The 70,467-nt window shown below is 47.3% G+C and overlaps 2 protein-coding genes, 2 long non-coding RNA genes and 2 pseudogenes across 8 annotated transcripts in view; 3 read left to right on the plus strand and 3 right to left on the minus strand.

The window, feature by feature from the left end:
- Positions 1 to 10,064: 10,064 nt before the first annotated feature.
- LOC146756803 (uncharacterized) lies at positions 10,065 to 11,617 on the minus strand. The gene is made up of 3 exons (XM_085524262.1): positions 11,340 to 11,617; positions 10,674 to 10,815; positions 10,065 to 10,488 (listed from the first exon to the last, which is right to left on the minus strand). The coding sequence occupies exons 1-3, from the start codon at positions 11,530 to 11,532 to the stop codon at positions 10,392 to 10,394; spliced, it is 432 nt and encodes a 143-aa protein (XP_085380388.1). The 5' UTR covers positions 11,533 to 11,617; the 3' UTR covers positions 10,065 to 10,391.
- A 5,633-nt stretch (positions 11,618 to 17,250) lies between these two features.
- LOC146756804 (uncharacterized) lies at positions 17,251 to 20,582 on the minus strand. Of its 3 annotated transcripts, XM_085524298.1 has the most exons (5): positions 20,357 to 20,582; positions 20,117 to 20,201; positions 17,972 to 18,054; positions 17,809 to 17,880; positions 17,251 to 17,445 (listed from the first exon to the last, which is right to left on the minus strand). In XM_085524298.1, exons 1-5 carry the CDS (start codon positions 20,521 to 20,523, stop codon positions 17,322 to 17,324), a joined length of 531 nt encoding a protein of 176 aa, XP_085380424.1. In that variant the 5' UTR covers positions 20,524 to 20,582; the 3' UTR covers positions 17,251 to 17,321. The 3 variants fall into 3 exon arrangements, 1 of the variants encoding a protein (XP_085380424.1); XR_014937397.1 differs by lacking the exons at positions 17,251 to 17,445; positions 17,972 to 18,054; positions 20,117 to 20,201; positions 20,357 to 20,582 and adding an exon at positions 17,452 to 17,640 and having other exon boundaries at positions 17,809 to 17,965; XR_014937396.1 differs by lacking the exons at positions 17,251 to 17,445; positions 17,809 to 17,880; positions 17,972 to 18,054; positions 20,357 to 20,582 and adding an exon at positions 19,566 to 20,023 and having other exon boundaries at positions 20,117 to 20,203.
- Positions 20,583 to 21,884: 1,302 nt separating this feature from the next.
- LOC146756805 (uncharacterized) lies at positions 21,885 to 24,471 on the plus strand. The gene is made up of 2 exons (XR_014937350.1): positions 21,885 to 21,987; positions 22,380 to 24,471. It is a non-coding gene; the product is annotated as an uncharacterized LOC146756805 (long non-coding RNA).
- A 13,876-nt stretch (positions 24,472 to 38,347) lies between these two features.
- Positions 38,348 to 42,804, plus strand: LOC146756806 (uncharacterized; annotated as a pseudogene). Its single transcript, XR_014937351.1, has 2 exons — positions 38,348 to 38,976; positions 39,575 to 42,804. The product of XR_014937351.1 is annotated as an uncharacterized LOC146756806 (transcript).
- A 2,702-nt stretch (positions 42,805 to 45,506) lies between these two features.
- LOC146756807 (uncharacterized) lies at positions 45,507 to 46,180 on the minus strand. The gene is made up of 2 exons (XR_014937352.1): positions 45,951 to 46,180; positions 45,507 to 45,875 (listed from the first exon to the last, which is right to left on the minus strand). It is a non-coding gene; the product is annotated as an uncharacterized LOC146756807 (long non-coding RNA).
- A 14,751-nt stretch (positions 46,181 to 60,931) lies between these two features.
- LOC146756808 (uncharacterized) overlaps positions 60,932 to 70,467 on the plus strand; it is an 11,568-nt pseudogene continuing 2,032 nt past the window's right edge. The window contains exons 1-8 of the transcript XR_014937378.1: positions 60,932 to 61,397; positions 61,587 to 61,739; positions 62,263 to 62,533; positions 62,642 to 63,794; positions 67,781 to 67,842; positions 68,121 to 68,129; positions 69,296 to 69,581; positions 70,301 to 70,411. The product of XR_014937378.1 is annotated as an uncharacterized LOC146756808 (transcript). The remainder of the gene's footprint in view (positions 61,398 to 61,586; positions 61,740 to 62,262; positions 62,534 to 62,641; positions 63,795 to 67,780; positions 67,843 to 68,120; positions 68,130 to 69,295; positions 69,582 to 70,300; positions 70,412 to 70,467) is intronic.

The raw sequence follows: 70,467 nt of genomic DNA on the forward strand, positions 1-70,467 counted from the left end.
TATGTCAAATTCTGTAAGTTGGAATTTCTGGTCTTCAAGGATTTTTCACCTTTGAAGAATCCACAAAAACCATCCTCCGTCTTTATTACCTGTACAGCAAAAGCATGCCAGTGCGTATCAATACACAAATCCACACACATGTGCCTGTATACTGTAACTCAGCACTGCATGGAGCTGCAGCACGATCTGCTCAGCCACAACAAGGGTTTGGGTTGGTTCATTTTTTTTTTTTCTTTTCTGATGTAAAAATCAAATATTTTGATATTTTAGATTTGTTTTGTTGTTGTATTTTTTAAGGTACCAAATGCAGTAAAACCTGCAACCAGGCCAGACAGAAGATCAAATTCAAGTGATTCAGAACTCTTTCATTAAAGTGCTGCACATTTCTGAGCTAAGCATTTCCGATAGTCAATAAAGGTTGGAACCTTTTACTCACACAGACACTAGTGAATTTTCGAGGAATTTTTTTTTTTTTTCTTTTTTTTTTTTTCAGGGAATTTCCCCAAATCTAAACTAAAGAGAGGAGAAGTCGGGTTCTCAAGTTAGTTGCTGGATTGACTGCATGACGAAGGGAACAAAAACAGCACTTAAGGACAAAGTTCCCTTCCCTCCTCCAGTACTGATAGAAATGCTGCCTTTTACCTTTAGTACCTTCACATCAGATTCCTCTCTGGCAGATTCCTATGCTTCTAACAACCTCGGTGCTGCCCTGCACAGACGCCGGGCACCAACTGTCACTGGACTCTGCACCATGGAACACGCACACAGCTCAGCACTTCTGTTTCCTCACAATTGGAAGGGTTCTGGAATCGGGAGCATGAAGCGGACTAGAAATACCTCACATCCCTCTGCTCCTTACGAGCCCTTCCATTTTAAAACAAGATAAGCCCAGACACATCTGTTAGCACAGCAGCCCAAATGCTAACCAGAACACACAGTGTGTAACACCGAAAGTACCAGTTTAATGCCATGCCACAAACCCTATTTAATGGTGCAGGTGACCGCCCCTATCAGATACCCATGACCTCCATGACTCCAGCCCTGGTGCACGCAGGCACCACCTGCCCAATACCCAACATCTCCCCCCTCTTTATCATCTCCAGCCCCTGTAAAGGTTCCCCTGCATACTCCCTGTTACCCCAAAGGTGATTTGCACATTTAAGGCTATTCCGCAAATGAATCAATCATTAAACATATGCGAAAAACAATGAAACTGTCATAATAACATACCAAAGAGATGCAGCTGCAGTGACTACAAACCTGAAAGCACACAACAGCAATCTGCCTAAAAATTGTGAAATGCTGTATGGCAACACTTAGTCAACTTGTAGAGAACGGTGCATTCAAGTTCAAGATAACAGCACAGTACACAATGGAGTTACAACTTCTCCAAGTTCAATGTAACACTATTGTACAGAATCTTCATGGCAATCCAGTTCTGTCCAGTGTGCATTATAATGTCACACTCCATAACCAAATAAGAAGACAAAAACATATTGGCTGTGCAGAATCGTTCTGAATGTCCACCACTGGGGGACTATCCAGGAACAAGGTCTCCCCCGCTCACGAACTATCAGTCCGGCATGAAGGCTGGATTCCCAGTTCGGACCTTCAGGCACATTGGGAGCAACGCTGTCTCATGTGCCGTTACCAGCAGCCGCTGCCCAGTGCTGACGTCAAATCACTGGCTGCACTGGAGACATTAACCAAGGAGACGTTGACCAAAACTGGTGCTGAGATGTTCGGATCCTCACGGTGCACAGGATGGCTCGTCGTTTGGTGCCGGCTTAACCCAACGTGCCGGCAGCCAGCAGGGCCCACTTGGGGTCCCGACACAGACGTGTTTCCTGCCCTTGACAAGGAGTGGCATAGGGTCTGGGAGCCATGGCCCTCCGTCGGGTCTGATCAGGGCCTGACCTATTGGTGTCCATTTGGTCAGCTGATGGTCTCCCTTCCAATTCTCTCAGTTAACTTTCTAAGAGCACCAAAGGTGGGTAGCAGCTTCTGCGCCTCTTCGTCCCCTGCAAAAGCTCACAGAACTCCATGCTGGCTTTCTCTAATGCTGACCGACTCACACAGTGAGAAGCTCCGTCAGCCAGACCTCTCCGCATTATCCACATAATAAGCAGATTGAGGTCCTCATCACACACTCTGTGTCATTTCTTGTCAGCATGTCCTGTCCCATCCCTGGCTCTCCAGCAGGACTGTAATGCTGGGGTGAGCAACACTGGGCACTGTCAGTGTGTTTTTCTTGCAAGCATCTTCCAGGGAAATACGTGCAGGCGTTCCCCACTCTTGGCTGTACCTCTGCAGTGCTGGGTCCTGTATGAGCAGAGTTCTCTGCCCCAGAAGCCAAGTCACTGCTGTGCAGAGCTCAGCCTCGGGGTGAATGTGCTCCTGAGTTTGTCCCAGTGCAAGGACAGCCTTCTCATTGCCCTTTAGGAGCACCTCTGGTGCTGATGGGTGCTCTGCTCTCAGCAACCACTGGATACACGGCTCCAGGCGCGTGTGTGCTTTGTCACCTTGAGCTGTTTGCTCTGATCGCATCTCACCCTGGGGAGCCGGGATTTCCCTTTGGTCTCGGTGTCACTTCGAGACCAGTAGCAACACTAGGGGTCAGAGGAGAGCTGCTGAATGTGTGAGCAAAGCTGCTAATTGAGAAGGAGATCGCACGCGTGTGACTTTGAAACCCGAATTAATGAGCTTCACCCTCCTGACTAATGCAGACCTCATGCAGCCCTGGGCCTGCCCTTCTCCAGCCTCCTGCCTTGTTTTGCCTACTCATAGGAAAAGATTTAGCATAGCTCAGAGCCCCAGGCGGCGCTTGGAATGCCAGCAGGAAAGAGCTGCTGGTGTCCACAAAGCTCAGGACTGCAGCAGTGGGGCTGCTGGACCTCAGTGTTCTGAACACTCTGATGTGGAAGTGATTGGCAGATGCTGTGGCCGGAGGGATGAGGTGCCTGCAGGGCGTCCCTTGGAAGAAGGTTTGGTGAGGATGGATCCTCTGAGCCAGCATCGGGGACAGGGTGCTGGGTGCAAATGCCAGTGCTGCCCCCTGTCATCCTTTTGATTTTAAAAGGAGTACAGCTCCGTTTCCAAACTTTGCCAACCACAGGCTGGCTGGCAGCTTGAAGGAACTGCCATGAAATTGGTCTAATGAAACGTTCCTGGCAGAGCTTCAGGATGGAGAAAGTGCAGTTTGTCCTCAACTGAGCTGAGGTCCAATGAGCTGAGTTTCCTGGCTCAGAGCAGAGGCCGTGAGCATCACGTCTCACAGTCTGTGTCACCTGGGCAGAGCCGTTAGGCAGGGGCTGCTAGTGGGGAGATGCCAAAATTTCCATGAAGATGATTGCTCAGATATGCCTGAGTTCAGATGGAGGGGCCCATTGCCCTACCAGGAAGTGGAAGATGCTTGGGGGTGAGGCAGCTCGTGCTTTCCCATGCCTGTAGGACCTTACAGTGCTGTGCCTTTCCACATACCTACCCCACCTTCTTTCTTTCCCATGCAGGGGGCATCATTAATCCAGTGGGTGGCAGCAGAATTCCAGGACAGCCCCACTGCAGTGTGTCTCTGTGGCAGAAGGACACACCAAGCCTGTGCTCTGCCTGGATGCCACTGATGAACTGCTTTTCACTGCCTAAAAAGGTATATGTTGGACAGAACAGGTGTGGGGGCTGCTGGCTTTTTATGCGCTATTCTCATAGATCTCCCCAGGCTGGCGTGGGGAATTGGGGTGCATGGCAGGGATGGCTCCTTCTGGGCTGCTCCCCTGTCCCTGCCTTCTGATGTCCAGGTGCTGGAGCAGGCTGGCTCCATTGCCCTGGAGTGGAGCTGTGGGTGGTGGGAGGCAGCGCTTGGGAAGGAGTTGGTGCCTCCACGCCACGGAGGAAGTCCCCAGCCCAACTCTCTCAGTCACGTTCTTCTTCCTACAGACCGGAGCTGTAAGATGTGGAACTTGGTGACGGGTCAGGAAATTGCTTCCCTCAAGGGTCACCCAAATAATGTCGTTTCCATCAAGTACTGCAGCCACACGGGGTTGGTGTTCACCGTGTCCACGTTGTACATCAAAGTGTGAAACATCCGGGACCCAGCGCGCTGCATCCGCACCCTGACGTATGTAGTGGGAAGAGTGGCTGTGGGGGACTGTGGGCAGCTCTGGCTTTGCAGAAGATGGTGTGAGGAACTCCTGGGGTCCCACAGGCTGGAAACAGAGCCCAGCTGTTTTAGGATCAGTGCCTACAGCTGTAGGAAACAGGGAGGCTTAGGGAGATCTTGGAATGGAATCTGTGGGGACCCTCTGCATCAAAGGCTCTAAGGAAAGGACCTGGAAGTGGTTTTCAGCCCTTCCTGGGGGTGGCCAAGAGCACCAGCAAGAAGGGATGGGGATTTCCTTTTTTGGTTCAACTAATATGCCACAGGAAGACAACCACATTAACCCAGCTGTATTTGTTGTTGTTGTTTATCTACAGCATGAAGCATTTCCCTTGGAAAGTCTCTGCTGCCACTCATCGTACAACAGACTTAAAGCACAGCACTTGGCACCTAGCAGTGCTGTGAAGGGTTGGAAAGGCAGCGCATCATTGTGCTGAGGGCCAAGAGACGGTTCAGACAACAGAAGCATTTGTCCACATTTCTGACATGAAGGCTGTCGCCTCCCGATCCGGCGACAAATCAAGGCTGCTGTGTGAAAGTACCGTGCCTCCGCACATGGGAACAGACGGGACTCACACACAGTGTGTAACACCGAATGTTCCAGTTTAATGCCACGCCACAAACCTACCCAATACCCAACAGGGGGGACCAGTCAATGCTGCTCATCAGCCATCAACCCCGGATGCTGGAGAAGGCAGACTATGTTGTGGTGCCAGAGCATTACACCATGGCTGAGATGGGGACACCCACCGAACTGAGGACCCGCTGTGGATCCTACAGCCGGCTGCTGCAGCACTGAGGACCACAGGGCAGCTGGAGTGGGATGCGATGGGACATGGGGTGCTGTGGCTGTCTCCGCTCCCCGCTGCAGGATGGGAAGAGTGGGATGCTCTGGGATTTGTATGGAATAAAGCGGAGATGTTTTGTAGAGGAGCAGGTTGGGATGTGGGGTGTGGGCAGCTCAGCCTCAGTGCATGGTTGGTTATGGAAGCTGGGTGTCTGCCCTCAGAATGTGGCTGTGGCAGCACTGTGGGTTATGGGGGGGAAGCACAGCTCAGCCCAATTCTGGATGAACTTTCCAGTCACGTCTTCATGCCAAAGCGTTGCAGATAGCACAGGGAGTGCAAAGGGGAGGAGGAGAGCAGCAGTGTGAAATGGAGCAATGGGCAAAGAGTGTGGGGTGGGGGGAGGAGGGATGAGGAGAGGTCCCCTCATCCACCCCAACCCTGAGCACGGCACAGAGCAGAATGCAGGCAGGCTGAGCACAGAACAGCCCAACACTTTATTTCACAAGAAGCAGCACAGGAAAAGCATAACAGCATAGGAAGCAGAGGGAGATGTGAGAGGTAGAGGGGATGGGGCTGTGTTCATCACCGACCCCAAATGCTCGTGTGGCCAGTTGGCCCCTTGCAGGCTGAAGCACAGCACTCAGACGGTTTGGTTACTTCCTGTGTGAAGAAGAAGAGATGGTGTCCCATAGGGCCACGTTCACATCCCAACCCTCAGCTCCCTGCAGAGTCCCTGCCCAGCCCTGGTGCAGCACCACAAGGAGCACAAGGAGCACAGGGACCCCTTCCAACCCCCAGCCCCACACCGCAGCTGTGCTCGAGTTGCTGCTTCCACCTTCCTGGCCTGTAAGGTAAGAAGAGCCATTGTCTCAGCCCAGTTTGTAGGAGGGAGGCAAGGTTCTTTGATATACGTATACCTGGTGCGGGATTAAGAAACAACGGTTCAAACATTGGTCCGACCAGTTTATTACAAGACTTTATCAGGGAGATGGGGAAGGGGAGGACGGATGCTATTATGGTGTAGGGTGATGGGGAAGGGAATGCAGTAAAAATATGAAATAGAAGCAAGGAGTCTCTGTAGGAAGCAAGAGGGAGATATTCACCACCATGGATCCATCGAGGTTTGTAGTTCAGTCATTGGTCTTCAGGCGTTGTTCTGTTAATGGTGACCACGATGACAATTTCCAATGGTAGCACCAACTTATTTATATGTCCAAAGTGGTCAAGTCAGCTCACTTTGGAGTGACAGCTCGAATCCAAAGTAGTTGAGTCAGCACTCCTTGGAATGGAAGCTTCTGGCTCTGGGATCTTAGCAGAAATTCCTTTGTTCCCATCTTCTGAGCCTTGCCAGCAGATAAGAGGGAGCAGGGATACCCATCCGCATCCTGTTTTTCACAGGGCACGATGGCTTCATTACCCAGATTTCCCACACCAAGCTGGAGCTATTTAGTCCCGGGCCAGATCTTCCGCTCATAAACAGTCCTGAGCACTCTTCTGGAGGCAAACAGCTCTGAAGGAAGGTGCTTTCAAATATTCAAATACCCAAAAAGTGATATTGATTGTCACACGGTAGCACCCATTACTTGCCACTTCAATAAATCATTGAGAGTCTTCTCACAAGAAACACCTCAGGAAGCAAGCTTGGAGCCAGAAAACAAGGAAGGACTCTCACAGCCATGACCCCCAGCCCTGTTCTTGCTGTGGGGCATGGAGCAGCTTTGAGCACCAGGAAGGGGAACCCTGGGAGAAATCGGGGACCTCAATGCTGCCCTGGCACTGGGCAGAGGTGGGGGACAGCGCTGCCCTCATCACTCACTGGGCGCCGTGTTGTAGCCTTTCTCCTTCTTCCCTGCAGACAGAGAGATGCATCAGCACAGGTTCACATCACAGCCAGGCTGAGGGCTCCTGAGGGAGCCTCAAATCCCCCCACAGCCCCCACTGTCCTCCTACACCCCTCCACTTTTACCTGCATGGCGTCTGTAGATGATGAATCCAACGCCAGCCATGATGGCAATGGCCACAACGGCGACAACCACCCCCACCACGTTGGGCACCAGGCTGGACTGTGACTGCTCTGGGGGAAGGCAGGGCTGTCAGCAGCGGAAGGGGCAGCCCAGAGCCCCCCAGCCCCACATCCCCTCACTCACCTCATGAGTAGAGGCTGGGCAGGGGCAGGCTGGCGTGCTCCACGCAGCACTGGTACTTGTCCCCGTGCGGGGCACGTACCTCCGACCGGAGCTGTTGTAGTGCACGAAGATTTCGCCATCCACGTACCTCACTTCAAAGAACCAGGGCTGCTCGGGGCCGGAATCCGTCATCCCTATTTCAAAGTACCGCATGGAGTGGAGCTCTGCGGGGTCGGAGCGCGGCGACCCCCCCTTTTTTATTAATTAGCAAGCTACTGCCTATAGAATAACAACACTACTTATATTAATAACATAACCATTATAACTCAATCAAGACCTCGATTGACAATCCTCTAGAAGTGAAAAAAGAGACAAGTCAAACACAGCATAACAACATTACTGTTAAACCTACTAAAAAGAACAAACTCGTTTGCTCTGCAACCTAAGTTTCTGCAACCTGGAAATAAATCCATGAGGGTCCCATTGTGTTCACATGTCACTAGTTAGGAAAAGTCTTCAACTTTCATATACTCTGATATATTGATTTTTAATGGCCACTAACTATTGTGCAACAAATGCTTTTAGGATGCTCATAACCATGCCTTTGAGCTAATAATTGATAATTGAACTTTATGAAGTTGCATGTCAGATAGAACCAGTTTTAGAGGACAAATGTGCTGGAGTATCACTAGGGGCATTATTACTTATTGACCCTTGAGAAACAGCAAACCGTGTTGGTGGTGGTTGCGACAGGCGGTGCCAGCAGGGCCTTCCCTGCTTCAAAGTGCACCTTTCCTCTCTCACCCATCACAGATTCTCTCCTGCATTCAGGGTCTGAAGGATTTCTTCCAGTTGTACACCATATCCGCATGGCCAGTGCGTGATACAGAGCCCAAGTGGAACAGCTGCCTGGAAAACAGAATAAACTATCAAATTTAGTTCTATTAGTATGCACTTTTGTCTCAAGTGATGCATGGTCATATTTTTAAAATCCCAATTAGTTGGGTGTAAGAGACGTATCCATTCTACAATACAGGGTCGTCCCTTTGCCTGGGATTCCTTTCCAAGTTTTGTCTTTGCAAATTAAGAAAAGCTAATTAATAGGCTAATAACATCATGAGTGAGCAGTACTAACATACTAAAAGAGCTATTCCCATAGATTACAGCACTGATTACATCAAATCCTTTCTTTAACACACATTTGATCTATGGATAATGCCTAAAATTCTAATTCTTGAGACTGCATTGGTAACAGAAAATCACACACTATGTCAAACCATTACTAATATTATTTATAACACCGCAAGTTACAAAGCAATTCCACTAGGAAAGAAACACACAAACACAGTTATTATAAAGGCTGGATGCTATTTTCTGCCTTGAGATGAGACCAACAACGTATTCTGGTGGTGTTAGTAACAACCGCACAAGATTAGAAGTGTCTAGTGTCATATGAGTATCCTCAGTGAAAATCCATTGAATGATTTGCTTAGAAGCTTCAGATCGTATCCCATAGTCAGTCACAGTCTTACCAGCCTGCTGTAACAATTTCCAATGATGCACTTCCCACCGAACAGCTCCCTGCTGATCGTCTATCAGCGGGCAAGCGAGCTGAAACACAGCTTGACACGGTCCCTCCAATATCATGTCTCTAATGACTCCAGACCAACGCAAAGGTGGAGGATCGCTACGTGTGGGGGGGAATCGCATAGACAGGGGCTGTAAAGACATCGGTGAAACGCTCGAAGAGACTGATGCCTCCTTCGTACGCAGTTCTAAGTCCTGCAGCTCCTCAGTTAATGTTTTATTATGTTCCTCCAACGCTTTCTCATTCCCACCATTATCCGAGTCGCTTTCACTCTCAGGAGCTTCTTGCTGCTCTGCACACCCCTCAGCCCCCCCCCACCGCACCTTCCTCACCAGCCAAAACCGGATCTGCCAGAGACATTGAAGAGGTCGAGGACGGGGGATTATTCGGGGCTTCTGCGGCAGCCCTGACTTGTGAGGCTGATGAGCAAACAGAGTACGAACCTCCTGGTAACAGGGAGTCAAGCTCTGACCTTGACTGAGCACTAGGTCCGGATAGAGCTTGTACCACAGCAGCAGCAATCTGCCGCTCGGCTTGCATATTCTTCAATGTATTTATTTTGTATTCCTTATTTTTGGAGATAACAAAGTCCCACATATGGTCGACTATTTCTCGCCATTCGGCTACAGTGAACATCAGTGCCACCTCCTGAAGATGTCCATTCATATGAGCCCATTTTACCAGCTCGGATATGCATTTAGGAGATACCTGCTCCCCTCTCTTAGAGAGAATACATTTGAGCAGTTCCTCCACAGCTTCCCACAACATCGTGGCTTGCAGAGAACGGGATGGTACCCCGATGAGAGGTGAGTGCCAACCCCCCCCCCAGTTCTTTATTGCCCCCGCACCGCGCTGTTAGAGAGGGGAGGTTCTTTGTTCCTTCTCTCCCTGGGTTTGTTCCCGCTGTCACCGAGTGAGCTCTAGAGAGAACTCCGTGACACAAACTCATTGCAAAGTCTAAGCTAGAAGAAGCGTCACCTCAGTGTATCCCAGAAAAAGAACAGCGTTGAGATTTTAATTGGTTTTGGTTTTTTGTTTTATTGAGGGTGGGTTGTTTTTTGTTGTTTTTTTAGGGTTTTTTTGGGTTTTTTTGGTCTTTTTTTGGGGGGGGGTAGGGGGGTGCGAGGGGAAGGGAGAGGGAGGGGACAGTTGTTTGGTTGTTTTTCATATACAATAAACTATGCAGTTCCACTGTCAGTCGCCTCAGAGAGTTCCCGAAGGAGCTCAACCACATTCTGCTCAACATCGAGTTGTTCCATTGAGTGGAACAATGGTAGTCTTGCAGATGGAGCAATGCAGGAATTCTGACAGGATCTCCAGGTGTATCCAGTTCATCATCTGAAAGCTCCGCAACCAAATTGGAAGGGACCAGTCCTCTTGTGCCATCTGTCAGCTCTCCCTGAAACCAGCCATTCTCACCCACATCTCCAAAGACATTACGCATTGTCCGGCAGTCAGAGGAAGCTCGTTTTCTGGGTCCTCATTAGGACCCTCAACAGGAATGTAGCTGTGTCGAGCTAAGAATCTTCAAACTGCTGGTGATACCTGTCCTGGAGAATGCAGGATGAAGGACAAAAGCTCTGCTCTCACATTCAGGGCCATCCTCTGACAGAAGGCAGCACTCAGGACTGTTCCCAAGGATCTCTTTCATGGCTTTGAGTTCAAGCTCCAGGTCTTCCAGATGACCTTGAAGACTTCTGGCCTCTTCAATGGCAGAATGGAACGGACTGGAGCTATTACGGAGACTCTTGTTTGACTGGGTCAGAGTCTGTCTCGTTGCCTTCCCCAGCTCCATCTGCTGCTTCTGCTGCTCTCTTTTCCCTCTTGCGCGCTCTGTGAGAATGAGTTTCAGAAAGCACTACTCACTGACAGGAAATAAGGGGAAACTTGAAAGACTTTGCAACCTGAGTCCTGGCAGTGTACTGCCAGCGGCTGATTTGGCCGTCCAGGATCCTGGCACCACAAATGCTTCATTGCCAAATGCAGCAATAAGGTGTTCTGGGGAAAGGCCAACTCACAGGTAGTTTTTGAGCACCCATATCACAGTACCAACGGCCAGCACCAGCGCAGGCAGCAGCATCGCTGAGACAGTCACCGGAATGCGGCGCTTCCGCACAGATGTGTGAGCAGCAGCCTCTGTGCTTTTGCCTGTGTTCATCCCTGGAAGAAATGAGACAATGTCCCACGTTACCTTCAGCTGCGCTACAGATAATCTCTCAGTGTGCTTCATGGACCCAAGAGGTCATTTTGTCAGTGGGTGCCTCCGTCTCTGGTGCCGAAGCACCGGAGGACAAGAAGGATTGCTTCCACCTCTCGTTGGGTACGAAGAGGCTGCACAGGCACTACCCGTGTCCTCCTCTGGGCCAAGAGCTGGGGCTGTACTCTGGGGTCTGGGCTTGGTCTGTGGGGAGAGCTACAGAGCAGAATCCCTCATGCTTTTCCCGGCATGCGTGTCCTGAGCTCTCCTGTGGGACGCCCCCCAGGCTGAAGGTCAGGCTTCAGCCAGCACAGGGCACAGCCAGAGCCAGCCCAGGGGAGAAACACTCCTGCTTCTTTTACATGTGCTCTATGCTCACACGCTCAGGTCTGGCTGCTGACCTGGTGTGCAAGAGCTGGCAGCAAGAGCCTGCAGGCACGCAGTGACTCTGGTTTGTGACACCGTATGATCATGGGACAGAAATTACCTGGCATGCTGGTTGGTGCTGCCTGCATTCCTCTGTCCGGGATGGGCAGTGTGGGATATCCACCTTCCTGGAGTGCATCCGGGACCGGCAGTGTGGGATATCCACCTTCCTGGAGTGCATCCCGCTCACTTTGTTGGTCCGTTCCTTTAGAAAGAAAGCAGGGCAGTAGGAGTGGGATGTCACGTGCCCTCATCAAAAACTGAGCTTCTCCAATCCCGAGCTCAGGTAAAGTCCAGGCCCCCCACCCCCAAGTACACTGTGAGCCCCTCTGTTACCCAAAGGCATTTAGGCCCTCCCAGCTATTGGACAATGCTGACTCCCTCACACCTCTTGAGGAATCAGCTCCTGTGCAAGGCCCTCACATTCTGTGCTGTCACCAGCCCATCACAGCCAGGTAGCTGCAGGCTGAAATCCAAGCTCTAACACACAGTCCAAGCCTTCAGAATTAGCATCTCCACCTCATTTCCAGCATTAGCAACCCCTCCCTAGGTTTGAGCTTAGGCAAAAATAGTAACCCTTTTGGTTTAGACTGGGCTGTATAGGTACCAGGTCACACAGGGATGTAAGGAAGCTTGGTGTGGGTGGCGTTGTGCTGCTATACAAAATGTGATCACTGTGAGAATCCCCAAGTACCAATGGATACCCCTAAGGCCCATCTTTCCCCACAATTCACTCCTCTGCCTCACTCGTCAACTGGGTTGCAACCAGCTACGAGGGGTTTTTTTAGTTCTTCTCAGCAGCAGTAGTGTTCTTCAGGGGAAGCCTTTACCTGGAATACCCATTGGGCTTGTCGCATTGTGAGTTTCAGGTCGTCACTCCCGGGAGCTACCTCCCACTTCTCGTCATCGATGGGTCCTTTAACACGGCTGGCATGAGTCCATCCTCTCTCTGCGGTTCGAATAGCTGTTTCTGCAGTAAATAAAACAACATAGGGACCTTCCCCTTGTGGTGTTAGTGTAGCTTCTTTCCAAGTTTTTATTAGGACCCCATCCCCCGGCTGTATCCTATGGATTGCTATCTCCAATGGGGACTGCTGTGCAATCAGATCCTTCTTGTAGTTCCTTGCACCCACTCATTAATTGTATAAGATTTTAATTGATCATCTTGTAAATGGGGGTGACCAAGAGGTATTTCAAGATTATAGGGCATACCATACAGCATTTCAAAAGGTGAAATTCCCAGATCAGTTCTGGGCTTCACACATATATTTAACAGAGCTAACAGCAAGCATTTTATCCAAGATGTCTTAGTTCCTATCATTAATTTTCTAAGTTGTTTTTTAATTTCCCCATTCATTCGTTCTACTTTACCAGAGCTCTGAGGGTGCCAAGGAGTATGATATTCCCATTTAATCCTTAGAATTTTCATTGTGTCACGTGTAACCTTTGACACAAAATGAGCTCCCCTGTCAGAATCTATTGCTTCTCTAATTCCACATCGAGGAATTATATTTTCTAATAGTACCTTCACTACTGTTTGTGCTGTAGCCCTTGCCGTAGGGAATGCCTCAACATAGTTTGTAAGATGGTCTACAATCACTAATAAATATTTATATCTCCCAGTTTTAGGGAGTTCAGTAAAGTCCAACTGGATCCTTGCGAAGGGTCGATAAGCCAATTCTCGCCCTCCTGGGATTCTTTTTCTCATATTCTTTGCATTCACCCTCCAGCAAGTCATATGTCCATTAACAATCCCCTTTGCTATGTTATATACCCCTGTACACATAGAATTATTGGCAAACTGATCCACTAAGGCCTGAGTACCCCAATGTAACGTGGAACCTCCGTAACACCCTCATAGCTACTGATTTTGGGGTTTCCCTTCGTAACACGGCGCCTGGTGGCCGCTGTGCTCGGGAGAATAAAAGCAGCTCGGACCGCCCCGCCCGCACGGGACCCAAGCCGCCCGGCGACCCATCAGGACGGCCTGGACCCGGAAGCGGACCGGACCGGCGGCGGACCGGCGCCGCGGGGAGAGTGCGGGTAAAGGAGAGAGGGGAAGGTCGGGTCTGTGCTCCCGGCCCCCTGGCAGACGGGGCCGTGGGTTCAGGTGGGGTTATGTAGGGCGGTGGTGACACTGGGACTTCTAAATCCCTTCTCCTCCCGCCCTCCTTTTTCTTTTAGGTGATATAAATGCCTCCTCGGCTCTGAGGCTATCCAGAGGTGGGCAGACTCACTTTCCTCTGAACTAAAAGACTCCTTAGCATTTACACAGAGGATAAGGGCCTGACATACCCAGTCCTTAGAGGAGCCAAAAAGGGGCCAACATACACTCTCCCCTTTTATGGCCTTATTGCCCCATACTTCTACACAATAATGAATCATTTTAACTTTACTTTTTCCCCGCCTAGAAGGGGAATCATTCCAATTCTTAATCATAAGTCCCAATGGACTGTCTGGGGAATACAGGGTATACCTATAACCTCACCACTAGTTCCCCCACCCATGGGACCAGAAGGCTTACTCTTCTTCTGTCCCATCTTCCTGCAGCACCTTCACACACACACACACACAAACACACACACACACACACACACACTCACGCACACACACATGCACATACATACGCACGCACACACACACACACGCACACACACGCACATGCACACACACGCACACGCACGCACAAACACGCACACACACGCACACACGCGCGTGCACACACACACGCACACACACGCACACGCGCACACACACAAACGCACATATGCACACGCGCACACACACATATTCACGCACACACACGCACACACGCGCACACACGCACACACACGCGCACACACGCGCACACACGCAAACACACGCACACACACACACGCACACGCAATCACGCACACACACGCACACACACACACGCACGCACACACTCACACACACACACGCACACACACTCACACACACGCTCACGCACACGCACACGCACATGCACACACACGCACGCACACACACAAACACACGCACGCACACACGCACAGACGCGCACACACACGCACACGCACACACGCACGCACACGCACACACTCACGCACACATGCACGCACGCGCACACACGCACGCACTCACGCACACACACACACGCGCACACACACGCGCACACACACGCACACACACACACGCACACGCACACACACACGCTCACACACACACGCTCACACACACACACACGCACTCACGCACACACACGTTCACACACAGACACACACACGCACACACGCACACACACGTACACACACACACACACGCACACGCACACACGCACACACACACACACACACACACGCTTCCCCCTTTTCGTGGCCCGGTCCCTCGCGGGATGTGGGAACCGCACTACCGACGGGTCCGCACTCGCTTCGCCCGCAATTGGACGTCTCAGTCGTTGTGCCCCGGGGAACCCAACCCAACCGAACGGCTTCACCGGCCTATACTTACCCACCCCGTGGGTCTTCGTTCGGCCTTCGTGCACAAAGATTACTAGGGGTTAACCGGTTTGCTTGTGCCCTTATTTTAGGTTCGTCGGTGAAGGGTTTGAGGAGCAGTTTCCCCGTCGCCAGGTGCCTTCGTTCCCCGTCCCGAGCTCGTCCAATCCGGAGCCGGTGGGGGCGGAGCTGCGTAACCAGGAGCGGGGAGGGCAGGAGCCGCGAAAAAAAAAGCGAGAAAGCGGGAGCCGAGGGGCGGTTACAAAACCCGGCAGCCCGCTCGACCCCGGTCCCGCACAGCCCCCACCCCCAGCAACATCCCCCCAAACATTGACAAACTGTGACACCCCACACAATGAACAAACGTTTACAAACTGTGACACCCCACACAATGAACAAACGTTTACAAACTTCTTACAATGGGACCCCAAAGGGGCCCATCAGCCCCCGCCGGGCCCCCCCGTGCCCCCATGAGGTGCCCCCCACCCAACGCTCCCCCGGTGCCAGCCCCACCCCACAGCAGCACCACCGACCCCACACGGCAGCACCCCAGACGCCGCCGCCCCACAGGGCAGACGAGGAGGGTCCAATGGGGGGGGATAAAGGGGGGGTCGGGGGATAAAGGAGGTGGGGGACAGGGCTGAGGGGGGAATGGAGCACGGACGGCAACGGGAGCACGGCCCTATAGGGGAGCATGGACGGCTATGGAAGCATGGCCCTATAAGGGATCACAGCCCTATATGGGATCAGGGCCCTATATGGGATCAGGGCCCTATAGAGGAGCACGGCCCCATAAGGGAGCATGGCCCTATAGGGGAGCACGGCCCTATAAGGGAGCACAGCCCTATATGGGATCAGGGCCCCCTATGGGATCAGAGCCCTATAAGGGATCACGGCCCTATATGGGAGCCGTGGTGCGACTCCATGGGGCTGCCGGCCCTGCTGAGGGCTCTGCTGCGGGAACGGAACCATAGGACCGGACTGAACGGAACGGACCAAACTGGGACAGGACAGAACGGAACGGACCGAGCCGGGACGGGACAGAACCGAGCGGACCAAACCGGGACGTCAGGTATGTGAATGGGGGGGGGGGGCAGCGGCAGGGGGGGGCAATGTGACCGGGGGGTCACCTGGGGTCAGTGTCACTGGGGTCGCCATGATGGGGGTGTCACCGTATTGGGGGGGGTCACCTGGGGTCACCATTACTGGGGTCACTGTCATGGGGGGGGGGGGATCGCCATAATGGGGGGGCCAACATAATGGGGGTCAACTGGGGTCATTGCCACTGGGGTCACCATATTGGGGGGGGTGTCCCCATCCCTGGTCGCCATTTGCCATGTTCCACCATGTCTGTGTGTGTCCCCAGGTGTGTCGGTGTCACCACGGCTCAGCACAGCATCAGCAGGACCTCCCTTATCAGCAGGACCCCCCCCATCCCCCCTTATCACCATGTCCCCCCCTATCACCACCAAGCCCCTCCTTCTCACTATCACGACCCACTATCGCACCACCACAGCGCCCCCTGTCGGCCCGCCCCCCCTTATCAGCCCGCCCCCGTTTCCCGTCCCCGTTCTGCCCGTTCTGCCGCCGTAACGGGGAGTCCCGCGCGGTGTGGAGCAGCCACGCTCTGAAGGACGCGCGTGGCCGCGTGCTGTGCCCCATCCTGCGGCGCTACGTGTGTCCGCAGTGCGGCGCCACGCGGGACAACGCGCACACCAGGAGGTTCTGCCCGCTCACCCCGGCGTCATATCGCTCTGTGTATGCACCGAGAGCACGGGGACACGGGGACGGCGGTGACTGATAGCAGGTAATGGGGTATGGGGTTATAGGGGCTATTAGGTGATGGGGTTGTGGGTTATGGAGTTAAGGGGTTATTTATGGGGTTACGGGGTTATTTATGGGGTTATAGGGGTATGGGGTTATTGGGGTTTGGGGTTGTGGGGTTATGGGGGTTATAAGGGGTTATGGGCTATAGGGGTTATGGAGTTGGCCCCCACATATTGTACTGTGTGTGTCGGGGCAGTTGTGGTGGTGATGATGTTAATTAAGGCCGTAATTACTAATTACTATTACTAATAACGCACTCTGTGTCATCCCCAGGCTGTGCTGAGCGCAACGTGGGACAGAAGGCAGCAGCTGGGCACCAACTGTGCACCATCATTAGTGCACTATCACTTGTGCACCATCATTTGTACACCATCAGCTTTGCACCACCGCTCGTGCACCATCATCTTTACACCATCACTTTACACCTTCAGTTGTGCATCATCACTTGTGCACCATACCTTTGCACCACTACTTTGTACCATCATTTGTACACCATCACTTGTGCACCATCACTTTGCAGCATCCCTTTGCACCTTCAGTTGTGCACCACCACTTTGCACCATCATTTGTGCACCGTCAGCTTTACCACTTTGCACCAGGAGCAGAGCTCAGCAGCCGTTCCCTGTTGTGTTGTTGTGTTATTGTGTAGTTGTGTTGTTCCAGCCCTGCTCACACTCGTGTGTTTATTGCACCATTATGGGCTTTTTTCCCCCAATAAAGCCCCACTCACAGCTGCAGCTTCATCCTGGCTCGTACCCCTCCATCTTCCTCCTCCTCCTCCTGCTGTTGTTCACCCCCCGGCTCCGCTCACGACGCAGCCGCAGCAGCGACACCAGGGCACGATGGGCGCTCATCACACGGCGGCTGTAGGATAATGGGACCCCATAGGGGATAATGAGACCCCATAGAGACCAATGAGACCTCATAGGGAACAATGGGACCCCACAGAGACCAATGAGACCCCATAGGGGGCAATGAGAGTCCCCATAAGGGACAGTGAGACCCCATAGGGGATAGTGAGACCCCTATAGGGCACGATGGGCGCTCATCACACGGCGGCTGCAGGGACAATGAGACCCCATAGGGGACAGTGAGACCCCATAGAGACCAATGAGACCCCATAGGGGATAATGAGAGCCCATAGAGGATAGTGAGACCCCACAGGGGACAGTGAGACCCCATAAGTGCCAATGGGACCCTAACCCTAACCCCCCCCCCAGCACTCACTTGAGGTTGGACAGCTCGAGGATCAGCCCCCCCAGCACCGCAGACGCATCCTCACGTGGTGCCACCTCATTCCTGGGGGTCAAAGGGGGTGAAAATGGCACCAATCCGGGGCTTTTTAAGCCCAAAATGAGCTCTGGGTTCTAGTGGGGGGAGGGGGTTTGACCTGGGGGTGCAGCTGGGTGAGGCCAGGTGCCCATCGGCGTCCACAGGGCACAGAGGGGCTGCAGGCTGGGAGGGGGTGGGGGGCTGGGGGAAAAATGGGGTGAAATGGGGGCAACTGGGGCAACAGGGGATGAACTGGGGGGAACTGGGATGAACTGGGGTGAATGGGGGTGAATGGGGGGGGATTGGGGGATATGAGAGTGACTTGGGGGGGGACTGGAGTGATGTGGGGTGAATTGGGGTGAATGGGGGAGAATTGGGGGGATTGGGGGGGTCTGAGAGTGACTGGGGGGGGAACTGGGATGAATTAGGGTGAATGGGAGAGAACAGGGGGGGATTGGGGGGATCTGAGGGTGACTTGGGGGGAACTGAGATGATTTGGGGTGAATGGGGGCAAATTGAGGGGGACTGGGGGATATGAGAGTGACTTGGGGGGGGACTGGGATGAATTGGGGTGAATGGGGGGAAATTGGGGAGGATTGGGGGATCTGAGGGTGACTTGGGGGGGGACTGGGATGAATTTGGGTGATTTGGGGGTGAATTGGGGGGGATTGGGGGGATCTAAGAGTGACTTGGGGGGGAATTGGTGTGATTTGGGATGATTTGGGGGTGAATGGGGGGGAACTGGGGTGAACTGGGGCACCAAGGGCTGAACTGGGGGGAACTGGGATGAAATGGGGTGAACTGGGGGGATCTGAGGGTGACTTGGGGGGGGAACTGGGATGATGTGGGGTGAAATGGGGGTGAATGGGGGGGGATTGGGGGATATGAGAGTGACTTGGGGGGGGACTGGGGTGATGTGAGGTGAATTGGGGTGAATGGGGGAGAATTGGGGGTATTGGGGGGGTCTGAGAGTGACGGGGGGGAACTGGGATGAACTGGGGTGAATGGGGACAAATTGGGGGGGATTGGGGGAACTGAGGGTGACTTGGGGGGGGACTGGGGTGAATTGGGGTGAATGGGGGAGAATTGGGGAGGTTGGGGAGGGACTGGGATGAATTGGGGTGATTTGGGGTGAATGGGGGCAAGGGGGATCTGAGAGTGACTGGGGGGGGAACTGGGATGAATTAGGGTGAATGGGAGAGAACAGGGGGGGATTGGGGGGATCTGAGGGTGACTTGGGGGGAACTGAGATGATTTGGGGTGAATGGGGGCAAATTGAGGGGGACTGGGGGATATGAGAGTGACTTGGGGGGGGACTGGGATGAATTGGGGTGAATCGGGGGAAATTGGGGAGGATTGGGGGATCTGAGGGTGACTTGGGGGGGGACTGGGATGAATTTGGGTGATTTGGGGGTGAATTGGGGGGGATTGGGGGGATCTAAGAGTGACTTGGGGGGGAATTGGTGTGATTTGGGATGATTTGGGGGTGAATGGGGGGGAACTGGGGTGAACTGGGGCACCAAGGGCTGAACTGGGGGGAACTGGGATGAAATGGGGTGAACTGGGGGGATCTGAGGGTGACTTGGGGGGGGAACTGAGATGATTTGGGGTGAATGGGGGCAAATTGAGGGGGACTGGGGGATATGAGAATGACCTGAGGGGGAACTGGGATGAATTTGTGTGATTTGGGGGTGAATGGCAGAGAACTGGGGTTAACTGGGGTAAGTTGGAGTGATTTGGGGTGAACTGGGGTAAATTGGGGCAACCTAGAGTGGAATGGGGGGTAAACTGGGGTGAACTGGAGCTCTATGGGGTGAAGTGGGACAATGTGGGGTGCAGTGGGGTGCTATGGGGCTGTTCCCTATGGGTTCTCATAGTACTCTGGCATTACCTGCAGCAGCTCGGTGTCCCCCCCTGGCACCCCACTGTGCTCCGGTGCTGAGATGTGGGGCAGCCCCACAGTGCCAGCCCCATAGCGCTCCTCATGCTCTGCCCCACAAGTGGGCTCCGCTTTGGCTGCCCACTCCCCCTCCAATGGCTCTTTGGTGGCCTCAATGCATTCTGTGCCCCCATCGGTGTCACTATGGGGCTGTGGGGTACTATGGGGCTGTAGGTCCCCCATCTCAGGGCTGTTCTGGTCCTCCTGCTGCTCGCAGCCATCCATCCCATCCTGGAACAAACCCCCCCATAACCTGTGTGCTCCCTGCCCCATAGCCATGGGGAGTTGTGGGGTGACGCTGGGGGGGCAGAGGCCCTGTCCTACCTGTGCCAATGGGGCCGCTGTGGGGCTGAGCTCCTCCATCACGCTGAGCTGTGGGGTGGCTGCTGGGCCTCCGTTATCAGAGCAGCTGGGAACCAAACAGACCCCAAACCCCATCAGCTGGGGGGCACCAGGACCCATTGCTGGCCCCAGGCCCCATTCCTACCCCCAAGCCCCATTTCTGCCCCCATGTCCACCTCCAGCCCCCCCTCTGCCCCCCACCCTCCCATTTCCCCCCATTACCTCTCTGTTCCATCTCCATGCACTGAGTCCATCCCTCCGCCATTGTCCAGAGCGTCGCCTCCAATCATGGCCCCCATACTGATGTCCTCCATATTGGTGTCCCCCCCATTTATGTCTCCCCCATTGCTGTCCCCCATATTGCTGTCTCCCCCCTTGGTGTCCCCCATATTAGTGTCCCCTCCACTTACATACCCCTCATTGCTGCCCCCTCTATTGGTGTCCCCCCCATTTCTGTCCCTCTCCTTGATGTCCCCTCCATTGATGTCCCCCTCATTGGTGTCCCCCATATTGCTGCCCCCTCCATTGGTTTCCTCTTCCTCAGTGCCCCCCATATTAGTATCCCCCCCCTTGGTGTCCCCTCTATTGATGTCCTCCCCCTTGGTATCCACTCCATTAGTGTCTGCCATATTGGTGTCCACCATACTGGTGTCCCCTCCCTTGCTGTCCCTCCCCTTGGTGTCCCTGTCCCCTCCATTTTTGTCCCCTCCATTGGTGTCCACCATATTGGTGTCCGCCATATTGGTGTTTGCCATATTGGTGTCCCCCCCCTTGGTGTCCCCTCTATTGTTGTCCTCCCCATTGGTGCCCCATCCAATCATGTCCCCCCCCTTGCTGTCCGCCATATTGGTGTCCCCTCCATTGTTTCCCCCCTCATTGGTGTCCCCTCTATTAGTGTACCCTCCATTGATGTCCCCCCCCTTGCTGTCCCCCATATTAGTGTCCCCCCCATTAGTGTCCTCCATATTGCTGTCCACCATATTGCTGCCCACCATATTGCTGTCCCCCATATTGGTGTCCCCTCTATTAGTGTCCCCTCCATTTGTGCCCCCTCCATTGATGTCCCCCCCCTTGCTGTCCACCATATTGTTGTCCCCACTATAGTCGTCCCCCCCCTTGTTGTCTCCCCTCAGTCCTGCCCTGACTTTGACATTGGGGCCATCATGGTGGTCAACACCTGCAAGAGGAACAGCAGCTGCTTGGACGCCATTTTGTGGCCATTTTGAGGCCCTTTGGAAACCATTTTGTGACCATTTGGTGGCCATTTTGAGGCCATTTTGCGGCTGCTTGGAGGCCATTTGGTGGCCATTTTGAGACCGCTTGGAGGCCCATTGGAGGACATTTTGAGACCATTTTAAGCCCATTTTTTGGCCATTTTGAGGCCATTTTAAGTCATTACCTGTCACCTGGCTGCTCCTCCTTTTGCCCATGGCGCCGCTCACCTGAGGGGAACACATGCCCATTGAGCATTATTTCCTCACTATTTCCCCTCAAATCCCCCCTGGCCGCCCGGTCTCTCTCACTCCACGTCCCAGAATAACACCGTTATCCCGCTATAACGAGGCCCAATGGCGCCCATCCCGCCCCAAGGCCCTTCCCGGCCCCGCCGCCATTTTGCTTCACCTCAGCTCCCGCCCAACGCCTGCCCGCCTTTTTCACACCGCGCGCTCTGCGCCTGAGCCGCGCGGGGGACGCTGGGAGTTGCAGTCCTCGGAGAGACGTAACGCGGCGCAGCGCGGGGAACACTGGGAGTTGCAGTTCGCGGCGCGCCGTAAAGCGCAGCGGGGTGCGGCGCTTTTGCGACAGCGTCGCCGTAAAGTGCGGAGGTGTTGGCAGCCCCGTAGGAGGAAGCGGTGAGTGGGGACGGACCGGGACCGGGGGGATCCGATGGGGGGGGATCGAACGGCGGGGTCCAATAGGGGGGGTGATAGACCGAGGGGGGTCCAATGGGGGGGATCTAATGGGGTGGGGGTCCGATGGGGGGGGTTCAGTGGGGGAGGAGGGGGGTACAACGGGGGGATCCAGTGGAGGGCGGGGGATTCAATGGGGGGGGGGGATACAATGGGGGGGGATCTAATGTGGGGGGGGGTCCGATGGGGGGTGTACAACCGGGGGGGTCTGTGCTCTGTCACAGGCATACAAGCCTGTTGGAAGGAGCGCATTGAGGCTGCAGCGCCCAGATGATAAACCTGAGTTAGCTGTCACCAGCAACCAAGCTTACGGTTAATTTCTGAAACAAGATTAGTGATAGTATTTCCAGGCAGCTGGCACAGAAGCTTCTTGGATTACAGTGCTGACAACACACATTCATCAGAGCCAGCAATTACAAAAAAATTCCCCACTCCCACCAGACCTTGAAGGACAGAGACCAATTTAGGTTTCTTCACTCTCACGAAGGGGAGTAAGTAAGAAGTTTCACTCAGTAATTCAACCTTACAGAGGCTACTTAGTAATTCTGTGAATTTAAGGAATTATAAAATGATGGATAAAAATCAGAAGTATTTTGTATTTAAATATATGTATACATTATACAGTTATTCTAATGCGACATCAAATGATTACCATTTTGCCCACAGATGTGAGAACTGTTAAGAGAAAATATACTTGCTTTTAACCACTGTAGATCACCCATGGCACATACCTAAGGACAACATAACAGCTGAAAGCAGTAACTGGGAGAAACACTATACAAAGTATACAGATTGGGCTGCACGTGCATCAAGTAATTTATTAACACAACGAGGTTGGGGGGGGAAGAAGAATTAAGTTTGATACCTGTTGTCTTCGTTTCTCCTCTTCAATAACAGCTTTGGCTTCTGCCTCTTTTATCTGTCCAGACATACAAAGTGATAAGTAACTGTTGTAAAAGCAGGTAAAACTATTATCTTACAGAGCCATAATTTATAGAACAGTTCTCAGAAAAGCGAGCAAAACCTTCACCAAGTGAGCTATGAGCTTACTCAGATTCTAAAACATTCTGTGAAAAACCTCTATCAATTCATGTTTGAAAAACGCGGAACATAAGAGACGCTACCATGTTATAAAACTAAACTTCTGACTAACTGGAAAATTCAAATGACAAATATAAAACCTGGGGAAAATATAAATATATATATTCATTAATACCAGGGAAAATTCCTTAATAAAGTCACTCTAAGCTTTCAGTAACTCAATCCTCAATTCAGCACACTGTACACTGATGGGTAAATCCTTATATATGTATGTAATTTACACTCACACACTTCATTCCAAGTAGTTAAATATGCCCTGACTGCTAGAGCAAAAGGAAATCTCCACTTTTGTACCAAATGACATATTGGATAATGCATACTCATATTGTTCTACTGCTCTTGTCGTAATGGAAACTGTCAATGCAATTACATTTGCTTCACCATCAGAAAGTTCTATGAAAAATAAAACCTGGAACTACAACTCATCACTCTACAGAACTGTTACATAGCATTCAAGACAGCAAATTAAATGCCAGAAACTTAACCAGCTCATGCACCACTTCCTCATGTTTCCATAAAAGGCCTAGAAAAACAATGTGGATATTCTGTCTCTTTAGGTGAGATTATGCAGCAGTTTCTTTACTTCAAACAAAATTATTGGAGAGCATCCATGTTTACAATGGGCTGAAAAGCACATGCAGTTGCTGAAAGCTCTCTATAATTGTGGCAGTCACCTAATACTGTGTGACAGGAACACACAAGATAACACTTTGCTAACCTTCAAAGTAAAAGTAAGGCCTAAATGAAGTGCTTCTATAGCTCTCACTAGCAGTAATGATTTTATTATCATTGATTAGCACTTCTTGGCTGAAGAGGAAATCTCCAGTTCCAATGTACATTAAAAATAAAGAAGTAATAGAGCATTACCTTAACATAGTGTTTCATCAAGTGAGTTGACACTATCTACAAGTAGTGCAATTCTCAGCAAGAAGCCAGATTCAATAGTCCAAAAATTAAATGTGCAATTAAACTGTACGCTGAGTTACACTGCATTTCTTGCTATTACTGTCTTGAAAAAATAGTGATCTGCCTGTTTTTTCCAACTTTTCTCAAGGCAACGAAGATAACATAACTAAAATGGATACACCACCTCAGACGCCTTCCGTTTCATTTCCTTGCATAACACATCACACTCCAGTGAAACTTGGCCTTCTTGTATCTTGCTGCACTGTACTTCCTGTTAAGTATAAATTGAATTGTTTGTAATTCATTTCCCTATATAAAAATTTAATTATAACGTTCATTTTGTTGGGAAAATTGTAAAACAATTTTATTCGGTATATTTACAGAATGAAGCTAATAAATAAATATTATTTGAAACTGTAACTGTATTCAAGCATCCTTTTCTATTTTCCTTCTCTCTGATAAGCTAAACTGAAACAAGGATAAATCAAATGGTTCAGTTTAATTTTTCATGTCTTTTTTTTCACTTATTTATTTAAGACAAAGCAATATAACCTTGTGAACTGTTACAAAAGATACCATGCAAAGTAACTAATAAGTAACTCTTCTGAAACTTCGTATCAATTCTCTAAACTGGCTGAAACTACAGGGCAAGGTCTGGTCATGGGAAGATCTCCCCTACTTCCTTCTCCTTCCTCCCCCTTACATTGAAGGCCAAAACAAACAAACAAACAAACAAACAACAACAACAGAAAAAAAAAAAACCAAAAAAAAACCACCAACAAAACCAAAACAGAATACCAGCACAGAGAGAAAGTTATAATCTTATAATCTATACTACTAGCCTATGAAGAATTTTGTCAGGAAAGCACAGTAACATAGCCAGAAGCTATTCTGGTTTTCATGCTTTCTGACAATATGCAGAACAATTTTCATAGCATACAGCAAAATCCAAAAACTAACTTCTTCAGAGCAATTCCAGCATGCTAAGATAAACCACCTGCCTAGATGGTTAAGAATACGGTCCACTACAAGTTGTGGGTTACAAATTCAAGTGGTTTATACGACCTTGCATGTTTACATGCATAGCCTCATGATGCAACAGTTAACTTCAACACCAGAAAAGGAAGAAAAAATCCTCCTGTTTTGCACTCAAATTATGAGCTTCTACATTTGATATTAATTGTGATGGTTCAGATGAGGCATATTTACAGAGCAGCTTGGAATACGTGTCCTGTCAACTCCCAGCTTCACCAGTAGTATACACAGACAGAAGACTGGTAGAGGAGAATTCAACTGCAAATATTAGGTACTCAATTCTGTTTCTCCTTATCTTCAAGATCGCAGGCTGCAGGCACAAAAGACTAAATATACAGGTACACTATCCTATCCAAGCTAAGAAAGAAGTACACTATCTGCTGTAAGTATGCAGCTCCAAGCAAATATGCATAAGGACCTTCTGGAATCAAAGATACCCTAATTACGATCTCAGACAAGGGCAGATGCATAAAGCAAACGTTAAAAGACATCATCTTTCACACTACAGAAACGAGTCATATTTCTGCAGTCAGATTAGCTGCAACTAATTGACAGTCCAATTATCAGTGGCTTATTGGTTCTACCATCATTTACCCTCTACACTGTAGCTCTCTGTACAAAAGAGAGCATGGATTGGGGGCTTGACCTGGAAACAGTGAGATGATATTTAAGGTGGGGATAGTGTTTTCTTCTCTTTCTGAAGGGAAACACCATTTCACTAGGAATCAGAAGTATCACTTCGTGGCTATTTAAATAAGTGGGCTGTCATCATATAAGAATTAATTTTTATTAATTATATAATTAACTCATAACAACCTTTCCACCTTATTAAAATCAAATTTACAAGATTGAGGGGGGGAAAAAAAGTAACCGTCATCATATTTAAGGACCATAAAACTTTCAGAATAGCAGATCTGGAATGTTCCATTTCAGGCCACTGTAAAAGTGAAAAGTGAGCATCCTAAACATTAATTTCATTGCTTCTTGCTACCACATTTCAGTTGGACATCCACATAATCACTGAAGACATCCCGGAAATCTGGGACAATAAAATCTGAACTGGTCTGAAATAGCTATACAGCGTCAGAACTCAGCAGAAGATGATAACACATTTCAGTTTTCCAAAAACAGTATGAAAATTAGGGACAGCAACAACTAGATGTAACAGAGCTATCATGGAAATACCCATCTTCCTTATTCAATTAAGTCTGGCATAAGAAACAAGACCTCAAAGATCATCAAGTCCAACTGTAAACCTATGTCTTAAGGAACAAGAAGCAGAAGTATACACGCAACCAATGATATTATTGATTTTACTGAACACAGTAGAGTAAGATAAACTGAAATTAGTAAGAGCACTTAGTCACAACAAAATAATTTATCCTCAGTAGAAGTCAACATTTCAACTTACAAATAAACAAAGTAGTTATTTATAAGCAGAGACTGCTCAATTTGAAGCACGTACTCTGGGCATTACCATCCTTTCTCTTGAACATGCGCCCTGCAAGATCTGAGATTTCTGAAGACATTTCTTGGAGAAGCTAAGAACTCTGGGGAAACTGCATCTGTGTGGAAAGCTCAGAAGTTAACCGGGTCTTGAAAATAATTTAAGCATGCTTTGTTCAAGCCAGATAGTGAATTTTTCATTAAGTTAACACTTGTCAAGAGGTCACAGCAGCCTCTGGTTTTCCCCTCATCATACTTGATAGCTATAAGCTTTGTCCTTTATCTCTGCTGAAAGCTAAGGATGCTGATGCCTCTGTTTGCTTTAAGGGCCTCAGACAACCATCAATTAGGAATTCAAAACATCTGTGACTGTTCCAATCTATGTAATCATAAACTTCTCAGTTCCTAATGAGGAAAATGTGCTTTGACTTCTTAAATCACTCCAGATCATCTGATTATTTTCCTAATGGAACTACAAAAATTGAAGTGTGCTTGAAGAGAAAGGTATTGCAAATCTGGGAGCTAACATTTTCTACAATGAATTTTATGTTCCTTAGTGAATATTTTGATTGTTCCACCCAGACTTTCAGCTGCTGTTGCTTCTCTGCTCAAGTAACTGATTCTATTCCAGTCTTGACCAGAGACAATCCATGTACACAAGCCTAGGAACATACAAAGAAAATGTGTCACTCTCAGAACTGCAACTTCAAAACTTACCTTTTTCAGTCGCTTACAAGGACACTTGAGTTTAACCTTCTGGCTGCAGTTCAGAGGACAATCACCTGAATGGCAAATCTCTTCACACCGGTGACCACAAGGCAACTACAAGCAAAACAAGAAATACCCCACCAATGAATAACTGAAATTGCATGCAGTCTATGAACTAGTTTTATTTCAGACACAGCAGCTAAACAGAAAACTCATTCAGCTCATCAGGTTTGTCTTCCTACCTGCAAAACTGCAAAGAAAAAGGTCAACTTATTTCACTAGTTACTCAGAGTTTTTTGGTTCACATAGAATTATTTATCTTTTACTGGGAACGCTTGATCAAAAAACAATTTTTTCTTTCAAATGTTACAGGAACAGTCATCTCCACAATGATTCATATATCGACTGCCCTAACTACCTGTATGATGGAGGAATAAAAGTAGATGAAGTAAGAAGAAACAGAAAACTGAAATGAAGTGTGATGTGACCCAGCCTGACCCACAAATTGCTAACAAGAGGGTAGAATTAGAAGCAAAAATACCACAAAACTAGGTTTTATGTGCAAGAACTTTGCAAACTATGCAGGAGTCAAATACAGGCCACCAATATTCTTACACCTGAATTAATTTCACTAAATCCTAAATTTCTGCATTTGGTAAATTATCCTGTTTTTGACATCTGACAAATAGCATTTCCTTTTTTTAAACTATCAGTGAAAATTTTAACACTTATAATGAAACTATTATTATTCCTTACTGTATATTATTATTCATTACTGGGATAATTTAAATATGCTGCTGCCTTTTAGGGATGTAACAGTGTTCCCAGAACGACATTAGAGATTAAAAAAAATAATTCACAAGAATAAAAACAAGTTTTCTTCCACAGCGTGTTGGGAGCTCAACTGACCTTGCTCAGGTCCCAAACAAAATCTTCATAACAATGATTTTTCATTTCCAATTACATAAATCAATACTGTCCAATACTGTTTATAAACAAAGGCAATAACTCATGTAAGATACCCAACTGATTCATTTATAAAGGTAGGTTTAAACAATATCACTCCCTGTACAGAAAGAGTTGGGGGAAAACACACTGGACAAATGACCACAGAGTCTCTTCCAGGATCCCACCTTAAGAGGCAAGAGCTTTTCCATTCATTTACATTTATTTTATCCAGCCATTAGATCTTACCCACAGACTGAAAAATTTCTCTACTGTCCTTCCATAACAGGCTCTTTATTCCCATAATATTCCCTTCATTGAATTCCAAGCAGCTTCAATCAATGTTTCTTGAATATAGTAGCCAGAACTGCAAGTAATATTCCAGCTGGAAGAACATTGTACAATGCCTTAAATGCAGCTTATTCTCCACAGAATATCTTTCCCTATACATCTTCCACTCTCATGTTCACTTCTCTCCAGTTATTCATGCTGCAACAGTAAGGATTTCTACTGTCTCCCAGGAGGGTTGTTATTGGCCTTGACATGCCCAGTCTCACTGGTTTTTCTGTATCTGTACCATGTCCCAAACGCATGTGTTCTGCTGCACATGCGTTTCCTCAGTTGTCACCTACTGACAACACACCACAAATTCTCATAAGAAAATCCCAACGAGTTTTTGGTGCCAAGGTCATTACTGCAAACAGTGCAAGACTAGCCCTCAATTTGAGCCCTTGGAAAATCCCCTTATTGCCAACATTTCTCGTTCCAATCACTCCTGCAGGAATTTTTGTTGTTGCTTATGGCTTTTGAGGTGGTTGCCCTAAATAAAAAAAAGAACCACAAGCAGTTGTTTCCTTCAGCAAACACCAACTCTCGCAAGGATCATCTCTTTTACATGAATTAGCTGTTTACTGTCTGGCACAGCCTCAAGAGCACAAGTGAAGTATGACATATGGGACTACATCTCTTCTCTTTGTCTGGAGGAAAAAAGGAATTGGTTGTTCTATCAAAGAAGGAATTCAGTTTTGTCTTGCACAACTGATCACCTGCAAATCTACTTGAACTCTGCCTCATTGTTAAAAGATGGGTTAGATGCTCATGATTAAGCCTTGCACATGCTGAAGTCAGGCATGCTTCCATTAATCATGTCAAAGCCTGAACAGCTACATACCACCAGAGCACAGCACAGGAATATACTTAATGCAATACCAAAAATCGTATTTGCTTATTGAGTTCATACACAGCTCACATTCAGTGGGATGCAGGACAAGAATGAAGCTGACAGTTTCAGCTGCTTCTCAACCCCTCCAGTGCAAACACAACATAAACTCCTGGGAAGCAGTTCTATGAGTGGCAAAACAACAGCCCCAAGAGCTAAGAGAACAGAAGCAATCCAACCAGTTCTGCCAGATAAGTGCTGTAGTGGGAAGGGAGGTGGTTTTGTCCATTTATTTTTTGCAAATGTTGAGGTGCTAAAATATAATGTGTTTATCCCCTTAGATCTTTTTCACTGTAAATATTCTGTTGTTAATAGCTAGTAAACTAAAGGCTGAAAAGAACAGGCTTTATATTTGTCATAGCAAGCCCATTAAAAGAAAGCAGTATAACCCACAACTCTGAAAACAATCAAACAGAAATCTTCATGAGCATTTTCCACTTTGGGAATGCATTTAAATCCTAACATTATGCCTGGTGATGACAAAAACCGTCAACATTTATGGATGCTTAACTAATCTTCACCAGCAGGTAATAAGCTATCTGTTAATGCACACATGAGAATAACCCCACTCTTGAGCAGCTGTCTCAAAGTTACAAACAAAAGCCAAGCTTATCACTTCCAACCCATGGGGCAGACTCACCAGTTTTAAAGTGTAGCTCTGCTCTCAGAGCTCTGTGAAAACCTCTACTGCTGAAGCTAGACACTGAGAAGGATACATGCTTATGATAGAAGCAAAGCTTTCATTGCACAGTAATAAAATGTAATGGAATACTGGCGGGGAGGTTCAACCTCTACTGCCATCCCACTAACATCTGCCTCTGATGTCATGGGCTGACATAATAAAATAGGAGGCATTACTTTCAGAGCAGCCTTCATAGATGCATCACAATGGGGTCCCATGTTTTACAATAAGATAATAGCAGAATGCACAGTAAAAGCACAAAGTACTGTTATTTTGTTGAAAAAATAATAATTACACGGAGCAAAGAAAAACATGTTAAACAGACCCACAACTACTGGTAATGGACATGTAAGCAATGGAAACAGATATGACTGTTAAAACTTTCGTTTAAGATCTGTCCCAAAACATCTGCTAACGTGATCATAAGAATTTAATCACCCCTGATTAAAAAAAGTTACATTTCCTTCAACAGGATATTTAGCTATTGCTACCAAACAAAGCAAAGAACTTTTTAATTAAAGCTTCACATCCAACAGCTGTAGCAGTATCAAAGACTTTGCTACTCCCTTTAAGCAGATAGGAAATACGAGCTGTACCGCACAACATTTGAAGTCTTTCTTAATAGCTCAATACTACCACATGCAAAACAAAAGCATGAAACCTGGCAGGACTTTTCAATTCCTGCTGTATTTTTCCCAAGGCACCAGACAATACAGCTGATTTTCATAATCCTTGGAAGAAGCACAACACCTGCAATTCAAGTACAATGCTTTCCACCATTTCCATTAATCAAAAAGACAAACATCTCAAAGCTTCAGGAGAATACTGTATTCCATTGAACCTAAACTGCACTATGCCGAACGTGGTGGAGTTACAGAATACACTGATTTTTAATAAACATTAGTTTTCCTGAGCTCTTCTGGTAAACCAAGCTCAGATTCTGACACTGAAAAGGAAATTCTCATAAAAACTAACCTGGTATTTACTTTTGGGCTGCTAAGATAACACAAAAACATTTCAGATTTGGTGTTGAGGAGACAATTCTATTTAGGCATGAAGAAATTAAGAAGAACAGAGAGTACTTCTGAGGTTATCAGAACAGGACTAGGGAAAGCAGGAGGAACAGAAAAACAAGGACAGGAACTACATGAAGCAGGACTGTGCTAACACATTTCAAGAAAACTACTAAGACAGAACTAGAAACACAGGAAGAGAAGAGAATGTATTTTTATGTAACTGATTACACTACAAAGTTTTGCATGTAGATGAAACAAGATAAATCCATATCTACAGGAATGAGAAGAGTTAACCAAAAGCCTTATCCAACTAAAACAGACCCTGCTGTCCTGAGTCTTCTGTTCACATCCCACTGAATTCAATTCTAAAAAGGCCCTGCTCTACAAACGATGCAATTCTGAATTGCAGACTTGAATTCAGTAGTACTACTGGATGGATTTTAAACCTCAGACTGAGTCTTGGGAATACATCCAGAAAAATCTCAACAGTTAACATTAATCAAAATCAAAGAAGAGATATGGAAAAAATCTTTGAAGAGAACCTGAAGTACAGGAACACACAGTTCATGTTAAGAGATTAGAAGTACTCCTGAAAATAAAGAGGAGGAAGCGTTGCAGCAAATAAAACCAAAGGAACAGAGAAGGAAATGGAAGGACAAAAGTTAAGAGGTAAACAGTGAAATAATTCCCCTGCTGGGAAGAGAACTTTCAGACATCCAGGTGAGAAGATTGTGACAGATGGATTCATTTACTCAAGTAAGACAAATAAAGAGGATGTGCAAAACGAAGACATCACAAAGACAAGGGCAGAAAGCAGAAGATGCAAGTAGACACACAGCAAAGAGCCCAGAATTTCTATTGGGGTTTCATGGATTTGTTAACATAACCTTGTCTGAAAAACAGAGACTCTTGGGAAGCAGGCAGGAATACTCTCAAGTTTTGCAAGTTACTCAAAACCAGGAAAGTCTATCTAGTAAAAGACTGGACACTTCTGAAACCAGAAAATAATGCAACACAGGTTTTGAATCTATGTCTATTCAGTTGAGGCAGAATTCAGGCAAGGTGAGACAACAGATCTCAGACTAGAGGACTCCACAGGCAAAGCAGCACAACGGAACAGAAAGCAAACAGTGCAGAAGGACAAGCTGAATCAAATTACTTCTGAGTGCCAACTACGTACAAAGTACAAGACAAAAGTACAAAGACAAAAAAGTACAGAGACAAAGAACAAGGCCAAAACAGAGTAAAAAACCAATAAACAATTTCAGGATTAAGTATTCTCAACCCTTTGAAATTATGCACAAGCCTTTTCTTTACAGCTGGGAAGCAGAATTTCTGAGAAATTCTGAAGTGTTTAACAGTGGAAACACTTTCCAAAATATTCCTGACTATTCACGTTTTTCCTCTTTGTAAATTTCCTAATTCTACAGTAAGGAAACAGAGTGAAGAAAGGGCTGTCACCCTTGCCACAACTAATGACAACTAAAGAACAAAGGCACAATAGTAAGTAATACATAGATTTCTGAAAACACACAAACAGCACAGAATAACAGCACTGGGAGGGACTAGGAACAAGTCATTTTGCCCATCCCTCATGTCTTACAGAAATAAAATCCATAACTAGACTAACCCCAATATATGTCTAAGCTGTTACTGATGAAAATTCTGTAGCTTTTCCAACCTATTCTTCCCAAGCTCTACAAGCTTTACTACTCAAAGGCAGTAACTAACACGAATCTTCCTAACTGATACAACCACTAGTTCATAGCCTGTTTGCCATATAACAAGTTTACTATTCTTCTTTACAGCAATCCTTCATATAGTCACATACAACAAAGCAATTAACTCCTTTGTCTTAAGCTTCAAGCTACTCAATATGTTTCACTAGCACAGTCAGTCATTAAGAATTCATTTTACTTAGGCCCCGTGCAGTTTTTTTTGTTTCTCTTTTCTTGTTTCCTAAAACTGTTGTGCAGACAGTGATCACTGACCCTGTGCAAGAAAAATCACAAATACACTCCTCTGTATTTGTCCCAACCAAAGAGTATCCTGTTGAGAAAGTCTGTTCAAGATCAGTTTTCAACCACATCAAAGGACATACTCTTCCTCATTCAACCTCAGCAGCTTCAAGCTTCAGCTTTCAAGCCATGAATGAAGTATTCACTGATACTGTCCTGGAGTCCTTAACCCTCATAGAATAAAAAAATCATTACGGTTGGAAATACCTCTAAGACCAAGTCCAGCCGTCAACCTATCACCACCACGTTTGCAGCGTTTGAGGCACGGACTCAGATGTGAACGATCCAAATTGTTTATTACAAGTTCTCACATCCCTTATAGACCTTCACAAGTTGTTATTTTCTAAATTTCCCGTCCGCCCTTACAACTTTCCCAAACACCTTACATGTCAACAAAGCATTCTACAGAACCCTTTTGAACTGTCCATGCAGGCACGTATCCAATGAGAGCTGTGAGACCCTTCTTCTCCTTGCAGAGGTGTCCTTGGTTCTCATGCTGTTTATCTTGCTCCACAGCTGCTGCTCTGAACAGCTTTTCTTTTATTCCCACAAGTACCAGTGCAGCCACCGCCCTCAGGCACCCTGGCCATCCCTTACTCACTTCCTTGGCAATTTGCAGCTCAGGGGTTTGGCAGATGACTTTTTTCCTGGCAGTCCTTAAGGTTCAAAGTCCAGCTGTAATCTCATTTCCCAAATATGTCACTTCCTGTTGAGTTATTTGTGCTTTCTGTAAACCAAGAAACTCAGCAAACTCTCAGTCTATTGTACACAGTCCTTTTGTTGCTGTGGCAGCCACGTGCTGCAGCAAAGTTCCACTCTAGAATGGAGGATCCCAGATCTAAGGCTCATGAGTTGACCATCATTCAGCTGTTCTCACAACCCTGGGTAACACTGTCCAGGTTAACTGAGACTCTTCTCCCCATATCAGGGCTTTCCTATTCAAAGGCAAATAACCTTGGGCTTCCTTTGGCCAAACCAGGCAGAAGAGACATCCCTCAAATCCAGAAGGTAAACTCCATCTTTTCGTTCCTTAACTTGGTTAATAAAGTGCACGGATTTGCCACCACTGAGTGTATCCATTCAACTATTCTAGTACTTGCCCTCAAGTCTTGTACCAAACTACAGCACTTGCTATCAAAATTGGAATCCAAACTCCAAAAAGTTACCTATTATTTCTTTTATCCTCCTACAGTCCCATACCCTCAAAGGGCACCGCTTTACCCTGACTAGGCAAGCTCTTGCTTTTAACTTCTATTTAGGGCTTCATTTTTGGCCCTGATGCCCACACCACTAAGTGTATCATATTTGAGATTGCTGTAACTCCTGGGGGTACAACATTGTTTTGCCCGGTTTGTGTTAAAGCCAGAGTTACAGTTTTTAATCAGTCAATATTGTTGCACTCTTAGCTCCAGTTTTATTCAATTTCTTGCCAGAGTAACCTGGCAGGTACAAGAATTTCTGTATTCCTGCTTGTTTTCTTAGCTTATGTTTAATTAATCCAAAAAAGGAAACCTTTTCCCGTTTGGCAGTAGCATCTACTACTGTTACAAAACCATCTATGGGTAGTAAGAAGCACCCATATCCACCAGAAAACGAACCTCAATATCCTGCTTTCCTAAATGCAATTTCCCATTGCAGTTTGCACACTGCTTTCCTTCCAGTGAGGTCACTCCCAAGTACACTGCCCGGTGCAACTCAAGGGTAGGTATGGCCAGCCATACGGACCACAAACCCACACAGAACCGCAAGGTATCGCTGCACAGAAGACTTATTAGGACCCTTAGACAAGGATCTGGGGAAAGTCGTATTCTTACAGCAGCTTCTGGGTAAAGCTCCTAGCCACAGCTCGGTTCCATTGCAAGAGTTCTGTTCAACACAGAATGTCCTCTGGTGCTGTACCGGAGACTGCCTCTTGCTGGGACATACTCGTGGGGGAGAGCAGTAACAGGAACGCCAGGACAGCAAGGGAGGGATGCCTGATGACAAGGGTGTGCGAATGTCCCCACCGAAGGAAGCAAAGAGAGCCGGCAGAAAGCGATGCTTCATTAGCGTAACAAAACACAGCCCCCATTCCTCCCTCCCTCCTCCCCCGCACCCCTTCCCATCGCCATCCCCCGGGGGCAGATGTGCCATGAAAACGAGCTCTGGGCGTGATCGTTGTGGGAATTCCTGCCTTCCTGAGCCTGTGCGGAAGAGGCGAGAGCCTGGCTGGAAGCCATCCGGGCAGCACCGCGGTGGCAGGAGGTGCACCAAGGCCGTCCTGCGGCCAGCTCCGGGCTGAGGGCACTCGGCGTCCTCTGCTCTACGCGACTCCGAGGAGCCCGGCTACCTGCACCAGAGCTGGGAGCAGCCTGCTCCGCACCCAAGGTAGGTGCCCTTCGTGGCTCGTGCAGAGGAGCGCACGCTTCCTGCCCCTGCCAGCAGCACCGGGAGAGGAGCGGGGAGCGGCCCCGGACGGGGCGGAACCCGCACTGCCGTACCCCAGGCGGGACCCTGGTCCCGGCTCCAGCTCCCGCTCAGCGCAGCAGGTTTGCTGGCCCAGACGGGCTGCAACCAGGGCGGCAGTTCATGCAGCCCGGGCTGGGCTCCGAGGGGCACGGGAACGGGCTGGGAGCTGGGACAGTGAGGAAGGGAGCAGAGGAGGTCAGCGTGCTCTGCTGCCCGGTTGGATCTCTGTAACACAGCGCAGCTGGGGCTGCAGTTCTTCCTCTGGGCCACGGGAGACACGAGACGGCCTCGCTCTGCAGCTGTGCACGCGTGGATTGACGGAAGCTTTAAACCCCCCGATGCCTCCTTTGGAGTGTCTTAATGTGAAGCCTCCAAGTGGAAATTTGCACTCGCCCTGCTTCTCCTCCCCGGCAGCCCCCAGCTTCTCTTCGGGGACCCTGCGGGCAACACGTGCCTCTGGCGACCCTTGAAATGGCGTTACCTTTTGTTTGCTGAGCGCTTGCCTGATGGCTCAGCTGGGGTTGTGCAAAGCCCTGGCAAGGCTTTTGTTCAGGCTGTCCCGGCAGCTGCAGATGCCTTGAGCACACAGCTGCGGGCCCTGAGCACGTTCAGCATCTGCAGCAGCTCCGGCACTGGGCTCTGGAACAGACGATGAGAAGCTGGCAGCCTGTGGGCTGACTGGAGCACGCGTTGAGAACACGGCCGAGCAGCAGCAGGTCAGTAAAGCACAGCCCAGGTGCCTTCTGCAAAGGGCACGCGGTGCTGAGAGCGTCCCCTGGCAGTGAGCGCAGTCTGCGTGCTCGGCTGAAGAGGGAGGGAGGAATGAATTTATTGATATCATGCAGGTGTCCTGGAGTGCTCTAACAACTGCTTAACAAGGCTGTTGTAACCACGTGGTTGTTTATTGCCTTAATTGTTCTGTTTAGCACTGCTGCTATTCGATAAGTTGCCTTCACGGTTCAGTTAAAATTCCCAGCACAGCATCGGCTGGTGGTGGCTGTGACCGTCACAGGCTGGTTTGGCTGCAGTGCTGTCACATACTCTCTCTTCTCAGGAGATGGAAAAATAATCTCCATGTGGTTGGATGTTTTGTTGATTTATTGTTGTGTTTAAGTAAGCCATCCTATTTATTTGAGAAGTGTGAACCATCCAGTTGACTCCTCGCCGTTTTGCACTTCCTTACCCGAGGAATGTGAGCCATCACCACTTTTAGGTAACATCAGCAGTAGGTGGTTTTGAGAACTACATCAGTCACCTTTACAGAGTACTTTTCCCAACCCTTTTCTGAGGGCTTGCTTGATTTCAGCAAGCCCAGGGCTACTTCCACTCCTGAGAGGATGTACGGACATCTGCCAGAGGATTTAATCCATTTGCCACCAGGTGTTCCCTCACGGATCTGTGGAGGTGGTGCTCCAGCAGGCTTGCTGTGTTTGAGTGTTGGGGGCTGCATTCACGGTGTTCTTCCATGAACCAGGTGCTTTTCTGCACCTCCTGCTGGATGGTTGGATGGCCATACCATTTTCTAACAGTATTTCTGCATCTCTTTCCTGGGTAGCCGTTCCCTTTAGGCGTGCTTGCAGTCAATCAAAAGATCCCCCAGTTGGCACAGGCTGTCCTTGTTGTATGTCCTCAACTTCCTTCACCACTCAGACCTCCAATAAAACTCCCCTTTCCCATTCCTTCTGTATCACTCTTCAGTTTCCTTAACTGCAGCTAGGGCAGGCAATAAGCCGTCATTCTGCTGCCTCTGTTTGCCTTAACTGTGTAGAGGCAGTGCCTTTAATTAGTGCTATGGGTGCAGTTTTGCATCTGTTTGGAGCCAAACCCTACAGGTGGAGGATGTGTGGCCTAAAGGATTGTAGGCGGCTTGGGGAGGTCTTCGTTTATTGTGTGAATAAGCATTACCTGCACAACTTGCACCACGTAGTGCAGCAGAAATATTGTGGAATATCAGTCGCTTTTGATTCTGGGAAGACCGGTGCAGTTCTCCTTTGCTTCATATGTCACTTCCAAAACCGACACGATGCTGATAACACCTTTCCCATTTTGAATCCTATTACTGCCCCAGTGACCTCTGCTTTCCGCTCAACTACAGCAGTTGCCACGAGAACATTCACAGAAGAATTTGGGATGCGCTTCATGTCTCTTGTCATCAGTTTGTTTCCCTTCTTGCCATCCTGCAGACTTTGCCCATTGGTCACAAGTGGATCCAAACACAGCATACACTCCTAAGGGAGAAGCAGGACTATATTTGTTGATATAATACAGATATGCTGTAGTGATTTAACAGTGACACAGCAGGATCGGAGGTGGCTGGATACACTTGGTTATTTACTGCATGGAGGGTAGGGTTACGCACACACCTACAGGAGGCCCTCCCATTGAGTCACGAGGCTCAGAGTAGTTCCCCTTTTTTTCTCATGTCTTCAGTCCACAGAGGTAAGGAGCTAGGATGTGGTTGGATCCTCTCCTAGTCCCAAGCTTGGTCAAGGCTTTGTGTGGAAGGAATCATACGTGCACAGTCCCTCTAAGACAGAACCTTAGAGAATACATGAAAGCTCCAAAGTAACCACGGGTGTCTTACAGAAGATCTGTATTGAGAAGGAGTCTTGATGTCAAGCTGCAAGGGATCTCTGTGCAGGTGTGAGCTGCAGAAACAGCCCTGCTCGAGGGCAGGTCCTGTGGTGCAGCCCGCTGCTGTGCAGCAGAGCTGGAGGGGCACTTGGGCTGCTCCCTCTTTTGGGGTAAGATGACTGCCTCGTTGCCGTGCTTTGTCTTAAGTCCCCTCTCAGTCTCAGCTGTTGAACTAAGTGTCAGCTACCAGTTGTTTCAGCCTCCCAGTCTGAGACAGCTTTGTGACGGTTCATCTCTTTGAGCCAGACTGTTTCCTGTGCTGCAGCTCATTGTCTTCCTCTGCAAGGCCAGGCAGTGCCCTGCAGAAGGGCTGAGCTGGGACTGGGACTGCTGCATTCCCTCACAGCTCCCCTGCCATTTCTCTTCTCCCTGCAGGCTCCAGTTCAACTTCTGCCTTCCAGCCGTGATCATCCCAGCCTGCAGGAGAGCAGCAAATGGCCGCAGCACATCCAGTTGAGGTAGGGGTTGGGGAAGCAGGCAGGAGAGGCCAAGGGGCCAGGGATGTGAATGCAGGGGAAGAGGGAGGTGCCCTCAGCCAGCGTGTGTGTGCTGGGGACAGAAAAGCAGCTGGGGTGTGAGGTTCTGTCCTGTGCGAGCTGCTTGCCTGGGCCTTGGCTGTTCCCAGCAAGGAGCCTCTTTGCTTGCAGGAGCCCGTGAGCTTTGAGGAGGTGGCCGTGTATTTCAGCAGGGAGGAGTGGGCGCTGCTGGACCCTGTGCAACGAGAGCTCTACCGGGACGTGATGTTGGAGACATACCAGTGTGTGGCCTCGCTGGGTGAGAGCTTGTCTGCCTTTCCTCCTCGTTAGGGCACCTTTGGCTGTGCAGAATGAGCCTCTGCAAGCCGGGCCTTGAATAAACACCATGCAGCTACATATTGACTCACACCACAGTGCCAGCAAGAAAGGAGATACTGAAAAGCATGAGTTTCAGAAGGGATTAGTATGCACGGCACTCTGATCAAAGCCACAGAGTCAGTGCTGGCAAGCAGGCATCAGCCAGGAGGGAGAAAACCAGCCCTTGTGTTGTGTGTTGCTTGGTGCCACCAGCTCCAGCTCACAGATGAATCCCTGGTTACTGCTATGGAATTGAGGATTTTCCATGCAATTGCCATCAACATTTTGATGCCTTGACCTCTGGTAGACTGTAAGAAAACAAATAAGCTGTTGTAAAGTTAATTTGAAAGAAAAAATATCCCTTCACAATGTTCAGAGATGTCAAAACATTCTTTGCTCCAAGGGAAGCTGTAGGCACAGTGTCATTTAGACCTAAATGGTGGTTTCTCCTTGGGGAGGGGCACAGAGTGGAACTGTTGAACAGGCACTGTGCCAGCATGAGGGAAATGCTCTCTTGTTCCCTGTTTCTCTCCCTGAAGCTCCACTTCCAGCCCCCAAGCCCATGGTGATCTCCCTGCTTGAACGAGGGGAAGACCCCTGGATCCCAGATGTGCGTAGCCCTGAGGCCATGCCAGGAGACCTCAGCCCAGGTGAGGTGGTGGAGGGAAGGGGAATGTTGGGGCTGTAAGAGCCTTCTCTGCCTGTGTTTTATTTTGGGCACCGTGTGCTATTGCTGCATTTCCTCTGTCATCCAGCAGCTGATGGGATCAAAAATGCAAAGGAGGTTCCGCAGAGAAATTGTGTAGCGGAAATGCAGCTGAATCGCATCTCTGTGGAAGAAATCAGAAGGGATGTCCAGGAAGTCCTGCAGCAAGGTCAGGGTGAGCACATCAAGAAGCCCCTGGGAAAGCGTCTGGGAATGACACTGAGGAACCCAGTGGACTCCAACATAGGTCCAAAGCAGCCTGAGGAAACCAGGAGCAAGGATGTGTGCCAGATGAAAAAGCAGAATCCATGCACTGAGTGTGAGAAAAGCTTTAAACTGGATTCCAGCATCACTAGCCACCAGTGCACGCACTCAGCAAAGAGGCATTATGAGATCTGTGATTCTGCAGAGAGCATGAAATGGAGACTCCACCCCACTGGCCAGCAGTGCATGTACACAGGAGAGAGAGCCTTTGAGTGCTCTGACTGTGGAAAGACTTTTACGGACAGTGGGAGCCTCACTTCCCACCAGTGTATCCACAGAAGAGGGAGACTGTACAAGTGCCTTGAGTGTGGGAAGAGCTTGAAAGGTATTTCTAAACTCAAAATACACCAACGTGTCCACACAGGAGAGCGACCATATAAGTGCCTTGTGTGTGGGAAGAGCTTTAAGGATAGTTCTACACTCAAAATACACCAACGTGTCCACACAGGAGAGCGACCGTATAAGTGCCTTGAGTGTGGGAAGAGCTTCAAAAACAGTTCCAGCCTCACCATCCACCATCACATTCACACAGGAGAGAGACCCTGCAAGTGCACTGAGTGTGGGAAGAACTTCAAAAACAACTCTGAACTGAAGGTGCACCAGCGTGTCCACACAGGAGAGAGACCATATAAGTGCTCTGAGTGTGAGAAGAGCTTCATAAGCAGTTCTAATTTGAAGCTCCACCAGCGCATCCACACAGGAGAGAGACCATATAAGTGCTCTGAGTGTGGGAAGAGCTTCATAAGCAGCTCTGAACTGAAGATGCACCAGCGTGTTCACACAGGAGAGAGACCATATAAGTGCTCTGAGTGTGAGAAGAGCTTCATAAGCAGTTCTAATTTGAAGCACCACCAGCGCATCCATACAGGAGAGAGACCATATAAGTGCTCTGAGTGTGGGAAGAGCTTCATAAGCAGCTCTGAACTGAAGATGCACCAGCGTGTCCACACAGGAGAGAGACCATATAAGTGCTCTGAGTGTGAGAAGAGCTTCATAAGCAGTTCTGATTTGAAGCACCACCAGCGCATCCATACAGGAGAGAGACCATATAAGTGCTCTGAGTGTGAGAAGAGCTTCATAAGCAGTTCTGTTTTGAAGCTCCACCAGCGCATCCATACAGGAGAGAAACCCTATAAGTGTCCTGAGTGTGGGAAGAGCTTCATAAGCAGCTCTGAACTGAAGCTCCACCAGCGCATCCACACAGGAGAGAGACCATATAAATGTCCTGAGTGTGGGAAGAGCTTCAAAAGGCGTGCTGAATTGAAGATGCACCAGCGTGTCCACACAGGAGAGAGACCATATAAGTGCTCTGAGTGTGAGAAGAGCTTCATAAGTAGTTCTGATTTGAAGCGCCACCAGCGCATCCACACAGGAGAGAGACCCTGCAAGTGCTCTGATTGTGGGAAGAGCTTCATAAGCAGTTCTGATTTGAAGCTCCACCAGCGCATCCACACAGGAGAGAAACCCTATAAGTGTCCTGAGTGTGGGAAGAGCTTCATAAGCAGCTCTGAACTGAAGGTGCACCAGCGTGTCCACACAGGAGAGAGACCATATAAGTGCTCTGAGTGTGAGAAGAGCTTCATAAGCAGTTCTGATTTGAAGCTCCACCAGCACATCCATACAGGAGAGAGACCCTATAAGTGTCCTGAGTGTGGGAAGAGCTTCAAAAGGCGTGCTGAATTGAAGATGCACCAGCGTGTCCACACAGGAGAGAGACCATATAAGTGCTCTGAGTGTGAGAAGAGCTTCATAAGCAGTTCTGATTTGAAGCACCACCAGCGCATCCATACAGGAGAGAGACCATATAAGTGCTCTGAGTGTGGGAAGAGCTTCAAAAGGCATTCTGAATTGAAGATGCACCAGTGCATGCACACAGGAGAGCGACCCTATAAGTGTCCTGAGTGTGGGAAGAGCTTCAAAAGGCGTTCTGAGCTGACACTGCATCAGAGCATCCATCAGGAAAAAGAGACCCTGTGAGTGTCCTGATTGTGGTAAGAGCTTCAAAGGGAGTTCTGAATTGAAGCTGCACCAGCATATGCACACAGGAGAGAGACCATAGCTTCTGTCGGACATTTTAGAACATTTTGGCCAGGTCTGCATGCAGGGAGATGCCTGGGAACTTGTCTTTTCTCTCCCTCAGAGAATCCCATCTGCTGTGTTACCAGAATGTCTGCACCAGTGAGCTGAAATGGCAGGAAGCCTTGAGTGTGAGAAGGGCTTTGTGCCTAGCAGAGAGCTCCTCACACTCCCAGAAGAACTTCATGCAAAGCTCAGTCCTCATTAAACATTGCAGTCCACAGGACAGGTAGCTACTAGGACTGCATCTCCTGCAGGAAGAGTTTCTCTCAGGGCTGGTGCCTCATTTCTCATGGGAAAACCCCCAGCAGGAGAGACCCTCAAAATGCTGGAGAGCCCGGGGATGAGGGAGACCAATGCTTCTCTCCATGCAGGAAGAGTTTGCAAAGGAGATGGCATCACCGACACCCTCTGCAGAAGGGACTTAACCCAGGAGCTTCAGATGGCTTTTCCTTGCTGCCCAAAGCACTTCTCTCACCATGCCCGCTTTCCACTTCTACTCTTCCCACCAGCTGCTTTTTGATGCTGTTTCCTAGTGGAGAAGTGGTTGTGTAGGGATCTGCTGTGTGTCTGTGTGCATGTGTTGCTCTCAGTCATTTCTGGGCGCACTGATGCATCCCAGAGAAGGGTCAGCAGAGCAGTAACGTGGCTCTTGGAGGTTTTCTGAGAATCTTCTGTAGTGGAAAGAGAAGGGGGTGAATAAAGTAGCTGAGTTGTTCTGGAGCTTTCTTCACTGTAGTCTTGTTTTTGCTCTTAAAATAAATGTCAGCATGTGGAATGAGGAGAGGGAAAGGTGCAAGCAGGGTTTGGTTTTGGTGCCCTCTCCAGCCCACTGCTTGCTTCTGGACAAGGCATTTCCTTTCTTAATAGGGGAGATGCTCCAGGCCCTTCACCATCTTCGTGGCCCTCCGCTGGACTCTCTCCAAGTGATCCCTGTCTTTTTTGTACTGGGGAGCCCAGAACTGGACACAATATTCCAGATGAGGCATTAATAGGGCAGAGTAGAGGGGGACGATCACCTCCTTCGACCTGCTGGACACGCTCTTTTTAATGCACCCCAGGATGTCATTGGCCTTCTTGGCTACAAGGGCACACTGCTGGCTCATGGCCAATCTGTCGTCCACCAGGATGCCCAGGTCCCTCTCAGCAGAGCTCCTCTCCAGCAGGTCTTCCGCCAACCTGTACCGGTGCATGTAATTATTCCTCCCTAGGTGCAAGACTCTACACTTGCTTTTGCTAAACCTCATCCGGTTTCTTACTGCCCAGCTCTCCAGCCTGTCCAGGTCTCACTGAATGGCAGCACAGACTTCAGGCGTGTCAGCCAATCCTCCCAACTTCGTGTCATCAGCAGACTTGCTGAGGGTGGTCACTATCCCCTCATCAAGGTTGCTGATGATGTTTAACAAGACCAGACCCAGTACAGACCCCAGGGGGACACTGCTAGTTACACGCCTCCATCCAGACACCACACCGGCAATGACAACCCTCTGCACTCTGCCAGTCAGCCAATTCTCAACCCACTTCACTGTCCACTCATCTATCCCATACTTCCTCAGCTTTATAAGGATGTCATGGGGGACAGTATCAAAAGCCTTACTGAAATCAAGGTAGACTACATCTACCGCCCTCCCCTCATCCACCCAGCTAGTGACATCTTCATAAAAGGCGACCAGGTTGGTCGAGCACGACCTCCCCTTGGTGAACCCATGCTGAGTACTCCTGATAGCCTCCATATCACCCAGTTGTCTGGAGATGGCATCTAGAACAAGCTGTTCCATCACCTTCCCTGGGACAGAGGTGAGGCTGACTTGCCTGTAATTACCCGGGTCTTCCTTCTTGCCCTTTTTGAAGACTGGAGTCTTTTTGCTTTTATAAACAAAGCTCTTCTTGTGGGTTGCTGAGCACTCTGAGGTTCTTTGAAGTCAATTGACTACAAACCTCCTGAGTGGCCCTCTGTATCTCATAGGACTGGCACTGCCAGATTTTCTCTTGTATCCTAGGCATAGCCAAAGGCCATGTAAAAGGTGACTGCTTTTTTCATCATGGCTTTATTAAAGCTAACAAATATTGGCACTAATGGATTTCTGTCACTGAATACCAGTGTAGTCTCCTCTGTTTACTGAAGGCTGTGCAAAAGCTCTTGGACAGACCTAAAGCTGAATACTGAACAGCAAAAGATCAGCTATGAGCACAGGTGTAAGAGGTGGTGGAAATCCATATTGTCATTTGGAGCTGCTAGGCATCCACAATGATGCAGGTGGGAATGGCAGCTGGTGAGTAATAAATGCAAAGAAGGACCCAATCAGCGTCTAACAAATACACTGCAGGAAGATAAAGGAAATCCGTTGAGGGTTTGTATCCTTATAGTGCATGAGGAACTACTTGGAAACAGGTTGGGAAAGCAGAGGGGCCAGGAGGTGACCATAGTGGCCTGACGAATGAAAGCAGCCTCAAATAGATTGATCAGACCACCTGCTGTTGGAGCCAGACTCATGCTGAGCCTGCAGTTGCACAAACCCAATGACTTGCAGCATCCAGGCTGTAGGTGCAGGAGAAATACCATGTACCATTGCCTGCTGGTGGGATGTGCATCTGGCTGCTTCCTTACAGCTTCAGCTCTGCAGCTCCCTGTGTCCATGAGGAAAGCATGTCTTTGCTCAGGGGTGCTGTTTGTATGAATAAGAGCAACTTATGAACTCCTTCTCTTATGTGAGTATAACCTTTCTCCCCTGCAGTCGGAGGGGATTTGCACCAAGAGCCAGTGGAGAGCAGACTTCCTTGTGCACAGCATAGCCAGGACAAAAGAAATTGTGCTACAGACTGTCAGTTCAGACTGTGTGTTTAGGAAAAGTCACTAATTTTGTGTCTTTCCCTCTGGAGTTTAATACAGGGAAAACCCACTCAGCTGCTCTTCCTGCTGGAGTTGCTGGCTTTCCCCATCCGACAAAGTGATCCCTGTGGTCACTGCAGAGGGAGGCAGAAAAGAATGGATGGCACCACAAGCTCATTATAAAAATGTGGGGAACCAGAGTTAATGAATCTTGGATGAGCCCCTGATCAGCCTGGCCCTGGGTGTGGCAATGGAGGGAGCTGGTCCAGGAGGATCTGATTAAAATCTCATAGCAATGACAGTCCCTAGAATGCAGGAGGCTGTGATGTGTCTATCTGTGCTTGCATCTGGTAGGGGCCACTGATGTAGAGCTGGGATCTCTCTGGATTAGATCAGTAGGATTTCTACCAGGACAGATATTATAGGGATTTACATGTTCCCTGACCTGGCAGCTTGCCCTAGTGAAACACTGATTATGCAACAGCAATCTAACTTAAGCTCTAGCAAAAAAAAATCCTCTGTGCTGAGAGATGGTGAGAGTACTCTCTCTGCAATGGCAAGGATTTGAAATTGTGCAGTGCATTAAGTTTGCAGATAATGAAACAATCAGGCTGTTTATTGTTGGTGCATGAAAAACAAAACTGGAAAAACTACAATTAGTGCCTGCCCTGAGATTCTCCTAGTTGTATGGCCAGATTAATGGATTAAAGTGTTTCCTTTGTGTGTATGGGAGATTAGTTCTGCTTGTCTCTCATTTCATGGCCAGTGGAGCTAAGGATAGCTCAAGGTGTCTGATATATAGCAGAATCAGAACTGAACCCCGGTGTCCTGCTGCCACATCCAGGAGCTGTGAACCCTCCTTTGCTGTCCAGCAGACCCCCAGTGCTGGGCATCCCTGAGAGCTGGCTGCGAGGGATGGAGGAGTTGCAGGATTCCTGCGTTTCTTGCTACCAGCTGCCTCTTCCTGAAGGAGAAACAAGTAAACAGTGAGTACAAGCAGCTGAGCGTGGAAAGGGATAGAAGATGGTCTGGGACTTACCACTTTGTCAGTGTGAAAAGGGCTGTTCCCAAGGCAGTATATGTCCCAGAGGCTGGAATGGACTACAGATGGCTGAGATGCTGCATGCAATTGTTTTTCAATCTTTGCTGTGATAACGCTAAAGGCAGGGCAGCTTGATGAATAGACTGCTGAGCTGGCACCTGTGAGCTTTCAGTGGAGTCTGCCTTCATCAGGACATTTTTTCCCCCTCTTTTGCCCATCTCTGAAGAGGAAATAGTGTCATCTGCACAGTGAAACACCCTGAGACCTACAGCACTAAGAACCTGCTACCAGTACCACCAGGGAGAAAATGTTTGCCAAGCAGCCATCAAGTGCTTTTTCAAAGTTCTGCCACACCACATCCATCTTTCTTCCAGCTGCAGAGACCTCCCACCTTCTCACTCCATGAAGGGGATGGAAGATCCAGCCCCAGGCAAGTGGATGGGGTTAACCTGTGGATTCTTCTAGTGCCAGGTTTTAATCAAAGAGCTGGAGTTATGCCAGAGCCAGTCAGCTGTGGTGGTGGGTGTGTGAGAGTCTAGCACATCTTGATTATTAGGGGCATTAAGAAAGCCATTCAGAATTTAGCGATCTCAAACAGCACTAAGTAGGGTGTTAGAAGATGAGCTAATGTTCCCTTTAATACCCATCTTGGTTCTCCTTTTCTTAATTTCTTTTTCTTTTCTTTTTTTTTTTTTTTTTTTTTTCTTTTTCTTTTTTTTTTTTTTTTTTCCTCAGACTTTACAAACCTGTGTGAACAATAAAACTAGGTATTGTTTTAATAAGGGACTGCCTCTAAGACACGAGTTGCATTCTTAAAATGCTTTAAATGGCTATGGAGGGAGACGAAGGCCAAGCAGGAAGGACAGAGAATACAAATGTCCCAGGGATTGGACATGTGCTTGTGGGTCAGCATTGCCTGGAGCACCTCAGTGTCCATTTCCTCTGTCTTCAACCTACACAAACTGGTGCAGCTGGTCAGCTGGGAGTCAGGGCACAGTGCCTGACCTCGCAGTATCAAATACAACTTGGAATCTCAAGGGGGAAATAGTTGGAAAGGAATTCAAGAGGTCACTTAGGCTCTCTCTGTACTGACAACCTGAATAGTTAAATGATTCCTGGTTTTCAAAGTAATGTATATCCTTCCTTGGCACTCACTGTTAATCAGTGCTTGGTTACAAAAGACTGCAAGTCTTGTTCTGGAGCCAGCTTCCAATTTTTGCAGTGATTCTGTGATGTTCCCATCCTGAGAGCCTAGAAATGAGTTTACATTTATGGTTGTATTTGTTTGCACTGGGTTTTCTTCATTCTGTGTTTTGCTGAACATTTCCCCTAAGTGAAGATAAATATCCTAATTTTTATGTGCTGTAACAGTCTCTTTAAAAGTCCTTTGAAAGGGAAAGCCCTTTCCTGATGTGTTTCCCCTCCCTCCAGTCTTGTAACAGAAGCCACAAGCATTTCCAAACAAAGCTTTTTACAATTCTATTTCTATCTTTTCATCTCTATTTCATTTATATATTATATAAAAATAAAGAGGTAATAGAGCATTACCTTAACATAGTGTTTCATCAAGTGAGTTGACACTATCTACAAGTAGTGCAATTCTCAGCAATAAGCCAGATTCAATAGTCCAAAAATTAAATGTGCAATTAAACTGTACGCTGAGTTACACTGCATTTCTTGCTATTACTGTCTTGAAAAAATAACGATCTGCCTGTTTTTTCCAACTTTTCTCAAGGCAATGAAGACAACATAACTAAAATGGATACACCACCTCAGACGCCTTCCGTTTCATTTCCTTGCATAACGCATCACACTCCAGGGAAACTTGGCCTTCTTGTATCTTGCTGCACTGTACTTCCTGTTAAGTATAAATTGAATTGTTTGTAATTCATTTCCCTATATAAAAATTTAATTATAACGTTCATTTTGTTGGGAAAATTGTAAAACAATTTTATTCGGTATATTTACAGAATGAAGCTAATAAATAAATATTATTTGAAACTGTAACTGTATTCAAGCATCCTTTTCTATTTTCCTTCTTTCTGATAAGCTAAACTGAATCAAGAATAAATCAAGTGGTCCAGTTTAATTTTTCTTGTCTTTTTTTTCACTTGTTTATTTAAGACAAAGCAATATAACCTTGTGAACTCTGTTACAAAAGATACCATGCAAAGTAACTAATAAGTAACTCTTCTGAAACTTCGTATCAATTCTCTAAACTGGCTGAAACTACAGGGCAAGGTCTGGTCATGGGAAGATCTCCCCTACTTCCTTCTCCTTCCTCCCCCTTACATTGAAGGCCAAAACAAACAAACAAACAACAAAAAACAAAAACAAAATAAAAAAAATCCACCAACAAAACCAAAACAGAATACCAGCACAGAGAGAAAGTTATAATCTTATAATCTATACTACTAGCCTATGAAGAATTTTGTCAGGAAAGCACAGTAACATAGCCAGAAGCTATTCTGGTTTTCATGCTTTCTGACAATATGCAGAACAATTTTCATAGCATACAGCAAAATCCAAAAACTAACTTCTTCAGAGCAATTCCAGCATGCTAAGATAAACCACCTGCCTAGATGGTTAAGAATATGGTCCACTACAAGTTGTGGGTTACAAATTCAAGTGGTTTATATGACCTTGCATGTTTACATGCATAGCCTCATGATGCAACAGTTAACTTCAACACCAGAAAAGGAAGAAAAAATCCTCCTGTTTTGCACTCAAATTATGAGCTCCTACATTTGATATTAATTGTGATGGTTCAGATGAGGCATATTTACAGAGCAGCTTGGAATACGTGTCCTGTCAACTCCCAGCTTCACCGGTAGTATACACAGACTGAAGACTGGTAGAGGAGAATTCAGCTGCAAATATTAGGTACTCAATTCTGTTTCTCCTTATCTTCAAGATCACAGGCTGCAGGCACAGAAGACTAAATATGCAGGTACACTATCCTATCCAAGCTAAGAAAGAAGTACACTATCTGCTGTAAGTATGCAGCTCCAAGCAAATATGCATAAGGACCTTCTGGAATCAAAGATACCCTAATTACGATCTCAGGCAAGGGCAGATGCATAAAGCAAACGTTAAAAGACATCATCTTTCACACTACAGAAACGAGTCATATTTCTGCAGTCAGATTAGCTGCAACTAATACACAGTCCAATTATCAATGGCTTATTGGTTGTACCATCATTTACCCTCTACACTGTAGCTCTCTGTACAAAAGAGAGCATGGATTTGGGGCTTGACCTGGAAACAGTGAGATGATATTTAAGGTGGGGATAGTGTTTTCTTCTCTTTCTGAAGAGAGACACCATTTCACTAGGAATCAGAAGGACCACTTCGTGGCTATTTAAATAAGTGGGCTGTCATCATATAAGAATTAATTTTTATTAATTATATAATTAACTCATAACAACCTTTCCACCTTATTAAAATCAAATTTACAAGATTGAGGGGGGGAAAAAAAGTAACCGTCATCATATTTAAGGACCATAAAACTTTCAGAATAGCAGATCTGGAATGTTCCATTTCAGGCCACTGTAAAAGTGAAAAGTGAGCATCCTAAACATTAATTTCATTGCTTCTAGCTATCACACTTCAGTTGGACATCCACATAATCACTGAAGACATCCCGGCACTCTGGGACAATAAAATCTGAACTGGTCTGAAATAGCTATACAGCGTCAGAACTCAGCAGAAGATGATGACACATTTCAGTTTTCCAAAAACAGTATGAAAATTAGGGACAGCAACAACTAGATGTAACAGAGCTATCATGGAAATACCCATCTTCCTTATTCAATTAAGTCTGGCATAAGAAACAAGACCTCAAAGATCATCAAGTCCAACTGTAAACCTATATCTTAAGGAACAAGAAGCAGAAGTATACACACAACCAATGATATTATTGATTTTACTGAACACAGTAGAGTAAGAAAAACTGAAATTAGTAAGAGCACTTAGTCACAACCAAATAATTTATCCTCAGCAGAAGTCAACATTTCAACTTACAAATAAAGAAAAGCTAGTTATTTATAAGCAGAGACTGCTCAATTTGAAGCATGTACTCTGGGCATTGCCATCCTTTCTCTTGAACATGCGCCCTGCAAGATCTGAGATTTCTGAAGACATTTCTTGGAGAAGCTAAGAACTCTGGGGAAACTGCATCTGTGTGGAAAGCTCAGAAGTTAACCGGGTCTTGAAAATAATTTAAGCATGCTTTGTTCAAGCCAGATAGTGAATTTTTCATTAAGTTAACACTTGTCAAGAGGTCACAGCAGCCTCTGGTTTTCCCCTCATCATACTTGATAGCTATAAGCTTTGTCCTTTATCTCTGCTGAAAGCTAAGGATGCTGATGCCTCTGTTTGCTTTAAGGGCCTCAGACAACCATCAATTAGGAATTCAAAACATCTGTGACTGTTCCAATCTATGTAATCATAAACTTCTCAGTTCCTAATGAGGAAAATGTGCTTTGACTTCTTAAATCACTCCAGATCATCTGATTATTTTCCTAATGGAACTACAAAAATTGAAGTGTGCTTGAAGAGAAAGGTATTGCAAATCTGGGAGCTAACATTTTCTACAATGAATTTTATGTTCCTTAGTGAATATTTTGATTGTTCCACCCAGACTTTCAGCTGCTGTTGCTGCTCTGCTCAAGTAACTGATTCTATTCCAGTCTTGACCAGAGACAATCCATGTACACAAGCCTAGGAACATACAAAGAAAATGTGTCACTCTCAGAACTGCAACTCCAAAACTTACCTTTTTCAGTCGCTTACAAGGACACTTGAGTTTAACCTTCTGGCTGCAGTTCAGAGGACAATCACCTGAATGGCAAATCTCTTCACACCGGTGACCACAAGGCAACTACAAGCAAAACAAGAAATACCCCACCAATGAATAACTGAAATTGCATGCAGTCTATGAACTAGTTTTATTTCAGACACAGCAGCTAAACAGAAAACTCATTCAGCTCATCAGGTTTGTCTTCCTACCTGCAAAACTGCAAAGAAAAAGGTCAACTTATTTCACTAGTTACTCAGAGTTTTTTGGTTCACATAGAATTATTTATCTTTTACTGGGAACGCTTGATCAAAAAACAATTTTTTCTTTCAAATGTTACAGGAACAGTCATCTCCACAATGATTCATATATCGACTGCCCTAACTACCTGTATGATGGAGGAATAAAAGTAGATGAAGTAAGAAGAAACAGAAAACTGAAATGGAGTGTGATGTGACCCAGCCTGACCCACAAATTGCTAACAAGAGGGTAGAATTAGAAGCAAAAATACCACAAAACTAGGTTTTATGTGCAAGAACTTTGCAAACTATGCAGGAGTCAAATACAGGCCACCAATATTCTTACACCTGAATTAATTTCACTAAATCCTAAATTTCTGCATTTGGTAAATTATCCTGTTTTTGACATCTGACAAATAGCATTTCCTTTTTTTAAACTATCAGTGAAAATTTTAACACTTATAATGAAACTATTATTATTCCTTACTGTATATTATTATTCATTACTGGGATAATTTAAATATGCTGCTGCCTTTTAGGGATGTTACAGTGTTCCCAGAACGACATTAGAGATTAAAAAAATAATTCACAAGAATAAAAACAAGTTTTCTTCCACAGCGTGTTGGGAGCTCAACTGACCTTGCTCAGGTCCCAAACAAAATCTTCATAACGATGATTTTTCATTTCCAATTACATAAATCAATACTGTCCAATACTGTTTATAAACAAAGGCAATAACTCATGTAAGATACCCAACTGATTCATTTATAAAGGTAGGTTTAAACAATATCACTCCCTGTACAGAAAGAGTTGGGGGAAAACACACTGGACAAATGACCACAGAGGCTCTTCCAGGATCCCACCTTAAGAGGCAAGAGCTTTTCCATTCATTTACATTTATTTTATCCAGCCATTAGATCTTACCCACAGACTGAAAAATTTCTCTACTGTCCTTCCATAACAGGCTCTTTATTCCCATAATATTCCCTTCATTGAATTCCAAGCAGCTTCAATCAATGTTTCTTGAATATAGTAGCCAGAACTGCAAGTAATATTCCAGCTGGAAGAACATTGTACAATGCCTTAAATGCAGCTTATTCTCCACAGAATATCTTTCCCTATACATCTTCCACTCTCATGTTCACTTCTCTCCAGTTATTCATGCTGCAACAGTAAGGATTTCTACTGTCTCCCAGGAGGGTTGTTATTGGCCTTGACATGCCCAGTCTCACTGGTTTTTCTGTATCTGTACCACGTCCCAAACGCATGTGTTCTGCTGCACATGCGTTTCCTCAGTTGTCACCTACTGACAACACACCACAAATTCTCATAAGAAAATCCCAACGAGTTTTTGGTGCCAAGGTCATTACTGCAAACAGTGCAAGACTAGCCCTCAATTTGAGCCCTTGGAAAATCCCCTTATTGCCAACATTTCTCGTTCCAATCACTCCTGCAGGAATTTTTGTTGTTGCTTATGGCTTTTGAGGTGGTTGCCCTAAATAAAAAAAAGAACCACAAGCAGTTGTTTCCTTCAGCAAACACCATCTCTCGCAACGATCATCTCTTTTACATGAATTAGCTGTTTACTGTCTGGCACAGCCTCAAGAGCACAAGTGAAGTATGACATATGGGACTACATCTCTTCTCTTTGTCTGGAGGAAAAAAGGAATTGGTTGTTCTATCAAAGAAGGAATTCAGTTTTGTCTTGCACAACTGATCACCTGCAAATCTACTTGAACTCTGCCTCATTGTTAAAAGATGGGTTAGATGCTCATGATTAAGCCTTGCACATGCTGAAGTCAGGCATGCTTCCATTAATAATGTCAAAGCCTGAACAGTTACATACCACCAGAGCACAGCACAGGAATATACTTAATGCAATACCAAAAATCGTATTTGCTTATTGAGTTCATACACAGCTCACATTCAGTGGGATGCAGGACAAGAATGAAGCTGACAGTTTCAGCTGCTTCTCAACCCCTCCAGTGCAAACACAACATAAACTCCTGGGAAGCAGTTCTATGAGTGGCAAAACAACAGCCCCAAGAGCTAAGAGAACAGAAGCAATCCAACCAGTTCTGCCAGATAAGTGCTGTAGTGGGAAGGGAGGTGGTTTTGTCCATTTATTTTTTGCAAATGTTGAGGTGCTAAAATATAATGTGTTTATCCCCTTAGATCTTTTTCACTGTAAATATTCTGTTGTTAATAGCTAGTAAACTAAAGGCTGAAAAGAACAGGCTTTATATTTGTCATTGCAAGCCCATTAAAAGAAAGCAGTATAACCCACAACTCTGAAAACAATCAAACAGAAATCTTCATGAGCATTTTCCACTTTGGGAATGCATTTAAATCCTAACATTATGCCTGGTGATGACAAAAACCGTCAACATTTATGGATGCTTAACTAATCTTCACCAGCAGGTAATAAGCTATCTGTTAATGCACACATGAGAATAACCCCACTCTTGAGCAGCTGTCTCAAAGTTACAAACAAAAGCCAAGCTTATCACTTCCAACCCATGGGGCAGACTCACCGGTTTTAAAGTGTAGCTCTGCTCTCAGAGCTCTGTGAAAACCTCTACTGCTGAAGCTAGACACTGAGAAGGATACATGCTTATGATAGAAGCAAAGCTTTCATTGCACAGTAATAATATGTAATGGAATACTGGCGGGGAGGTTCAACCTCTACTGCCATCTCACTAACATCTGCCTCTGATGTCATGGGCTGACATAATAAAATAGGAGGCATTACTTTCAGAGCAGCCTTCATAGATATATTACAATGGGGTCTCATGTTTTACAATAAGATAATAGCAGAATGCACAGTAAAAGCACAAAGTACTGTTATTTTGTTGAAAAAATAATAATTACACGGAGCAAAGAAAAACATGTTAAACAGACCCACAACTACTGGTAATGGACATGTAAGCAATGGAAACAGATATGACTGTTAAAACTTTCGTTTAAGATCTGTCCCAAAACATCTGCTAACGTGATCATAAGAATTTAATCACCCCTGATTAAAAAAAGTTACATTTCCTTCAACAGGATATTTAGCTATTGCTACCAAACAAAGCAAAGAACTTTTTAATTAAAGCTTCACATCCAACAGATGTAGCAGTATCAAAGACTTTGCTTCTCCCTTTAAGCAGATAGGAAATACGAGCTGTACCGCACAACATTTGAAGTCTTTCTTAATAGCTCAATACTACCACATGCAAAACAAAAGCATGAAACCTGGCAGGACTTTTCAATTCCTGCTGTATTTTTCCCAAGGCACCAGACAATACAGCTGATTTTCATAATCATTGGAAGAAGCACAACACCTGCAATTCAAGTACAATGCTTTCCACCATTTCCATTAATCAAAAAGACAAACATCTCAAAGCTTCAGGAGAATACTGTATTCCATTGAACCTAAACTGCACTATGCCGAACGTGGTGGAGTTACAGAATACACTGATTTTTAATAAACATTAGTTTTCCTGAGCTCTTCTGGTAAACCAAGCTCAGAAGGAAATTCTCATAAAAACTAACCTGGTATTTACTTTTGGGCTGCTAAGATAACACAAAAACATTTCAGATTTGGTGTTGAGGAGACAATTCTATTTAGGCATGAAGAAATTAAGAAGAACAGAGAGTACTTCTGAGGTTATCAGAACAGGACTAGGGAAAGCAGGAGGAACAGAAAAACAAGGACAGGAACTACATGAAGCAGGACTGTGCTAACACATTTCAAGAAAATTACTAAGACAGAACTAGAAACACAGGAAGAGAAGAGAATGTATTTTTATGTAACTGATTACACTACAAAGTTTTGCATGTAGATGAAACAAGATAAATCCATATCTACAGGAATGAGAAGAGTTAACCAAAAGCCTTATCCAACTAAAACAGACCCTGCTGTCCTGAGTCTTCTGTTCACATCCCACTGAATTCAATTCTAAAAAGGCCCTGCTCTACAAACGATGCAATTCTGAATTGCAGACTTGAATTCAGTAGTACTACTGGATGGATTTTAAACCTCAGACTGAGTCTTGGGAATACATCCAGAAAAATCTCAACAGTTAACATTAATCAAAGTCAAAGAAGAGATATGGAAAAAATCTTTGAAGAGAACCTGAAGTACAGGAACACACAGTTCATGTTAAGAGATTAGAAGTACTCCTGAAAATAAAGAGGAGGAAGCGTTGCAGCAAATAAAACCAAAGTAACAGAGAAGGAAATGGAAGGACAAAAGTTAAGAGGTAAACAGTGAAATAAATCCCCTGCCGGGAAGAGAACTTTCAGACATCCAGGTGAGAAGATTGTGACAGATGGATTCATTTACTCAAGTAAGACAAATAAAGAGGATGTGCAAAACGAAGACATCACAAAGACAAGGGCAGAAAGCAGAAGATGCAAGTAGACACACAGCAAAGAGTCCAGAATTTCTATTGGGGTTTCATGGATTTGTTAACATAACCTTGTCTGAAAAACAGAGACTCTTGGGAAGCAGGCAGGAATACTCTCAGTTTTGCAAGTTACTCAAAACCAGGAAAGTCTATCTAGTAAAAGACTGGACACTTCTGAAACCAGAAAATAATGCAACACAGGTTTTGAATCTATGTCTATTCAGTTGAGGCAGAATTCAGGCAAGGTGAGACAACAGATCTCAGACTAGAGGACTCCACAGGCAAAGCAGCACAACGGAACAGAAAGCAAACAGTGCAGAAGGACAAGCTGAATCAAATTACTTCTGAGTGCCAACTACATACTACTGGAGACAAAGTACAAGGCCAAAACAGAGTAAAAAACCAATAAACAATTTCAGGATTAAGTATTCTCAACCCTTTGAAATTATGCACAAGCCTTTTCTTTACAGCTGGGAAGCAGAATTTCTGAGAAATTCTGAAGTGTTTAACAGTGGAAACACTTTCCAAAATATTCCTGACTATTCACGTTTTTCCTCTTTGTAAATTTCCTAATTCTACAGTAAGGAAACAGAGTGAAGAAAGGGCTGTCACCCTTGCCACAACTAATGACAACTAAAGAACAAAGGCACAATAGTAAGTAATACATAGATTTCTGAAAACACACAAACAGCACAGAATAACAGCACTGGGAGGGACTAGGAACAAGTCATTTTGCCCGTCCCTCATGTCTTACAGCAATAAAATCCATAACTAGACTAACCCCAATATATGTCTAAGCTGTTACTGATGAAAATTCTGTAGCTTTTCCAACCTATTCTTCCCAAGCTCTACAAGCTTTACTACTCAAAGGCAGTAACTAACACGAATCTTCCTAACTGATACAACCACTAGTTCATAGCCTGTTTGCCATATAACAAGTTTACTATTCTTCTTTACAGCAACCCTTCATATAGTCACATACAACAAAGCAATTAACTCCTTTGTGTTAAGCTTCAAGCTACTCAATATGTTTCACTAGCACAGTCAGTCATTAAGAATTCATTTTACTTAGGTCCCGTGCAGTTTTTTTTGTTTCTCTTTTCTTGTTTCCTAAAACTGTTGTGCAGACAGTGATCACTGACCCTGCGCAAGAAAAATCACAAATACACTCCTCTGTATTTGTCCCAACCAAAGAGTATCCTGTTGAGAAAGTCTGTTCAAGATCAGTTTTCAACCACATCAAAGGACATACTCTTCCTCATTCAACCTCAGCAGCTTCAAGCTTCAGCTTTCAAGCCATGAATGAAGTATTCACTGATACTGTCCTGGAGTCCTTAACCCTCATAGAATAAAAAAATCATTACGGTTAGAAATACCTCTAAGAACAAGTCCAACCATCAACCTATCAGCACCACATTTGCAGCGTTTGAGGCACGGACTCAGATGTGAACGATCCAAATCGTTTATTACAAGTTCTCACATCCCTTATAGACCTTCACAAGTTGTTATTTTCTAACTTTCCCGTCCGCCCTTACAACTTTCCCAACCACCTTTACATGTCAACAGAGCATTCTACAGAACCCTTTTCAACTGTCCATGCAGGCACGTATCCAATCAGAGCTGTGAGACCCTTCTTCTCCTTGCAGAGGTGTCCTTGGTTCTCATGCTGTTTATCTTGCTCCACAGCTGCTGCTCTGAACAGCTTTTCTTTTATTCCCACAAGTACCAGTGCAGCCACCGCCCTCAGGCACCCTGGCCATCCCTTACTCACTTCCTTGGCAATTTGCAGCTCAGGGGTTTGGCAGATGACTTTTTTCCTGGCAGTCCTTAAGGTTCAAAGTCCAGCTGTAATCTCATTTCCCAAATATGTCACTTGCTGTTGAGTTATTTGTGCTTTCTGTAAACCAAGAAACTCAGCAAACTCTCAGTCTATTGTACACAGTCCTTTTGTTGCTGTGGCAGCCACGTGCTGCAGTAAAGTTCCACCCTAGGATGGAGGATCCCAGATCTCAGGCTCATGAGTTGACCATCATTCAGCTGTTCTCACAACCCTGGGTAACACTGTCCAGGTTAACTGAGACTCTTCTCCCCATATCAGGGCTTTCCTATTCAAAGGCAAATAACCTTGGGCTTCCTTTGGCCAAACCAGGCAGAAGAGACATCCCTCAAATCCAGAAGGCAAACTCCATCTTTTCGTTCCTTAACTTGGTTAATAAAGTGCATGGATTTGCCACCACTGAGTGTATCCATTCAACTATTCTAGTACTTGCCCTCAAGTCTTGTACCAAACTACAGCACTTGCTATCAAAATTGGAATCCAAACTCCAAAAAAGTTACCTATTATTTCTTTTATCCTCCTACAGTCCCATACCCTCAAAGGGCACCGCTTTACCCTGACTAGGCAAGCTCTTGCTTTTAACTTCTATTTAGGGCTTCATTTTTGGCCCTGATGCCCACACCACTAAGTGTATCATATTTGAGATTGCTGTAACTCCTGGGGGTACAACATTGTTTTGCCCAGTTTGTGTTAAAGCCAGAGTTACAATTTTTAATCAGTCAATATCGTTGCACTCTTAGCTCCAGTTTTATTCAATTTCTTGCCAGAGTAACCTGGCAGGTACAAGAATTTCTGTATTCCTGCTTGTTTTCTTAGCTTATGTTTAATTAATCCAAAAAAGGAAACCTTTTCCCGTTGGGCAGTAGCATCTACTACTGTTACAAAACCATCTATGGGTAGTAAGAAGCACCCATATCCACCAGAAAACGAACTTCAATATCCTGCTTTCCTAAATGCAATTTCCCACTGGGTAGGTATGGCCAGCCATACGGACCACAAACCCACACAGAACCGCAAGGTATCACTGCACAGAAGACTTATTAGGACCCTTAGACAAGGATCTGGGGAAAGTCGTATTCTTACAGCAGCTTCTGGGTAAAGCTCCTAGCCACAGCTCGGTTCCATTGCAAGAGTTCTGTTCAACACAGAATGTCCTCTGGTGCTGTACCGGAGATTGCCTCTTGCTGGGACATACTCGTGGGGGTTAGGAGTAACAGGAACGCCAGGACAGCAAGGGAGGGATGCCTGATGACAAGGGTGTGCGAATGTCCCCACCGAAGGAAGCAAAGAGAGCCGGCAGAAAGCGATGCTTCATTAGCGTAACAAAACACAGCCCCCATTCCTCCCTCCCTCCTCCCCTGCACCCCTTCCCATCGCCATCCCCCGGGGGCAGATGTGCCATGAAAACGAGCTCTGGGCGTGATCGTTGTGGGAATTCCTGCCTTCCTGAGCCTGTGCGGAAGAGGCGAGAGCCTGGCTGGAAGCCATCCGGGCAGCACCGCGGTGGCAGGAGGTGCACCAAGGCCGTCCTGCGGCCAGCTCCGGGCTCAGGGCACTCGGCGTCCTCTGCTCTACGCGACTCCGAGGAGCCCGGCTACCTGCACCAGAGCTGGGAGCAGCCTGCTCCGCACCCAAGGTAGGTGCCCTTCGTGGCTCGTGCAGAGGAGCGCACGCTTCCTGCCCCCTGCCAGCAGCACCGGGAGAGGAGCGGGGAGCGGCCCCGGACGGGGCGGAACCCGCACTGCCGTACCCCAGGCGGGACCCTGGTCCCGGCTCCAGCTCCCGCTCAGCGCAGCAGGTTTGCTGGCCCAGACGGGCTGCAACCAGGGCAGCAGTTTATGCAGCCCGGGCTGGGCTCCGAGGGGCACGGGAACGGGCTGGGAGCTGGGACAGTGAGGAAGGGAGCAGAGGAGGTCAGCGTGTTCTGCTGCCCGGTTGGATCTCTGTAACACAGCGCAGCTGGGGCTGCAGTTCTTCCTCTGGGCCACGGGAGACACGAGACGGCCTCGCTCTGCAGCTCTGCACGCGTGGATTGACGGAAGCTTTAAACCCCCCGATGCCTCCTTTGGAGTGTCTTAATGTGAAGCCTCCAAGTGGAAATTTGCACTCGCCCTGCTCCTCCTCCCCGGCAGCCCCCAGCTTCTCTTCGGGGACCCTGCGGGCAACACGTGCCTCTGGCGACCCTTGAAATGGCGTTACCTTTTGTTTGCTGAGCGCTTGCCTGATGGCTCAGCTGGGGTTGTGCAAAGCCCTGGCAAGGCTTTTGTTCAGGCTGTCCCGGCAGCTGCAGATGCCTTGAGCGCACAGCTGCGGGCCCTGAGCACGTTCAGCATCTGCAGCAGCTCCGGCACTGGGCTCTGGAACAGACGATGAGAAGCTGGCAGCCTGTGGGCTGACTGGAGCACGCGTTGAGAACACGGCCGAGCAGCAGCAGGTCAGTAAAGCACAGCCCAGGTGCCTTCTGCAAAGGGCAGGCGCTGCTGAGAGCGTTCCCTGCTAATGAGCGCAGTCGGTGTACTGCAGTTTTATGGCCTTTCATCTGTTATTGCTGGAGTGTTTCCTGGTGTGTTGTGCATTGTCTTTGGCATCACAAAGAGGGATAAGTCCACGATGCCATTATTGTTCTGTTTAGCACTGCTACTATTTGGTAAGTTTCCTTCCTGGTTCGCTTAAATTTCCCAGCACAGCATCGGCTGGTTGTGGTTGTGACCATCACAGGCTGGTCTGGCTGCAATGCTGTCAGATACTCTCTCTTCTCAGGAGATGGAAAAATATTCTCCGTATGGTTGGATGTTTTGTTGATTTATTAATGTGTTTAAGGAAGTCATCCTGTTTAGTTGAGAAGTGTGTATGATCCAGTTGATTCCTCGCCATTTTGCATTTCCTTACGCAAGGAATGTGAGCCCTCATCACTTTTAGGTAACATCAGCAGCAGGTGGTTTTGAGAACTACATCATTTTCCTTCACAAAGTACTTTTCCAAACCCTTTTATGAGGGCTTGGTTGATTTCAGCAAGCCCAAGGCTACTTCCACTCCTGAGAGGATGTACGGACATCTGCCAGAGGATTTTATCCATTTGCCACCAGGTGTTCCCCTTGCTGATCTGTAGAGGCAGTGCTCTAGCAGGCTGCTCTGCTGGCAGCTGCCATCTGCGCTGAGGCTCGCTGTGTTTGTGTGTTGGGGGCTGCATTTACAGTGTTCTTCCATGAACCAGGTGCTTTTCTGCACCTCCTGCTGGATGGTTGGATGGCCATACCATTTTCTAACAGTATTTTTGCAGCTCTTTCCTGGGTAGCCGTCCCATTTAGACGTGCTTGCAGTCAGTCAAAAGATCCCCCAGTCAGCACAGCCTGTCCTTGTTGTATGTCCTCAACATTCTTCTCCACTCAGACCTCCAATAAAACTCCCCTTCTGAGGTGACTGGATACACTTGGTTATTTACTGCATAGTGGGTAGGTTTACACGCACAGCTACAGGAGGCCATCCCATTGAGTCACGAGGCTCAGAGTACTTCCCCTTTCTTTCTCATGTCTTCAGACCACAGAGGTAAGGAGCTAGGATGTGGCTGGATCCTCTCCTAGTCCCAAACTTGCTCAAGGGTTTGTGTGGAAGGAATCAAACGGTCCCTCTAAGGCAGAGCCTTATAGAGCACATGAAAGCTCCAAAGTAACCACAGGTGCCTTAGAGAAGATCACTATTGAGAAGGAGTCTTGATGTCAAGCTGCAAGGGATCTCTGTGCAGGTGTGAGCTGCAGAGAGCCCTGCTTGAAGGCAGGTCCTGTAGTGCAGCCTGCTGGAGGGGCACTTGTGCTGCTCCCTGTTTTGGGATAAGATGGCTGCCTCCATGCCTTGCTTTGTCGTAAGTCCCCGGCTCAGTCTCAGCTGTTGAACTAAGTGTCTGCTACCAGTTGCATCAGCCTCCCAGTATGAAACAGCTTTGTGGCAGTTTATCTCTCTCAGCTAGGCTGTTTCTTGTGCTGCAGCTTATTGTCTTCCTCTGTATGCCCAGGCTGTGCCCTGCAGAAGGGCTGATCTGGGACTGGGACTGCTGCATTCCCTCACAGCTCCCCTGCCATTTCTCTTCTCCCTGCAGGCTCCAGTTCAACTTCTGCCTTCCAGCCGTGATCATCCCAGCCTGCAGGAGAGCAGGAAATGGCCGCAGCACATCCAGCTGAGGTAGGGGTTGGGGAAGCAGGCAGGAGAGGCCAAAGGGCCAGGGATGTGAATGCAGGGGAAGAGGGAGGTGCTCTCAGCCAGCGTGTGTGTGCAGGGGACAGGGAAGCAGCTGGGATGGGAGGATCTGTCCTGTGTGAACTGTTTGCCTGGGCCTTGGCTGTTCCCAGCAAGGAGCCTCTTTGCTTGCAGGAGCCCGTGAGCTTTGAGGAGGTGGCCGTGTATTTCAGCAGGGAGGAGTGGGCGCTGCTGGACCCTGCGCAGCGAGCGCTCTACCGGGACGTGATGCTAGAGACGTACCAGTGCGTGGCCTCGCTGGGTGAGAGCTTGTCTGCCTTTCCTCCTCGTTAGGGCACCTTTGGCTGTGCAGAATGAGCCTCTGCAAGCCGGGCCTTGAATAAACACCATGCAGCTACATATTGACTAACACAGCAGTGCCAGCAAGAAAGGAGATACTGAGAAGCATGAGTTTCAGAAGGGATTAGTATGCACGGCACTCTGATCAAAGCTGCAGAGTCAGTGCTGGCAAGCAGGCATCAGCCAGGAGGGAGAAAACCAGCCCTTGTGTTGTGTGTTGCATGGTGCCATCAGCTCCAACTCACAGATGATTCCCTGGTTACTGCTATAGAATTGAGGATTTTCCATGCAATTGCCATCAACATTTTGATGCCTTGACCTCTGGTAGATTGTAAGAAAATAAGTAATCTGTTTTAAAGTTAATTTGAAAGAAAAAATATCCCTTCACAATGTTCTGAGATTCTTTGCTCCAAGGGAAGCTGTAGGCACGGTGTCATTCAGACCCAAATGTTGTTTTCTCCATGGGGAGGGACACAGTGGTGCTGATGACCTGTTGAACATATAAAAAAAATATCCCTTCATAATGTTCAGATGTCAAATCATTCTTTGCTCCAACATTCAGGCCCAAGGGGTGGTTTGTCCATGGGGAGGAAGACAGAGTGGATCTGTTGAACAGGCACTGTGCCAGAATGAGGGAAATGCTCTCTTGTTCCCTGTTTCTCTCCCTGAAGCTCCATTTCCAGGCCCCAAGCCCGTGGTGATCTCCCTGCTTGAAAGTGGGGAAGACCCCTGGATCCCAGATGTGCGTAGCCCTGAGGCCATGCCAGGAGACCTCATCCCAGGTGAGATGGTGGAGGGAATGGGAATGTTGGGGCTGTAAGAGCCTTCTCTGCCTTTGTTTTATTTTGGGCACCGTGTGCTATTGCTGCATTTTCTCTGTCATCCAGCAGCTGGTGGGATCAAAAATGCAAAGGAGGTTCTGCAGAGAAGTTGTGTAGCAGATAGACAGTGGGGTCACATCTCTGCGGAAGAAATCAGAAGGGATGCCCATGAAGGCCTGCAGCAAGGTCAGGGTGAGCACATCAAGAAGCCCCTGGGAACGCGTCTGGGAATGACACTGAGGAAGCCAGTGGACTTCACCATAGGTCCAAAGCAGCCTGAGGAAACCAGGAGCAAGGATGCGTGCTGGATGAAAAAGCAGAATCCGTGCACTGAGTGTGAGAAAAGCTTTAAAACAGATTCCAGCATCACTAACCACCAATGCATGCACTCAGCAAAGAGGCATTACGAGTTCTGTGATTCTGCAGAGAGCATGAAAAGGAGAGTCCACCCCAATTTCACGGACACTGGGAGCCTCACTTCCCAGCAGTGTATCCACAGAAGAGAGAGACTGTACAAGTGTGCTGAGTGTGGGAAGAACTTCAAAGATAGTTATAAACTCAAAAGGCACCAACTTGTCCACACAGGAGAGCGACCATATAAGTGCACTGAGTGTGGGAAGAGCTTCAAAAGCAGTTCCAGACTCACTTGTCACCATCGCGTCCACAGAGGAGAGAGACCATATAAGTGCACTGAGTGTGGGAAGAGCTTCAAAAGCAGTTCCAAACTCACTTGCCACCATCGCGTCCACACAGGAGAGAGACCATATAAGTGCCTTGAGTGTGGGAAGAGCTTCAAAGAAAGTTCCAGCCTTACCTACCACCGTCGCATCCACACAGGAGAGAGACCATTTAAGTGCCTTGAGTGTGGGAAGAGCTTCATCAGCAAGTCTGTTTTGAAGTGTCACCAGCGCATCCATACATATAGAGAAACCCTATACGTGTCCTGAGTGTGGGAAAAGCTTCAGAAGGAGTTCTGAATTGAAGCAGCACCAGAATGTCCACTCGGGAGACAAAGCCTTTAAATGTCCTGAGTGTGGGAAAAGTTTCAGATGGAGTTCTGATTTGAAGCGCCACCAGTGCATCCACAAAGGAGAGAAACCCTCTAAGTGTTCGGAGTGTGGGAAGAGCTTTAAAAGGTGTTCTAAGCTGATGCTGCATCAGAGCATGCACATGGAAAAGAGACCCTTAAAGTGACCTGAGTGTGGTAAGAGCTTCAAAGGGAGTTCAGAATTCAAGATGCCTCAGAGCATCCACACAGGAGAGTTTCACGGTGTTATCTAGATGAATGTATGTCCATGACAGGGGGCTAGCAGGCCTTTGGGCTCCCCGCCCCCCAAAAATGGGAAGGGAAAAGGGGTAGGGAGATGGGAACTGGCTCAGGGAAACAAACAGAGCAGCAGCAACAATCTAAGGAGGAAGACTTACCTTACTAACTATGATGTCGGGATGCAAGATTACACAATATAATACAGTCTAATTGAAACTGAGGTCCTCTGGGATGTGTAGTTCTTCTCTGTGCTCCACATGATGATATGATGAGAAATACCAATAGAAAAAATATTACCAAACCATGCCATTCTATCTCTTATTCTACATCGCTATAATATGCTTAAAATACATATAAATAAACAAAAATTAAAATGTATGACACACACAGGTCTATTTACATATATATACATAGAATTACTGACTGCACTGCCCCAACATCAAATTCCTTTGTGGTACATATTGAACATGCCCATCTCTCTGCATCACCCACCAAGTGCTCCCAGGTCCCTGGGCAAAAAAAATTTCACCAAGTGGTTTGCCCTTTCCAGAGGCTGGAAGGACCCAAACAGCTTTTCCCAACATGTTCTTTACATGTACTACAGGGATCTTATCTCTCTCTACATTGTGCAGGGGGCTGGATTGGCTAGGACCCTCATGATTGACAGATCTTCTCATACTGACTAACCAAGTGGCTTCTGCCCAATGCTTCTCCCAGTGCTTCAGTGTTCCACCATCTATTGCTTTCAACATAGCTTTCAACAACCCATTGTTCAATTTTACCAGAAGCTGGTCACTGTAGGGGATATGATAAACCCACTGTTTTTATAAGGAAATGTTTGAATTGTGTCTCATTTTCAGATTCATATCTTTCTTGGGTGCCATGTCACGGAAACGTTTGAATTGTGTCTCATTTTCAGATTCATATCTTTCTTGGGTGCCACGTCACCATAGGACTTGCTTCTCAAGATTCAGTGCGGTGTTTCAGGTGGTAGTATGGGTACTGTGTATGTGTCAAGCCACCCAGTGTTTGCTTTCACCATGGTAAGCACATAATACTTGCCATTGTGACTTGCGTAATCCAACTCCATAACCACGAAGCAGTTATAAAGCAGGTATGTTTAATGAGTGATGCGCATACACCCTGGTGCATGGGGGATAGCTTCACCTTACTTGCACACCGTTAGGACAAAATGTGCAACAGATATAGGCTGAACTAATACATAATCAATAGTTTGCAGGAATTTGGATACATATTAATTATATTCATGAGACCGCATTAGCATGCAGTCCCTCCCCCCTTGCGTATGTGTACTGAGTTGTGGGGGTGGTTGTGGGATGAAGGCTCATCATCTTCCTCGCTGTAAACTTTCGACCCTGCGGGAGGGGCACCCCCAAACTCATTCCAGCTTGCTCTGTGGACATCTAATCACCACACTGTTCTGGGGCTCTTCCATCCTTCTCTTCATGGCCTTCATCTCCTTGTTTTCTCAAAATTAGTGTCTGCAATTCCCCCTCTCTGCCCCCCCTTAACATAAACTATCTATCTGTAACTACCCTTTGCCTTAGTGAGGCCCCCTTTCCCTTTCTGTAGCAAAGTGTTCCCTTTTCATCTACTATGCGGTCTTTTTTCACTATTCAATTGTGAGATGGTGGCAAGGTGATATAATCAACCTGCCACTCCTCCCTGTATTTAACCTTCTGCCATTGTCCTTGCCCACAGAGAAGTTTCACCTCTTGGCTTGTTTAATTACGGCACGTGTTTCACAGTCATGAGTAACCTGCGCAATAGTGTCCATAGTTAAGTCCACCCCTCGGTCTCCGGCCCACTTATATGTCACATCTGTTTCCTGATGGCCCGAGGTCTCATGAGCCCATCGAGCTAGAAATAGCTCACCCTTATTCTGCCAGTCCAAGTCAATTTGAGAAACCTCAATTCTGGCAGCTCAATCTGCCTGATGGTTGTTCTGTTGTCCTTCAGTAGCCCGACTCTTGGGCACGTGTGCATCCACATGACACACCTTTACAACCGTACCTTCGGGTTTCAATGTCTTTCCACAGTCCAGCAGCCCAAATAGGTTTACCCCTCCGTTGCAAGTTACTTTTTTCCCACTGCTGTAAGCACCCCCATAAGGCATTTGCCACCATCCATGAGTCAGTATAAAGCATTGGCCACCTCTCCCATTCAGCAACATCTAAGGCCAGCTGGACAGCCTTTACATCTGCAAACTGACTTGATTCTCCTTTACCTTCAGTAGCCTCTGCAGCCTGTTGTGTGGGGCTCCATTTGCGATGCTTCCCTACGATGTGACATGATCCATCAGAGAACAGGGCATATTTCTTTTCATTTTCTGGAAGCTCGTTGTATGGTGGGGCCTCTTTAGCACGTGAATCCCCCCTGTGGCGCAAGTGGTAGAAGTGCCGCTCTGCTACACAGGAGGCTCGAATCCCGGGGGGTTGGACTCGATGATCTCTAAGGTCCCTTCCAACCCGCATGAGACTATGATACTATGATACTATGACACCTCTTCTGCTGCTGATGTTCCAAACTTTTTACCTTCAGGCCAGTCCATGATCACCTCTAGGATCCCTGGAAGGCTGAGGTTCCCCATCTGAGCTCATTGTGTAATCATCACAATCCACTTGCTCCAGGTGGCATCAGTAGCACGATGGGTGGAGGGAACCTCTCCTTTGTACATCCAGTTCAGCACTGACAGTCAAGGTGCCAGAAGGAGCTGTGTTTCAGTACCAACTACTTCGGAAGCAACCTGAATACCCTCATATGCAGCTAAGATCTCCTTCTCAGTTGGAGTGTAGCACTCTTCGGACTCCTTGTATGCTCAACTCCAAAATCCCAGGGGTCAGCCTCAGGTCTCTGCTGAGGCTCTTTGCCACAAACTTCGAGTGGGACCTTTCTCTCCAGCAGCAGTGTAGAGGATGTTCTTTACATCCTGTCCCATCCGTACTGGCCCCAGGGCCACGGCACAGGGTACCTCTTGTTTAATCTGCTCAAAAGCCTTCTGCTGTTCAGGGCCCTATCCAAAACTAATCTTCTTCTGTGTTACCTGATAAAGGTGTAGGGCTGTAGTTTGGAACGTGCATCCTCCAAAAGCCTACTACACCCAGGAAAGACTGTGTCTCATTCTTGCTAGTTGATGTAGACATGGCAGTGAGTTTTTCGATCACATCAGTTGGGATGTGACTATGTCCATCGTGCTACTTTATACCTAGGAACTGAATTTCCTGGGCAGGCCTTTTGCTTTGCTTAATAGCTTGTAAAAGAATCTGGATTATTTGCTCTCCTTTTGTGAAAACGTCCTCTGCTGTATCGCCCCTCACAACAATGTCATTAATGTACTTCAGGTGTTCAGGAGCACCACCCTGTTCCAGTACACTTTGGACCAACCTATGGCAAATGGTTGGGCTGTGTATCCACCCCTGGGGCAAACGGTTCCAAGTATACTGAATGCCCCTCCAGGTGAAGGCAAACTGTGGCCTACTGACGTATCTGCAAATTAACCTGACTTATCCCAGGACCTTGACTTTCCGGGGGAGAGACACAAACATGGATGCCATGATGTCTTCTCTCATTTTTTCGCTGCGTCACACTCCTTATATACCATCCTACATCCTGTGCAGACACGTACACCCTCTACACAAAACCCGATGCACGCGAGAGAGCCTCTACACACACCTAACTAAACACCCCACCCACTAACTCTTAATCTGCAGGCCTTACTCAGACGTTCTAGAACACTCCATCTACTCAGAACTACTGTATGCACTCATAAATCCTTGCAAAGACAGCTTAGTACCCCAACAGCCGGCTTGCTTGCTGTCAGTCTAAAGATCCCCAGTTGGCACAGACTGTCCTTGTTGTATATTCTCAACTTTCTTCACCACTCAGACCTCCAATAAAACTCCCTTTTCCCATTCCTGCAGCAAAGGTAGACAATAAGCAGTCATTCACAGAAGAGTTTGGGATGCACTTAATGTCTCTTGTTGTCAGTTTTTTTCCCTTCTTGCCATCCTACAGACTTTCCCCATTGGTCACAGGTGGATCGAAACACAGTATACACTCCTAAGGGAGAAACAGGCTTATATTTGTTGATATAATAGGGATATGCTGTAATGATTTAGTAGTGACAAACAGGATCGGAGGTGGCTGGATACACTTGGTTATTTACTGCATAGAGGGTAGGGATACACACACACCTACAGGTGGCACTCCCATCGAGTCACGAGGCTCAGAGTAGTTCCCCTTTCTTTCTCGTGTCTTTAGCCCACAGAGGTAAGGTGCTAGTGATTGCGGAATCAAACTCTATAATCCAGAGATGGGTTATAAAGCAGGTATGTTTATTCCAGAGTTGTGCAGTGCCGGGTGCAAGGGGGATAGCTCCAACCAAACTTGCACACCGATTTGTAAAATCGTGACATAGATATAGGTACATCTAATACATAGTGAATGAGTTCTCGAAATTCTGATACATATTCAATAGTTCTTTTGCATGCAGACCCCCCTCTTGTTATCGCCCATCTTATCAGGGAGATGCAACTCCTCTTCTGATATTTAAACTTCTAATCCTCTCCTCCCCAGGTGTCTCAGGGAGATCTCACTTCTTATCTGCATCCTTCCTGCTCTCCCAGAGCCATTGTCTCCATTCCTTGTTATTCTAACTAGATCATTCCTTTTCCCACCTACAAACTACATATAACTATCTCCCTCTAGCCCCCCTTTGTTCTAAATTCCACCAGAGCCTCTGTTTCTTGCATCGCTGTTCACTAGGATGTGGCTGGATCCTCTCCTAGTCCCAAGCGTGCTCAAGGGTTTGTGTGGAAGGAATCATACCTGCACAGTCCCTCTAAGGCTGAACCTTAGAGAACACAAGAAAGCTCCAAAGTAACCACAGGTGTCTTACAGAAAGTCTGTTTTGAGAAGGAGTCTTGACGTCAAGCTGCAAGGTATCTCTGTGCAGTTGTGAGCTGCAGAGACAGCCCTGCTTGAGGGCGGTCCTGCAGTGTAGCCTGCTGCTGTGCAGCAGAGCTGGAGGGGCACTTGGGCTCCTCCCTGATTTGGGGTAAGATGGCTGCCTCCTTGCCTTGCTTTCTCTTTAGTCCCCAGCTCAGTCTCGGCTGTTGAACTAAGTGTCAGCTACCAGTTGTTTCAGCCTCCCAGTTTGAGACAGCTTTGTGACGGTTCATCTCTTTGAGCCAGACTGTTTCCTGTGCTGCAGCTCATTGTCTTCCTCTGCAAGGCCAGGCAGCGCCCTGCAGAAGGGCTGAGCTGGGACTGGGACTGCTGCATTCTCTCACAGCTCCCCTGCCATTTCTCTTCTCCCTGCAGGCTCCAGTTCAACTTCTGCCTTCCAGCCGTGATCATCCCAGCCTGCAGGAGAGCAGCAAATGGCTGCAACACATCTAGCTGAGGTAGGGGTTGGGGAAGCAGGCAGGAGAGGCCAAATGGCCAGGGATGTGAATGCAGGGGAAGAGGGAAATGCCCTCACGCAGCATGTGTGTGCTGGGGACAGAGAAGCGGCTGGGATGGGAGGTTCTGTCCTGTGCGAGCTGTTTGTCTGGGCCTTGGCTGTTCCCAGCAAGGTGCTTCTTTGCTTGCAGGAGCCCGTGAGCTTTGAGGAGGTGGCCGTGTATTTCAGCAGGGAGGAGTGGGCGCTGCTGGACCCTGCGCAGCGAGCGCTCTACCGGGACGTGATGCTGGAGACGTACCAGTGCGTGGCCTCGCTGGGTGAGAGCTTGTCTGCCTTTCCTCCTTGTTAGGGCACCTTTGACTGTGCAGAATGAGCCTCTGCAAGCCGGGCCTTGAATAAACACCATGCAGCTACATATTGACTAACACAGCAGTGCCAGCAAGAAAGGAGATACTGAGAAGCATGAGTTTCAGAAGGGATTAGTATGCACGGCACTCTGATCAAAGCTGCAGAGTCAGTGCTGGCAAGCAGGCATCAGCCAGGAGGGAGAAAACCAGCCCTTGTGTTGTGTGTTGCATGGTGCCACCAGCTCCAACTCACAGATGACTCCCTGGTTACGGCTTTGGAATTTATGATTTTCCATGCAATTGCCGTCAACATTTTGATGCCTTGACCTCTGGTAGATTGTAAGAAAATAAATAAGCTGTTGTAAAGTTAATTTGAATGAAAAAATATCCCTTCATGATGTTCAGAGACGTCAAAGCATTCTTTGCTCCAAGGGAAGCTGTAGGCACGGTGTCATTCAGACCCAAATGTTGTTTTCTCCATGGGGAGGGACACAGTGGTGCTGATGACCTGTTGAACATATAAAAAAAATATCCCTTCATAATGTTCAGATGTCAAATCATTCTTTGCTCCAACATTCAGGCCCAAGGGGTGGTTTGTCCATGGGGAGGAAGACAGAGTGGAGCTGTTGAACAGGCACTGTGCCAGAATGAGGGAAATGCTCTCTTGTTCCCTGTTTCTCTCCCTGAAGCTCCATTTCCAGCCCCCAAGCCCGTGGTGATCTCCCTGCTTGAAAGTGGGGAAGACCCCTGGATCCCAGATGTGCGTAGCCCTGAGGCCATGCCAGGAGACCTCATCCCAGGTGAGATGGTGGAGGGAAGGGGAATGTTGGGGCTCTAAGAGCCTTCTCTGCCTTTG

This window comes from Coturnix japonica, chromosome 26 (genome assembly GCF_054131305.1).
Source record: "Coturnix japonica strain WE chromosome 26, WE-NBRP24, whole genome shotgun sequence".
Classification (NCBI taxonomy): Eukaryota; Metazoa; Chordata; class Aves; order Galliformes; family Phasianidae; genus Coturnix; species Coturnix japonica.

Coding starts and splice junctions, on each gene's coding strand:
- LOC146756803 (XM_085524262.1), bottom strand. CDS start 11,532: ATGAGGGCACGTGACATCCCACTCCTACTGCCCTGCTTTCTTTCTAAA. Junction 10,816..11,339: donor AGCACCAACCAGCATGCCAG/GTAATTTCTGTC, acceptor CATTTCTTCCAG/GGATGAACACAGGCAAAAGC. Junction 10,489..10,673: donor TGGGTGCTCAAAAACTACCT/GTGAGTTGGCCT, acceptor TCATTCTCACAG/AGCGCGCAAGAGGGAAAAGA.
- LOC146756804 (XM_085524298.1), bottom strand. CDS start 20,523: ATGGGGGACACCAAGGGGGGAGACAGCAATATGGGGGACAGCAATGGG. Junction 17,881..17,971: donor TCACCCAGCTGCACCCCCAG/GTCAAACCCCCT, acceptor TTTGACCCCCAG/GAATGAGGTGGCACCACGTG. Junction 17,446..17,808: donor CTCGAGCTGTCCAACCTCAA/GTGAGTGCTGGG, acceptor ATTATCCTACAG/CCGCCGTGTGATGAGCGCCC.